Genomic DNA, 56790 nt, shown 5'->3' with positions numbered 1-56790 from the left:
TTACATACACAGACATCAGCCATGAGTTAGGAAGGCCCTGGAATCAGAATAAGTAAGCAAGACCTATGATGAATCCTAAGGCACCCTGCAGGCACTTGATGCTTCAAGGCAGACAGGAAAGCATCTCTGATGGGCCAAGAGAGGCAGAGAGTATGTATGAACACTGGGGCCTCTCATAACTCCAACCACCCATATACAGTAGGACAAGTACAGTGGCTTGGCCGGCACCCAAGTAAGTGGAAGCTCAGCTACTGCTTGTTTGAGAGAAGACCACAAGTACACCAGGAGCTGCCAGCCCAGACAAGCCCTGAAAGGCCAGTGCTGGCAAGGCCCCAAGCCATGGTTGAGCAGGCAGCCACCTTGGCATGGCTCCTCCCCTAGCTTCATGGGTAAGGGACCATGGTTTTCAAGATTCGTGGGATGCAGTGGCTCCTATTCTGGGCCTGCAGTTATGGTTTCAGTGTGAAATGTCCCCCACAGACTCACGTTTGAATATTTGATCTCCAGCACACCCTGGGGAGATCATGGAAGTTTTAGGATGGGGGCCTGTCTGGCAGATGTAAGCCACTAAGGACCACTTTTGAAGGTTGTACTCACCTCTAGTCCTGCCTGGGTCCAACTGTGTGTGACTATACCATCTTCCCGACCAGACAATGTCATTTCTGCCTCCACACCTTCCCCTCAAGGATGAGACAAAAATCCCTCTATCACTGAGTCAAAATTCATCCTTCTTCCCACAGGTTTCTTAGGAACTTTGCCCCAGCAATGAGAAAAGTTACTGTCCACACAGATACACACTGGCTGTCCCCGCTGCCCCAGGAAAACAGGGAGAGAGGCTCTGGCACCAAGGACTCAGCAGCCGTCCTTGTCAGAGTGAGAAAGGTAATGGGGGAAGTGTTGGTGAGAATGTGGACAGATGGGAGCCCCTTTCATTGCATTGGAAAACAGTGTGGCTGCTCCTCTGAGTACAGCATACATGGCTATCAGATGACCCACCCATCCCATTACTAAGAAATGAGAAAATGTGTCCACAGACAACCTGCCCAGGAAAGTTCCATAGCACGGTTACTCCTGAGGCCCAAAGTGGGGAACCACCCAAATGCCTGACAATGAATACGTAGACAAACAGCATTGGCACACCCCTGAAATGAACACACAGCTACAAAAGGGAATGAAGGATGGACACGAGCCCCAGCACAAATGAACCTTAAAATATAGCACCAAGTAAAAGGAACCAGATGCACAAATCCACATGCCTTGTGTTTCCCTTACAGGAAATGCTCAGAAAAAGCAAATTCACAGAGACAGAAAAGAGAAGAGTAATTGACAGACCTTGGATTGGCAAAGAGACAAAGAGGGTGACTGCAAACGGGCATGTGATTAATCGTATATCATGATACAACCCCAGCATTTGAGGGCAGGAGCAGGAGGGTCACTGCAAGTTAGAGGCTAGCCTTGTCTTCATAGAAAATTCCAGGCCAGCCAGTACCATATAGAGAAATAAAGTCTGCTTAGTAAGGGTTGTTATTGCTGTGATGAAAGACCATAACCAAAAAGCAACTTGGGAGGAAAGTGTTTATTTTACTCACAGTTCCCTATAACAGTTCATCATCAAAAGCACTGAGGGCAGGAACTCAAGCAGGGCAGGAACCTGGAGGCAGGAGCTGATGTAGAGGCCATGGAAAGGCACAGCTTACTGTCTTGATCCTCATGGCTTGCTCAACTTGTCTTATGGAGCCCAGGACTACTAGACTAGGGATGGCACCACCTACAAGGGCTGTGCCCTCCCCTACCAATCACTAATTTAAAAACTGCCCTAGAAGCTTGCCTACAGCCTGGTGTTCTGGAGGCATTTTTTTTCCATTCATTTATTTAGCTCATAAATAAAGTCATGCACAATTATGATACATAATACAGTATGTTCACAATGACATGGCTACATTAAACCAATTAACATGTTATATCATACATATTCATCATTTTTGTTTTGAGAACACTTAAAGTATACTATCTCACAACTTTTAAAGTATAGCATATTGTTATCAACCATATTTATCATGCTCTCAGTAGACCTCTGGAGGCATTTTCTTAATTGAAGCTCCCTCTTCTCAAATGACTTTAGCTTGCATCAAATTAACATAACACTATCCTACAAAGAGAGAGACAGGGCAGGGGGAGATGGATTGATTGTGATATATCAAAAAAATGAAAAAAATTAGTTACATACTATAAACAAGTAAATTGGAGGGGGATGTTTTAGTCAATATTCTATCACTGTGAAAAGACGTCATAACCAAGGCAACTCTTATAAAAGAAATCATTTAATTAGGGCTGGCTTACAGTTTCAGAGGTTTAGTCCATTATCGTCAGGGTGGGAAGCATGGCAGCATGCAGGCAGACAAGGTGCTGGAGAAGGAGCTGAGAGTTCTCTATCCAGATCCGCAGAGACCAGGAAGAGACAGAGCCACTGGGCCTGGCTGGGGCTTTAGGAGCCTCAAAGCCCACCCCCAGTGTCACACCTCGTCCAACAAGGCCACTGCTACTCCAATAAGGCCACACCTCCTAATTCTTCTCAAGTAGTGCCACTCCTTGATGACTAAGGATTTAAACACACAGGCCTATGGATGGGGCGGGGGCATTCCTATTCAAACCACCACAGTGTGGGAGTTGTATTCTCATAACTTTATTTTTGTCTTTTATATTTCCTTTGCAGTGCTAGAGATGGAAGCTAAGGCCTTGCCCAATTGTCTCCCTGTTCCAAACTAGTGTATGATTTATGGAGATGCTCTGCACAAGGCTGTCCTTAAGTGAGGGCTGCACACTGCATATCTACACAATTACTCTCCCTGTGCCCTCCACACTGGCAGAACGTTCCCACCTGGATCTGCACCGCCTGTGGGAACAAGAGAAGAACTGGAGGCCTCTCCACTTTCCACTATCTGCTGCCAGGCTGCCTTGGACTGGAAAAGCTGTGGGTTTGCAGAGGGGGGAGAGGGATGGAAGGAGGGGTTCTTCTCCAAGTATGCTCCAGAGCTTCCCAACCTGCACCGTCCCTTGGAGTTGCCATAGCAGGAGGCCATGGCTCTCAAAAGTCAGGTCAAAGTCCAGCTCAATGGGGCAGAAAACACAGTAGAAGGCCGGAAAGGGCAGTGTTAGATCTTCCTGGTTAAGCTAGCCTTCTGGGCAGGGTGCAGCAAAACGCAAGTCACTGTGAGTTAAGCACCTGCCACCTAGCATCAGGAATGCCCACCCAGCCCAGGCAGAGTCTGCCTGAGTCACAGCCTGACACAGACCCAGTGGCAGAGCCTCCTGCTTCCATACAGGTTACAGCTGGCATGCCAGAAAGCCATGCCAAGGCACACTTGAGTTGGCACTGGTGATCTCTCTGGGTTTAGGAAGGCTTCCTTCAGACCATAACCAACACAACGAGCATCCTCTCATCACCTGTAGAGTAACCTGATCAGTAGGAAGAAGCGTCAATCTTTATTTCTCCCCAAGAACTACGCAAGTGAGATTTCATAAAGATACACACAGGTGACAAGATGTTTTGTCTCAGCCTTGCTTTCACACTTGGCTCAACATCTCATAAATACGATCCTGTCCATCCCCACCCACCACTCCCAGTGCTTATATAACACACAGAACACGAAAACACATGACACGTGGAAAGTCGTAAAGAGCTGGTGAGGCTCGAGAAATGGCTCAGGGGCTGGAGAGATGGCTCAGGGGTTAAGAGCACTGGCTGCTCTTGCAGAGGACCAAGGTTCAATTCCCAGCACCCATATGATGGCTCACAACTGTATCTAATTCCAGTTCCAGGGGATCTGATGCCCTCTTCTGACCTCCACAGACACCAGGTACACATGTGGCAAACAGACATACACACAGGCGAAACATTCATACACAAAAACTGAAAGTATCTAAAATAAGGATTCTGGCAGGGGATGTCTTGTTTTCATGATGGTCTGGGAATACCTCTGGGGACAGTGTGAATGTGTGGTTGAAGAAAGCATTTCCCTGCCGTCCATGTGCCCTTGGAGGGGCTGTGACAAGCCCACCTTCTTCCTTTCTCTTCTGTTTTGTGGCCACCGTGATCTGAGCAGCTGCTTCTGCCACATGCTCCCTGCACGCTGTGTAGTCACTGGCCCTAAGCAACAGGGCCAGCTAACCAAGGACTGAAACCTCAGAGGGAGGCCATAAGCTAAAGTCAAGTCCCTTTACAAGTTGATTTGCCTTGGGCTACTTGTCAGAGTAGCAATAGCCTGACAGGCACTGTGGGTACACTATGGTGACCTATGGGCGCAGCTGCTAATACTGTGGTAACCTGGGCACCACTGCTAACACCATGACTCAGCTGATACAAGGAGAAAACAGTGAGGTGCTCTTTAAAGACCCCCGGAGGCTCAGGCCCCCAGGATGTCGGTCCAGGACTGCCGCCACCCCAATAACCATGCGGAGGCGAAAGCTTGATGCAAACAGCAAGAGGCTTTATTGCAGTTAAGGAGCTAACCCCATGTTAGCTCAGGTCTTTCATCCACCCACCATGGTGGATGGCTAGGAAAGACACTTGGAAGCCACTGCATAGAGATCTTATAGGGCAGCGTAAGGGGAGTGCCTTAGGGGTACGCACAGGCTCAGGATTGGTGTGCCTCCAGGCTTGGAGGGTTTGCCCTGTGTTGATTGGTCAACTGGTTGTTATGGCCCATAGGCCCTCCCAGGGCGGTTGCTATGCTCTGTGTGTCATTGTTGTGTATTTGTCCGTAAAGCACACCCAGAACTGTAAAGCATAGCACCACCAGTTAACTTCTGATTGGTTCCTTGCCACGAGGCAGGCATCTGACCTCCTAGTGACCAAGGCAAGGTCAGGCAAGCACGTGCTAGGCTGTTATGGCTGCTGAAATGGGGAGCTGGTCCCTTCACTCTCATACACACTTTTGTATACTTCCCACTCTGGAGTGTGGGAACAATCGTTCCAAGAATGCCAGACAGTATGAAGGCACCGCTTCTATTAGTATCAACCACATGTAATGCATAGTGTGTCTCCAGTTCATGGAAGACTAGTTCACAAAGGCAAAGGTCCCACCAAAGGTCTTGAACTTACTGAAGACTCTATACTTATATAAGAGTTTCCTGGAAGTGTTTTCATGTTTAGTTCTCCAGCGTGTTGCCGGATGCTGCCCCACCAAGGCTGACCCTGAGAGTCTGTGGCTTTGACAATGTGCTGATGGGGTGTGTTGTCCTATGTGACAGTCTGGATAGGGCTTCTTCACACATGCTGTCAGTTTGCATCTGTCAGTAGCATCCCCACCTTCATGTCCTCTACTGGCCTCACTCTCTAGTGTGTGAGGGGGCTGTGTGGTGGTTTCTGTGGTAAATACTTATATAGTCAAACACATTTTTTTTTTGTTCCAGTGTAGGTTAGGAGGTTCCTCCCTGCCCCTAAATTGTTCTTCTAATTCTCTGGTTTTCCTGAAAGATTTTGGCTGCTCCACTGTCTGTTTTGTATTCATCAAGAATTTACCTCATACATGAAGTGACTGGAAATCCAGGTTCCTTTCTTGTAAATAGACAGTTTGCTGTACTCATGGCATCTATTAACACCATCTCCCCTAATGGCAGTTTTGCTGTATGACTTGGTCTGTTCTGAGCACATTGCAGGTTTTAATGTACTCAGCCACCAATGAGATATGAACATTATATACATGGGGGCCTGGCACAGGGAAACTAAAACTGGCCCAAGGTCACACACCCAAGGGATTCCACCTCAATGTCCCCTTTCAGAGGATCTGCTGAACTCATTTCCTCCAACTGTTCAAACAGGTTGCCAGAATGTTGGGTGTATTTCCCCTAAGGTTCTTTTGCTATCTCCTGAATCTGTATTTACGTCTTATTTCTCATGCCTTAGAGTTAGCTTCGTCCCTTTGCCTTTACCATAGAAAGTGTTTGGCATCAAGGGCTCAGGCTTCATGCAGAGAGTGGCTGCTATTCTTATATCAATGCGAGTGTAAATGTAGACTGACTTTCTGGCTCACTAGTTTTTGCTTTAATCCTTGCAGGTTCTTTCTCTGTTCTGTTGGCACTTAAACTACATCAGTCTTTTCATTTTTTCCCTTCTTATTCCAATATATAAGGAATCTAACTCTAATGTTTTCACTGAATATAGCTCTGCTGTGTCCCTGAATGAAGAGTTCTTATTTTGTTTTCCCAGTATTTTTCTAATTTTTAACATGTGTGTGTGCGTGTAGGAGGGAGATTTGAGCGGGGAGAGCTATACATGTGCCATGGTATGTGTGTGGATGTCAAAGGACGACTTGTGGGAGCTGGAAGTTGAGGCAATTTACTAATTAATAAAATATAATTTAAAAATAATATAGAGATTGATTTTTCTCTATCTTAAACCAGGTGAAAAACTCCTTCACTGGGCCAGTACAAGTGTTCAGTGAGTGATCTTTTCATATCAGGGGCCCAAAACTCCACTTTCCAGTCATGCTCACCCCTACACACACAATGCCCTGTGTCTGTTCTCATAATGCCATCTTAAGTCTCCTCCTCAGACTGTGGCTTTTAGCATGTTAGCAAGGCAAGGGTAACTGCACACTGTGTCAGTGACTGCTTTATACACACGTTCATCTCTTACCACTTGGAATACACTCCTTATCATCAGAGACAGCCCCTAATTGGGTCAGGAAAGAGGCAGCTCATTCTTTTGTCTCCTGGGTTAGGTTTTAGTGATGTATTTCTCTTGACAGTGGCTTCTTGGCAACACCACTGCCCACAAAGTATTTGAAGGCTGAGTTGGCTTGCTGCCTTTCTGTCTACTCGTGTGTTGTCTTCATTTCACAGCCCTAAAGAAGTCCACATTTCAACTGAACTTCCTAGTATGTGTGCAAACCCCAAGGGGTTGGGAGTGAGCTAGGATGTCTCAGGTGTTGACCAGGGTCAGTGTGGGAGGCTGCCTCCATGTATGTTTGTTTAGTTTATGTTGTTGTTTTATACTTAATTATTTTATGTTTAATCTAGACCAGCAGATCATTCTTCAGTGACAAGGTCATGAGAGAGAGAACCAGGGGATCAGAAGATAAGGAGACTGATAAGATTGGGATCAGGAGGTCTTGCTCTAGCTATGCCTATGCCAAGCAAGCTTAAGAAGTACAGCATCTTATAAACTATTTCCAGGGGAGAAATGGGATGGTCAGCAGAAACTTTCATACAATGGGGCCAAGTCAGCGGGAGGCTAAGCAGGTAATGATGAACTAAGGGGAATATAGGGTTAAACAGGCCAGCCAAAGAAACGCACCCTGGCCCTGAAATCACAGCCAGTGAAAGGAACACACTCTGACCCTGAAACCGAGCCAAAGAAACATACTCTGCAGGAAAACCAACCAATCCCTGAGCAGGAAATCCAGTCAATCTCTGAGCTTGTCCAAGATCAGGGATTAAAATCCGACCAATTCCCACCCTGAAAATCTTCACCCTGGAAAACTCTGTCCCTAAGAAGCCCTGTATAAGGTCTGTTCCTGTTCAGTTTGCAGGTGTCTTTTTCCACCTTGGCAGAGGCAGCCACTCTTCTGAATTCTTCCCTCCCAATAAATCTCTTGAATGAGGTTTAGATGAGATCTTCCTTCTCAGGAATGGAGCAGAGGAGAGAAGAAACAACTTTTGCTGGAGCCACAACAGAGCAGAGCAGAGCAAAACTGTAACTCTTTTGCTGGAGCAACCTTCCTTAGTGGAGCAGAATTGTTACTTGAAGAAAACCTTTCCTTACAGCAGGGCTGTAAGTGCTAGTTTATGGTGACCTTCTGGTATTCCTTGGTTACCAACTACCAGGATCCCTTTTCATTCGAACTGCAATGCTTACAGGGAAGTCAAGGTATCTCAGCGTATCTGAGCACACAGAACAAACACACATCAGCCTTGGGACTGATAAGTCCAGTCTCTTCTAGTGGAAGCCAAATTCCCAGGAACTGAAACCTTGACTCCTTAGAGGCCTAGCCCCCAGCTCTTGATTGGCATTGCCAAGTCTGCCCCAGGGCAAGGACACAGAAATAGGTTCCCTTTGTCCTTTGATCAGGGCCTCTGAGAAAGCTTTGGATTGGTCTGACTCTCAACATATGTCCATAGTGTTTTGGCTGCATTTATATATGTGAACCATGTGTATGCTTACAGATAGTCGTGAGCCACTGTGTGGGTGCTAGAAATTGAACCAGAGTCCTCTGCAAGAACAGTAAGTACACTTAACTTGTGAGCCATATGTCCAATACTGTTTGTTTTATATGTATTGTCTTGAGAAGTAGGCCAGGCTGGTCTTGAATTCTCCTACCTCAGCCTTTGGGTAATAGCATTACGATGTATATCACCATTTCTGGCTCCTCCAGAGTTCTATTACACAAGCAAGAACAATTCTCTTTGTTTCCCATGCTCCTATTTTTCTGGGTGTTTTCTGTGTGGGGAAAAATCTAACCCCAAGAGAGGTTCTTGCTTGTTTGTCCTCAAATCACCATGTGAACTCAGCAAGCTTTTCCCTCCTCTGGAACATAAGTGCTCCTGTGTGCCTAAGAGGCAGGGCCAAGGATGACATGTGTGATGCTGATGATCCAGGCTGTCACATCTACCAGTTAGTTTCTCTTGGGGCCACCATACCTTACCACCAAGTCCACGTGGCTCAGTGAGGCTGGAAATACTTCTTACCTTTGGGAGAGTGGGAACAATAGGCCCTGACACCGGAAGATGACAGGTGCCACTTCAGGGCCCTGGTCCCATACACATGTTGTCCACAGCACATATACCCTATGTGACTGGTTGAGAACATGAGAGCCATCTAAGCCACACAGGGTCCACCTGCATTTGTCCTGTGGAGGAAGGATCATGTCATGTCACTCTGAAGTGTCTTCCTATGGAATTCTACCCTGCATGGAGGGAACACTGCTGTGTTCATATTGAAGGACACATATGTGGATTTACTGTAATCCTTCAGGGGAATATTTGGGAAACGAAGGCCCAGAGAGGTGTAAGGACTATCCCAGGGCACCCACCCAGCACGGTGGAGTCCAAAGAAAAGGTTAGAGACTGACTTAATAGGCCAGAAATAAGTCATCTAAAATGTAGGTTGTTTTTAAAATAGATCTTGGGGACCCTTGGCAATCTTTCCCACATGAGACATTTTTCTCTCAACAACACTACAGATGAATATACACACACATACAGACAGACACACACATACACACACACACACACACACACACACACACACACACACACACACTGCACACTGACACCCCAACTGTAGGCTGTCAGAAGAACAATGAACACTGGAAGATAAGGAAAAAAGGAGAGTGCCTGGAAGCAGCTCCCAGTCTCCAGGGACCATGATCAAGGGCCAAGAACAAATGAGACAGAGATACTAGGATTTCAGGTCTGAGGAGTCCTTAGGGCACTCAGTATTCCTCCTGACGTAGGCCATCCCCATGGTAGCCAGGAAGGGACAGATGCTAGCATTCAGTGTTCAACAGTCTAACCACCTTCAGCTAAGACAAGCCTCCCAGAGTGAACACAGAGAAGGTCTCAGTGTCTTCCCCACATACCGTGGGGTCACTCACAGGCACTGCAGGCTTATTAAGTCTCTGTGCCCTTGGTGACTCACTGCACTGAGAGACTTAAAAATGCTCTGAGGGGACATGGTAGACTTAGAAGTGGGGAGGGGACAGAGGATAGTGAAGCCCTGAGCATGTTCAGAAAGAATAGCAACCCCTTATTGAAGCCTCAGGGTCTCGTGTGGACCTGGGGGCAGGTCATTGCCTTGGCTGCATTAAAAAGGCTTTGAGAGTGACCTGGGCCTGAGGAAGGAGACAATCTTGAGGTTCTTCTAATGTCCCTGTTCTGATTCTTTGTCCCTTAAGCACTTGGTAAGCAGAGACCTTGAAGTTCCTCAGGCAAAGGACTGTTTTGTGACATTTTTCCTCCAGGAGTGTGTGAGCACTGACTGCCAGTGTCCTAACACCTATAAGCAGGCATGGTGAGGAAAAGTTGGGTTCTTTTTCATCTTGGTTTGGCCAAACTGTAAATAATTCTATTTTTCTTTACCAGCCTCTGTTTCCTACTTTCTCTTGAACTAGAGGGAAATTGTGGCAATTGTCTATAGACTGAATGATCTTGAATGACTTTGGTGAGACAGCCAGGGGCCAGAACTCCTAAACTTCAGATGACATAGACCCTCTTGGTTTCTAGCAGGGAGCCACCATCTCTTGGAGAAAGGGATTCAAAAGACTATCCACTGTGGATTAGTCCCTCAGATGAAACACTTGAGAAAATCCCAGTAGCTGCCAGGACCTTCCCGAGCACACAATCTGTTACTGCTCTAGTTGGTGGTGTGAACCTGGGAGAGCCAGGCCTAAAAATGAGGCAGACTGAAGTCTCATGCAATAGCCAACTTTATTCAGAGCATCAGACTATTAATATTCTGAGGGTTTCCCTGGAGTTAAGCATGGTCATGAGCAAAGTTCACCAGGAGTTTAGGCTGTATACAATCACAAGGACAACCTGTGCTTGGAAACATCTTTGAATAACAGAAGATGGTGTGTAATCTGAAGCAAACACACACCTGGGAGGGGCATGGAAGCACATTCCAAAGAAAACAACCCACGTTATGGAGGAACAGAGGTCTTAAGACTCTTGTTACAATCTCTCAGAAACCTCCTCACACAAAGTCACTCATGAATGGTGTTCCGACAACCACCTGTGGCACTACCCAGCTATAAGCACAGACTGATGAGCTGAGAAAGGGGAAAAGGTTTGGTCCCATCTTACTTGTAAACAACATTCTGGCTGTTTGGTTTTATGATTCAGTATGTTTGCTGGCAAACTGTTTCTCACAGTCAAGACTTTAGGGTTTTTTGTTTGTTTGTTTGTTTGTTTGGTTGGTTGGTTGGTTTGGTTTGGTTTTTTGAGTTTTTTTCCCCCAAGAAATTATTTTTTTTATTAGTTCAAATTAGAAATAAGTCAAATTAGAAATAAGTGACATGCTTCACATGTCACTCCCCTCTCCCTCCCCTCCTTTACCACCCCCACCAGCTCCCCACCCACCCCAGTTTTTTTGTTTTCTATTTGTTTGTTTTGTGGTCTTGGTGCCAATTTGTGAAGAAATCTTGAAAAGAGGCCAAATGGAATTTGAAGAGGTGTGGCCAGATTAGAGACTCTACTGTGTAGCACTTTGGCTGTAATAGAAGGCAGACTCAGAGGGGGAATGGACCGCCCATCTAAGAGGACCTCCCAGGGCAGAGAAGGAATCCAGAAGGGACCCAACAATCAGGCTGATAGGTGCTGCTTCAGCCTTGGTCTGTTGTTTTTAACTATGTTGTTCTATTTACCAATAAGGCTTGGGAGTCACAGATACTGGTTCAGAAGACAAGAGATAAGAGAAAATGGGGGTAATGTGATCAAAGTACTACACACACACATACACACACACACACACACACACACACACACACACACACACACACGTATATATGGAAGTGGAGAAAGAATAAACAGTTTTGTTTTTTAAGTCTTGAGAGAAATCAGTTACATTCATCATGTTTGTCATTTGCTGAGTAATTGTTTGATTATGTGACAAGAAAGTTTGTTTTGCTTGGCAGAGGAACCGCTTTGTTTGCCTTTCTGAGTGACCTGGTTTGCATTCATGGCTTTAGATTTTTGATGCAATCTTTATCTCCACGTTTGATTTATGAGAGCCCTTTGGACTCTTCTTGGTGTGGAAGGGAGACCATTAATAAGAGACCGTAAAATGGGTCAGCCTCCCTCTGGGGAACCCTCACAAGTAGTTCCAGGAACCCCAGACTGATAGCTTCTGAACCCATAGCCTGACCTCACAGAGCTACAGAATTTGCCAAATCTAGGGAAAGAGATAGACTTCTGAGTACAAGAGGCACACAGAACGCCAAACACATAGATCACTTCACACTGACTAAGGAAACAACCCCTCAAGTGTGCATTACTGTTGTAAACACACATGCACTAGACACAGCTGTACCCACTTCATAAAACAAATACTAGATATGAGTTACAGATTAACCCAATACAGTAGAAGAGTTGGTGACTTCAGTGTCACACTCTTAGCAGTAAATAGGTCATCATACCAAAAGAGAAAGAGAGAAACACCAGAGTTAAATGACATCTTAGATCAAATGGACCTAACTGTCATCTATAGAGCATTTCAACCCAAAATACAGAATACACATTATTCTCAATGTGGGACACAATGGAGTAAAGCTAGAAATCAATAACAAGAGAAACTACAAAAGCACACTCATCTATGGAAATTAAACAGTGCACTATGGAATACTGAATGGCTTGTCATAGAAATCAAAAAAGTTACAAATATTTCTAGAATTGAACAGAAATGAACAGCATATTCAAAACTGCAGGATACAAGGAAAGCAATCTTAAAAAGAAGCTCATATCTATGAGTGCCTACAGTAGAAAATTGCGATATCTAAAATAAACAGTTTAATGGTGCATATAAATCACATTAATAGGCTTAAAGGAAGAAACTGCATGAGCATCTAAATAGATGAAGAAAAGGCTTTTAACAAAAATCTAATATTTCTTCATGAGGAGCACACATCAGCACAATGAAGGCTTTGCACAATAAGCCAACAGTCAGCATTATAGTAAGGGAGCGGGGCATACAAACATTGAGATGACAAAGGTCCACTTTCTCCACCCTTATTCAAGACAATGTTTGAACAGTCTTAGCTAAAGCAATAAGATAAGAGAAAGAAATAGCAGGGATACAAACATGAAAGGGAGGCATCTAAGTATTCTTATTTGTAATCTACTGAGTTGATGCAATCTCCATCAAGGTTTCAATGGTATTCTTCACAGAAATTAAAAAAAAAAAAATCTTAAAATTCGTTTGTGAGCCACAGATGTCTGGGATAGCCCAAGACATCTGAGCACAAAGAATAGTGGAGTCATCCATCACCTGCCTGATTTCAAGTTAGACTACAGAGCCTTAGAAATACTGGCACAAAACTGATACACGGATCAATGGACTAGAGTAGAAGACACAGACATAAGCGCATACAGCTACAGTCACTGGCCTTTTATTAAAGATTCCAAAAAGACACATTGGAGAAAAGACAACCTCTTCAACAAATGGTGCTGGGTAAACTCGATGTTCACATGTAGAAGAATGAAACTAATTCCCTATCTCTCACCCAGCACAGAAATAAATAAATAAATAAATAAATAAATAAATAAATAAATAAATAAAAATTCAGGGCTGAGAAGATGGCTCAGTGGCTAAGAACACTCGTTGCTCTTCCAGAGGACCCAAGATCAATTTCCAGCACCCTCATGACAGCTCACAACTGTCTGTGAGTCCTGCTCCAGGGAATTTAAGAACCTCTCCTGGCCTCCAAAGGCACCAGGCACTCATGTTGTACAGACATACATGTAGGCAAAGCACCCATATACATAAAATAAAAGTAAAATAAGAATGAAAACAATAGAGTGAATGTGATAGAGTTGCTTCTTTGAAAAGATAAACATGATCAACAAACTTACCTAATAAAACAAAAGAAAGAAAACAACAAAATTAATAAAATTAGAAAGGTAAAGACAGACAATACAATAGATACCAGTGAAATGTGGAAAATCATTATGACATAGTTTTAAAACTTATATTCCATTAAATTGGAAAATCTAAAATAAATGAATGAGTATCTATAAATGAGTATGACCTCTCAAAGTTGAAACAAGATGGGATAACTGTTTAGATCTATTACAAGGAAGGAGATTAAGGACTTTGATCCATCTGGAGATGATTCTGTAGTACAATATAAAATCCTTTGGCATGTGGCCAGGAGTAGTATAGTGGGCCACCTGATAAGTTCTACTTTTATCTGTTTGAGAAACCTCCATGCTGGATTCCATTATATCTGTAGAAGGTTACATTCCTACAAGCAGTGAGTAGGACTCCTCTTTGGGAGTTCTTTGCTATTCCTATAACTATGTTTTCCTCTAGCAACTATGGTGTCTGTGTAGATGTCAGAGGACAGAACTCAATATCCAGATTCTTAAATAGGGTGTCTTTTTTCCAGTGTATTTTCAAAATATTAGATAGCTGTAATATGTTTGTTTCTGTGACAGTATATGCCATCTTTGTCACTTTAGCTCTGTAGTATAATTTGAAGTTAGGTACTACGTTGCATCTAAGTATCCTTTATGCTTAAAATTGCAAAGTCCTTTTTTGTTGTTTTCTTAGGATTTGTGTGTGTGTGTGTGTGTGTGTGTGTGTGTGTGTGTGTGTGTGTGTGTGTGCGAGAGAGAGAGAGAGAGAGAGAGAGAGAGAGAGAGAGAGAGAGAGAGAGAGAGAAAGTCTCACCCTGGCTGGCCTGGAACGCTAAGTAGACCAGAATGTTCTTAAACTCACAGAGATAGGCCTGATTCTGCATCCATGATCTACATGTAGGAGTCAGAGAATAACTTTGTAGTAGGAAGACTCACTTCTAATTCAGATCTTAGAGGTGGGAAGATAAACCTTTCTAGAATTGATTCTCTCCTTCCCCTGTTATCCACAATGATCAAACTCAAGTTGCAAGGTTTCTGCAACAAGTACCTTTACCCACTAAGCCGTTTCACCATCTAATTTTTTTCAGTGTCTTAAAAGTTTCATTGTTGAGATCTTTCACTTTTTCAGTTAGGATAAGTCCTAGGCACTTTCCCTAATTTCTTTCTCAGCAAATGTGTTTCTATTATATATTGTAGATGTTGGCATATTAGAAAGCCTACTCAAGGCGAGACGCTTAAAATATTCAACTTTACACTTCTGTTGCTCTAGAGCTACTTCTGGTACCAAAATCTGTATTAGTCTGGGTTTTCTAGAGGAACAGAACTTATAAAATTAATCTCTCTATATAGAAAATCCAAGTTTCCTTCTTTCAAGTCCTTTATTCAGACTGCCAGCAGAAGGTGTGATCCAGATTAAAGGTGGATCTTCCCATATCAAAAGATGAGGATTAAAGTTTTATCTTCCCATCTCTAAGATCTGAATTAGAGTGAGTCTTCCTACTACAAACCACTTAAAAATCCCTCATAGGTGTGCCCAGGCATTTAGGTTTTAGTTAATTCTAGACGTAGTTAGGCTGACAACCAAGAATAGCCATCAAACATATGAAAGCTACTGATTTTAGTAAGTTGATTTTTTTATACTGTAACTTTACTGAAGGTGTTCATTAAATCTAAGAATCTTCTGGTGTAGGTTCTTCTAAGGATAGGATGATGGCTTCTCTAACTAAGGATAATTTGGCTTCTTATAACTTTTGTTTCCTTTATACCTTTCTTTTGTGTCAGTGTTTTAAGACTGTAGGTAATGAAAGTGAAGAGAGCAGATGTCCTTGTCCTATTCCAGGTTTTAGAGAAAATGCTCTCAGATCTTCTCCATTTCATATGTTGGATAAAAGTTTGTCATATATAACCTTTATTATTTTGAGGTGTGTTCCATCTATTCCTAATTTCTCCAGGAATGTTATCATTTAAAGCATGTTGAACTTTGTCAAATGCTTTTTCTACATCTATTGATCATTTTATAGTGTTTCATCTTTTGAATCAACCTTGCATCACTAGAATGAAGCCTACTTTGGTCATGGTGTGTGATCTTAATATGATGCAAGTATTTTGTTGAGAATTTTTCCATCTATGTTTATCAGAGAAATTGGTCTGTAGTTTTCTCCTTTTGTTGTGTCCTTATCTAGTTTTAGTTTCGGAACAGTACTGACTTCATAGAACAAATGTGGTAGTGTTCCTTCCCTCGTGGAATCATTTGGGAAGAACTGGTATTTTATCTTCCTTTTAAGTTTGATAAAATTTACCACTGAATCTATATGGTCCTCTGTGGGAAGACTTTTAATTACAGCTTCAATTTCATTGCTTGTAATGGGTCTATTTAAGTATTTTGTATTTTCTGGCTTTAAATTTGGTAGGTCATATTTGTTTAGAAATTTGTTTTAGGTTTCCCAGCATTTTAGAATACAAGTTTTCAATATATTCCCTGATGATCCTCTGGATTTCACTGGAGTCTGTTGTAACAACTCCCCTTTCTTCTGCAATTTTCTCTTTCTTTCTGTAAGCAAGAGTGCAGTGAAACTTCCAAATTGGACCACTCCATAGGAAGAAAGAAAAGTTAATAGGAGAAACTAATTATCAACGGCCTCTGAGAATAGAGGACAGGAACTTGGCGGGAATGCCAAGTAGATCTTATATAATAGCCAGCAAGATGGTAGCCGGGGTGATGGGGTGTTGAGCTGATGAAGGCTGTTAGGATTAATAAGGAACCAGGTGCCCTTGTCTTCGGTAGTTATAAGGGAAATAGTGGTTTTTCTGGTAAACAGAAATTGGCTTTACATGATTCCTGAGGAGTGCTGAATTTAGGCTTCTGTTTACCCAGTCAGAGTCTGAGGTAAAAGTTCAACACATAGCATTGATGATAGGGGGAATCAGGGTGCCTGTCAGTTTGGCAGAGGCTTTCTCTCTTGCCTTTAACTTGGTAGGTAGAGTGCTGGATGCTCATCGTCACACTAAACTTCCACCAAGCCAATGGCCTCTGGGTTCTTCCCTTGAAAATGTGAGGAATCAAATTCATGGACCAGAATGGCTGAGTTTTGGAAAGTTTTATCACAGATTCTTAAGTGGAAGCTTAAGGAAAAGAGAAAATACAGCTCTTGTACAGAAGGGTGGGTCACCTGAAGTGGGGTACCCTTCAGGGTCCTCATACTGGCGTTGATAAGGCTTTGCTGGCTGGAAGCCTAGAGTAGATGAAACTGGTCAGTCCAGTTGGCCCATTCTCAAGGTGTCCAGGTGCCTCTCAGTTTTCGTCAGACCCTCAGATACAGTTTCAGGAAGGATGATCATTCGGGGGAAGAGAGATGATAAGCCAGAACTTCCCACCCCATCCCCCTGTCCGCTGGGGAGGCAGGACCAAAACATTTTAGGCTCAACACTTCTGGCATCTCTGGCCTTCAGCAAGGACAGAACTGATGACAGGAACAAGGACATCCTGGCTTTTGGTCAGGAAAAAACTTTCAGGGTCCTCTACCCTGTAGATGAGCACCTGGCCAGTTTCTAAATCCTGTTCTCATTAATATCAAACATCTATTTGAAACAATAGTTTCCTTTAAACATCATCATGGAAACATTTACAAACACTGAATGACTGTATTGTATCAAATGACTGCTTGGAGGATACTGACACACTGGGATTTTTTTAAAAAATGGTTTGGGTCTTTTGTCTGATATTTATATGAGTGTGGCACAAAAGTTGTTAATTTTTGTAAATATCTATGTTCTTAATATTTATAATAAACATGCTTATGTTTTTCTCATTGGGTAACCACTATCATACAGTGAGAAGAATTCTACCTAAAGAGTTATTCCTAGCTGGTGCAATCTTGTCTAAATTACATGGTAATTATAAAACTTACCTTTCTAGTCACAAAGTTATTTTAATGGACAAATCCTAAAAGCTATTGTGCCTGCTGTTTTTAGTTCTCTAAAGATTCTTTTATATTGAAGAGACATTTAAACTTTTGCTTGATAAAAATTAACCTAGTTGGTAAAAATCATGCTTTGTTTTTAGGCATATTTTAAATAAAATGATTCTGTGTCTTTACTTAAAAAAAAAATGTACCGGGCGGTGGTGGTGCACCCCTTTGATCCCAGAACTCAGGAGGCAGAGGCAGGTGGAACTCTATGAGTTCGAGGCCAGGCTGGTCTACAGAGCAAGTTCCAGGACAGCCTCCAGAGCCACAGAGAAACCCTGTCTTGAGAAAAAAAAAAAAGGTATTTTATTGTTTTATGCAATTGAGCATTTGCCTGAAAGTTTGTCTGTGTACTACATATGTGCCTAGTGCCCATGGAAGCCAGAAGAGGGCATTGGATCCCCTGGAACTAGAGTTACTGGTAGCTGTGAACGGCTATGTGAGTGCTGAGAAATAAACCTGGGTCCTCTGCAAGAGCAGCCAGTGCTCCTAACCACTGAGCCATCTCTCCAGCCCTTGTGGCTGTATTTCAATCACATTTTGATACAACTGCCTGCTTTTCCAGACCTCCTACATTGCTTAAATCAAGTCTTTATGTTTACAGGGTTCACTCCTACATATTAACTGATTGTTGTTATTTTAACTTTGATACCATTTACTATAATTGGGGACACCCAAAGATTTAAGTTAACTTGTCAATTCTAAATGAAAACACGGCTCTCACATCTGCAACCTTTATTCTTTAAGTCACACTGCATTCTTGATTGTTTTAATTCTAAGATTTTCATGTAACTGTTATTTCAGAAACAAGGGGAAGGGGGAACGGACTGGATTGGGGTGGCAAATAGCCTCACATGATCCAGGAATCTCTTCTGTAATGGCTTTGATAATAACCTCTCTCTCTCCCGAAAATCCACATTCCTCACTATTCAGCCCCATTTTCTCAGACCTGGGAATAAGCTCCCAGCCACATAGGACAACATTGCCACATACATGATGTGTGGCCAATGTGATGCATGTCCCCGATGAGGAGATGGTTCTCAAAGAAGCTGTACCTGTATTAGAACTCCAACAAGAGAGCTGTGCTTACTTACTTGACCAAGCTTTGATTCTTACAGCTTCAGACCCCTCTCTAAACCCCCTGACAACTCAGTTTACCCAGATTGCCATTCAACATGCCACTGGGACTTACATGGGTGATGTCCTCCTGGTCCATGGATCTGGATGTCAGTCTGGGACTAGGTCCATCCTAATCTACTACATCCCAATCAAGCTCAAAGAACCATGAGACTCAAATCTGGTACCCATCATCCCTTGGCTCTCCTGCTCTCTCTTCACTATCCTGTAAAATCATGCCTGTTTATTTTGTAAATACAAAGGAGGAAAGGCTGGGAAAGTTAGACCATAGACCCTCCAGCTGCTTTGCCTTCTCTCAGAAATAAAGTGATACCTCCCCTATGGCTGTGGTCTCTACCTCCTGCAGATGTAGAAGGGACTTTAGACAAACAGTCTTCCTTATCTCCACTGCTCGGAGCAAGTAATTCTGATTTAAGTCATGGGCAGATTCGTCTTCCCTGGGAAAAGTTATGAAAGTAACAGATTTCTCTGAAGGCGAGCAGACTTGTTCTTGCTTTCTAGCTCTTCTCGTCTCTCTCCTCTTCTCTCCTCCTCCCCTTCTCCTCCTCTCTCCCCTCCCTTCCCCTTTCTTCCCTTGCTCTCCTCTCTTTTGTCTTCTTCTCTTCAGAGTCCTGCTGCATGTAACAGCTCTGTCCTGCTTTCCCCTCTTTTTTTCCTTTAAGTTACCTCTCCTACCTCAAGGCCTCATCATGGTCTCCATAGTTTCAAGGCTTTCCCTTCTAATAAAGCCCTCTCACGTGGTTTGTTATCACATTTAGTGTACACACTGCACTCTCTTTCCTTTCCTCACCCTGGCATTTGCCACAGCTCTACACAATGGGATGGAATCAAAGTGAGGGGCTGTGTTCTTACCTGTCATTTCCTCCTGTTGACTCCTGTCTCAAGAGACCTAAAGATCACCACACTTTTACTTTCTCCAAGACAGTGGTTCCCACTTCTCTTTCCCTCCCAATTGATTTGTGATCCCTTTCAATGTATAAGGAAATGGCCAGGTTGGATCCAGAGTGAAACTAGTGTCACCTGCTCAAGTGGAGAGGGTCTTGCCTCTCAGAGAACACCCTCCTTAGAGCACACCTCACCTGACTCAGTCCAGTGAGATTGGTTGAGGGGTCAATGGGGACAATCGTTGTCTCTGTGAGATGCTTTCTAACTATTCCAAATGGCAAAGAAATGAAATCAGTCTTGTGGAACATACACACAATGAGATTTTATCCAGCCATAAATAATCAAATTATGTAATTTGCATGAAAGTGAATGGAACTGGAAAATATTATAGTAAACAAGGTAATACAGCTAAGGATGTAGATTTTAGCTGCCAATTTCCTATGTATGCATATCTATGTGAGAGTGATGAGCATAGAATCTAGAAAGGAGCCGATGGGAAAAAAGATTACTTTCATCAGAAAATTGGCCTCTAGATTCTATGCTCAGTAAATATTACCTATGCTATATTTAAAACCTAAAATGCCATGATGATTGGATTATCGTTTTGACCTCTCTGGAGAGAGCATGTTCTGTGAGGAACTGCTGTTACAGTTGACTTCCTGTCCTGGTGAATAATGCTACAGAAAATGTGGTGTTCGTGTGTGTGTGTGTGTGTGTGTGTGTGTGTGTGTGTGTGTGTGTGTGTGTGTATTTCTGAACATTTAACTGTTTCTACTGAAGTGTAGAAACTTTTTATTTTGATCTTGATGCCTTTCCTCTTCCATTGGTTTTCATTATGTCAATTAAAATCTGCTAATAGAATAAAGAAATCTATCTAGGTGACAATTGCACTTCTGGAAGTACCCAAACTGCTATCTCTACTGTACTCTCTATTCCCTTTGACTCAGTTGTGGGATGTCAAAATGTTTGTTTAAATCTGACCCTCAGACTCTCAAAAAGAACTTATTTTCCTTTCTAACAAAATTTCCCTTTGTACACACTCCAAGATGCCGTCTCATGGCACATTAAGCTGTAACCATGCCCTACAATTACTCTTTTGGCATAATTTAGAAAATAACTCTGAGATCCCCTGCATCCAAAGCACCGTGACCTCTCAGCTGTGAGAGGGATGTCATACGTGCCTCACTAGACTCCTACACTAGCCTGTCTCTTTAAACTTAGCCCCAGATGGCATTCTCGATGCACACATAAGCCCTCACGCAACCTGAGCTTCTCCACACCATTCCTGCCCCCATCTGGTAACTCAGCTCCCATTTCCTCCTATTTAACTCTTCTGTCTCCCTCACGTACTCACTTTAGAATTTCATATATGGAACTGAGGGGACAATTCTCTTCAGAGAATATCCTTCCCCTTCATGAGATAACTTATGGGGACTTTGGTACCATCTGGTTACCCCTTCTCCATGTCTGACAGTCCCAAATACAATCCGAAGTATGGTCATTTAGCCAGGATCCCTATACTCTCTTTCAGGAATTCAAAAGACCTGCTGTGGCCTTTGGTCTAACCCAACAAGATATCACTACCATCCCAACCACCCACTGCACACATAAGAAATCCTGCATCTGGTCTTTAGCACAGATGGGTTAATGGGCTCATTCATTACCTGGAATCTAGTTACAGACAAGCCAAGCTCCTCTGGGGTGCCTGGTTTGGAATCTCACTGATCATGTCAAACCACTGACATAGGAAGTGATGGGGGAAGGACATGCCAAGTCCATTATAAAACCCACCACCATGACAGGTTGCAGGGAAACACATGGACCTCCTTTGTCATAGAAGTCAGCTGAAGGCTGGTCAAGACAGCCTGATGCACATTTCATAAACCAATCCTTTTCAGGTACCACACCAGGGGCCTCCCAGACGCTCTCCCCATTTTGTTAAGCATGGCCTCCAATGTCTATAAGAGACCCTGAGAATGAGTGAGAAGGGCCCAAAGGAAGAGTAAGGAGCACTGGATGCTGCTTCAGCAACTGCCACGCCCAGTGCATTTCAGGCGGTCCTAGAGCTCCACCTAGTGACTGCCTGCTGCAGTCTTGGGGAGTAGAATCAGCCAAGGGCCCAAGGACAGTTTCCTGTTACCGTGGTCTGCCAGGAATGTCCAAAGTCCAGGGGCTTCCGTAAGACCATATCTAACCTACAAAATGAGGAATCACTAGCCAGACACCGCCTCCACCGGGTTAGGGAAGGCCAGCCTCCATGCAAGGACCTCACACTCAGGTCAAATGTAGTTCAGCAATACAGCCTTTGCCTAACATGTGAGAGATTCTAGATTTGATCCACCGAAATGGAAGACAGTAAGGAGGGGAGGAGGAGAAAGAGGAAGAGGAGAAGGAGGAGGAGGAGACAAACATGAACCAAAAGTTGATTGTTGTCTAACTTATCTGGCTTACTTAATGACTGGAATGAATATATATATATATATATATATATATATAATATATATATATATAATTTTTCTCTACTGTTTCAGTGCTAAGAATGGAACTCAGGGCCTCACTAGTGCCAAGGAAATACTTTACCACTAAACCATACCTCTGGTGCCCTAGAAAAGATGCTTAAAAGGCTATTTCACCTGGAAAGAGATTCCAGTATACACCTCTTAAGATTTATTTGATTTCAATTATAATTGCATGTATGTGTATGTCTGTACAGGTATCCCTGGAGGGCAGAGGTCTCATATACTCCTGGAGCGGAGTCAACAACTGAGCCATCTCTCCAGCCTCAAGTATATATTTTGATGAGATGGCCTCAGCATCAATTTGTAAGGACAACTGTGGTGATGGTTGTTCAATGGAGCAAGGCATCATGGATTTGTTTGTTTTTAAAAAGATTTTATTATTATTATTATTATTATTATTGTGTATTTAGGTACATGTGGATGTGCATGCCACCTAGCACATGTGGAAGTCAGAGGACTTGGGAATTAGTTCTCTCCTGCCACCAAGAGGGTCCCAGGGATCAAACTCAGGTGGTCAGGTTTGATAGCAAGCACCTTTACCCTCTGAGCCATCCCACTGGCCTAGTGTTTCTGTTTTAAAGTACACGAGGTTCTGTGATTATCCTTCTATACTTTGTTCTTTCTATGGCTCTAAAACTTCTTTCTTATCTGTCAGACTATCAACACACTAGTCCCAGTTCTTACAAAATCCATCAGGGCCAAGCCTATAGTACACACACACACACACACACACACACACTTAGTGTTTCAACTTCTGTGCAGAAAGTGAGGAATCTTATCAAAGGACCCTGGGCTTCCCAACAGAGGCAAAGACCTGGGGGGGGGGGCATGCCTAACACTACAACAAGCAAAGCAATAAGCAGCGCACAGAGAGGCAGGGGGTCCACAGGACCAAGGAATGCAGAGTGTAAGAAAATTTAAATGGAGCAGCCTTTTGTAGACTTAGTCAAACAGGATTTATGCACAGGAAGTTAACATGGCCCTGAGCTGGGGAGTGGACCCAGGTCCTGTTTTCTCAAACACTACAAAGTAAAAGCAAACCTGGGAAGATCTATTTAAGAACCCCTTATCTGAAGCTCCACATGTGGTCCATTCTCAGCTTCAAGGACCTTTTCACATCCTCACCCATGGTCAGTAAGCTTTCTGTGAAGATCAGTGTGTCTCAATCCCAAGACCTGGTTCAAAGCAGTTCTGTAGGGTCACAGTGTCATAATGCACTGTTGAATAAAAACAGCCTTCAGGAATGGTTTCCAAGGCAAAGGCGGTTCTGAAGCTAGCAGGTGGCACCACATGTCCAGGCGGCCCAGAAGCACCTCCATTCACAGTCCAAAGGCTATTCAGTGCCTCTCCTCTCACTGTGGCCCTCCTTCTCTCAGTCTCAAGTGCCACCAGGTTACCTTGTTTTCCCTTGCAAAAACTGATGCCACCAAGATGAAGTCATTCTTGTCAGACCCAGACAAAACTAGAACTGGAAGAGTTCACTGATGGGTCATCTGTCAAGAACTTTGTAACAACTCGGAAGAGGCTTTTTTCTTGTTCTGTATGTATCTCATGAATGCTAGCCTCGGGAATATGCACAGATTTCTGTGGCAATGTTTACTTCTAACATCTTTTAAAACTGCAACAATTAAAAGCAGTGCTCTGAAGAGACTACTTGCCCAAAAGTAACACCTCCACCTGATGCCAGCTCCTTCCGTTAGTCTGTGAAGAGACCCCATGACCACCACAGCTCTAATATGGGAACACATTTACTTAGGACTGGTTTACAGTTTCAGAGGTGTAGTCCATCTGTCACCATGGTGGGGAGCATGGTGGCATGCGGGCAGACATGGTAGCTGAGAGTTCTACATCAGGATCAGCAGATAGCACGACAAGGGTGCCACACTGGGCCTGGCTTGAGCATCTGAGACCTCGAAACCCACCCCCAGTGACACACTTCCTCCAACAAGGCCACACCTCCTGATAGTGCCATTCCCTATGAGCCTGAGGGGTGTGTGTGGCATTTTTCTTTTAAAACACCACAGTCTCCAAGACCAATGAACTCTGCATTAAAGTAGCTGTGGGTCCATTTATTTTTTCCTTTTTCCTTTTCACTGCTGAGGTTCAAACCTAGGGTCTCATAACACATGAGACAGGGGCATGACCATTAAGATATACCCCCATCACCCTTCTGGCCTTAAAACTCATGCCCTTGTTTCAACTTTCTTGAGTATGTTCATCGTTTCCTGGTGTGTAAGTAATGTTAAATTCTGCTACTTCCAAACAGACGCACTTTAGAGAGTGTCGCTAGCTGTTACCCAGGTTGGCGCCCTTGTAGTGGAGTTATAAGAGGTTCTTAGAATATGGTGCTCTCCCAGACTTTTTGGTCTTGGGGGAGCCACATCATCCAGGAGCTGAGGGTCCCACCCAGGCCTTAAGCGCCAGAGGACACCAAAATGTCTTGGAGGGGGGTCACAATTAGCCAGCAGCTGGCTGGTGCATCTGGCCCTTGGCGATCAGGTATCATCATAACAAGTGCTGCCTAAGGTATCTAGGCCTGGGCAAGGGAGAAAGGAAAGGTTACTATTCCCTTGTGGCTGGGGCAGAGGCAGGCAGATCTCTGTGAGTTTGAGGCCAGCCTGGTCTACAGAGCGAGTGCCAGGATAGGCTCCAAAGCTATACAGAGAAACCCTGTCTCGAAAGAAAAACAACAACAACAACAACAACAACAACAACAACAACAACAAAAGACTTCCTTCTCTCCAGGCAGTGGTGGCACATGCCTTTGGTCCCAGCCCTCAGGAGGCAGAGGCACTTGAATCATTGCGAATTACTGGCTTGCTCTCCATGGCTTGTTTAGCCTGCTTTCTTAGAGAACTCAGTACTACTAGCCTGGGTCAGCACCACCCACAATGGGCTGGGCCCTCCCACATCAGTCACTAACTAAGAAATGCCTTTTAGCTGGATATGGTGGTTCACACCTTTAATCTCAGCGCTCGGGAGGCAGAGACAGGCAGATCTCTGAGTCTGAGATCAACCTAGCCTACAGAGCAAGATACAGGACAGCCAGGGCTATACAGAGAAATCCTGTCTGGAGAATGCAGAGAGACCACTTTCAGCAGGTCCACCACAACAGCTCCGCCATCTACAAGCTGCTGGAGGTAGTGGAGGAACCAGTTCTGCAGAATCAGATGTCATCCCTGAAAAGTGCCTGTCCTAGGCCCATCAGCCAGCACCCAGCATAGAGCCTGCTCTGCTTGCCCTGTCGTGAGACTAACAGCATAGGTTGGTGGTGCTGCCTGCAGGCTACAAACACAAAGGTCAAGCCCCAAGATCTCAGAGGGAGGACACAGATGAGTGCAGGCTTGAACAGGTTATGCTCCCTGACATATACACTACCTAGGCAGAAGATCACCCTGACTCTGGGCAACAGCAGGATGATGGAAAAGATTCTCAGCAATGGTCCAAGTATTTATGATGTGTCAGACACGAGAAAACTTGAACCAGACCAACTTCTTGTTGCAATGAATATTTGCATGTAAAGCTGCTTGGGCAAAAAAAAAAAAAAAAAAAATGCTGTGTGACACACTGCAGTTGCCACTATGACCAACAGATATAAGATGGAGAGATGGGAAAGATGGAGGAATGGAGTGGTGTGTGTTCGGTGGAAAGAGGGAGAAATAAAGACTTGACTTCAGTGACAGGTGTGAGAGAAGGCTGCAGTCAACGGGGAATCATGTTGCTGCCCAGTAGGGTCAGCAGACTCAGCCGCCAACACACCGCCCAGCCAAACTATTGCCCTGGCTCTGAACAACAGCAGGATGTCTGAAAAGAAGAATAGTTCATTTTCTGGATTGGGCCTCCTCAAAAGACCTCTGTGGTCCCTGAAGGCCATGTTGGTTTCTGTGCTTGCCTGCCCAGGCTGTGTTGAAGCCTGAGGTTCATGTGGCTGTTCCTGGTCTGGGCTGCCACTACTGGAGGCCAGGTGGATGTACATACTCTGTGCTACTGCAGGAGATCATATAGTATCTGTGGTTTATGTTGCTGCCAGAAGGCCATGTTGATGGGAGTGGCCCCTACTGCAGCCTGGGGCTGTACTAATGTCCATGCTGCCCTTGGGAGCCATGTTGGGGTCCATGGTCCTGCTGCTGCTGGGGTGGTATTGATGCCCTGGCCTGTGTTGCTACCAAAGGCCTTTTGGATGTCCATGGTCTCTGCCAGCACCTGAAGCCATATTAATGTCCATAAGCCATGCTGGTGTGAGTAAGCTTAGGTGCCACCTGAGGCCATGTTGTGATCCAAGCTGCTGCAGAGGACCATGTTGGGGCCTGTGGCCCTGCTGCAGCTGGGGGTCATATTCATGGCCTGTGTTGTTGCCAGAAAATGTAAAAATATGATCCATTGATCCATGCACCCACTGACTGTAAAGGGCAAGGAAGCTACTTTTACACTGACAGTGATGACTGCAGACTCACAGTTGTGAAAGAAGGACATGGAAGGCATCTGTGACAACCCCTACCCCCCACCACACACACACACACACACACACACACACACACAAGTACAGCCTAGATGGAAAGCCATCAAAGAAAACTCTTAAAAATTGGGATAAAGATGCTGAAGTGTAGCTCTCCAAAATTGATGTTGTCTAGCAGGGGTGTAGGCTGAGAAGGACTCGGTGGCCACTGGAAGTTTGGCCATGCTCCACTGAGTATATAAGCAACACGAACTGGATTTTTTTCTTCTTTTAGTTTTTTTTTTCCCCCTTTTTTTGGTGGGGAGTGGATCTGCAAGGACTGGGAATTACGTGTGATCCGAGCACATGATATGAAATTCCCAGATAACCAATAAAAAATACTATGTTTGGAAAAGAAAAAACTTCAAACCAGAACAAAACAAAACAAAAATGCCTTACAGCTGGATTATTTTGGGGGGGGGGGCTTTCGAGGCAGGGTTTCTCTGTGGCTTTGGAGGCTGTCCTGGAACTAGCTATTGTAGACCAGGCTGGTCTTGAACTCACAGAGATCCTCCTGCTTCTGCCTCCCAGTGCTGGAACTAAAGGCGTGTGCCACCAATGCCCGGCCAGCTGGATCTTATAGAGGCATTTTCTCAACTGAGGTTCCCTCCTTTCAGATAACTCTAGCTTGTGTCAAGTTGGCATAAAACTAGCCAGCACACAGAACAAGTGCTTTCATCACCTGCTAAGCTATACTGCCTGCTGGGAATTTTAAATCATTACTTATTAATGCAAGAAGAGAGTGCAGAAATTCTTCTGTAACTACATAACTGTAGTGATTTAAAAAAAAGCTACTTCTGTGTATTTTTTTCAGCACTCAGAATTAGGATCTAAATACACTGTAATCAAATTCGATGCTTGAATCAAAATCTTATTTATAAACAAAAGATTCAGCACATTCCTCAGATGCAATAGCTTTTCTTCCTAGGTATTTGTACAGGTTGGAGAATGAACCATGATAGCTTCACTTTCAGCTCCTAAGAGTTAGTTTAAGCAGGTAGCAAAAGTTGGCACCTTGACACAAGCTAGAGTCATCAGAGAGAAGGGACCCTCACTTGAGAAAATGTCTTCATAAGATAGGACTGTAGTCAGGCCTGTAAGGCATTTTCTTAGTAGTGATTGATAGGGGAATGTCCATTGTGGATGGTGCCATTCTGGACTGGTGGTCCTGGGTTCTATAAGGAAGCAGGCTGAGCAAGCCATCGAGAGCAAGCTAGTAAGCAGCACCCTTCATGGTCTCTGTCTGCATCAGCTCTTGCCTCTAGTTTCCTGCCCTGCTTGAGTTCCTGCACTCACTACTTTTGATAATTAACTATTAAGTGGAACTGTGAGTGAAATAAACCCTTTCCTCCCTAAATTACTTTTGATCTTGGTGTTTCATCACATCGTTACCTAACTAAGACACCAAATTATATATCAGCAGGTAATTTTGAATACTCAAATATTCTTGTAGGCATTGGAGAGTAGGGAATAAAACATACAAATTACATCCTCATCAATTTCCCCTTTCTTTCTTTCTTTCTTTCTTTCTTTCTTTCTTTCTTTCTTTCTTTCTTTCTTTCTTTCTTTTTCCAAGACAGGGTTTCTCTGTGTAACAGCTCTGGTTGTCCTGGAACTAGCTCTGTAGACCAGGTTGGCCTTGAGCTCAAAGATCCGCCTGCTTCTGTCTCCAGAGCACTGGGATTAAAGGTGTGCACCACCACTGCCAGGCTTAATTTTTCATTGGGAGAAAACAAACAAACAAACAAACAACAACAACAAAATCCTACTGGCTGGGGATGTGGCTCGGGTATTAGAGTACTTGCCTAGCTTGCATGAAACCCTGGGTAAAATCCCTAGAACCTTAAACACTGTACCCACTGGGTGGGTACAGGAATTGGGTCATCCTCAGCTACATAGTGAATGTGAGGTCAACCTAGGCAATATGAGACCCTGCCTAAGCTGCATCTCTCTCTCTCTCTCTCCTCTCTCTCTCTCCTCTCTCTCTCTCCTCTCTCTCTCTCTCTCTCTCTCTCTCTCTCTCTCTCTCTCTCTCTCTCTCTCTCTCTCTCTCTCTCTCTCTCTCTCTCTCTCTCTCTCTCTCTCTCTCTCTCTCTCTCTCCCTCCCCCTCCCTCTCTTTTTCTCTCTCTGTCCCGGAACAAAAAAGAAAGCGAACTAAACAAGTAACTGTAGACTGTCAGATACAAGTGATACATTCTTTCAAGTAAAATAAAGCAGGAAGGGGGAGGTGGCTGTCATTTGCAACAGTGTAGCAGTGGAACACTCACTGTAAAGGAAGCTTCTGATGAAACCTGGGAGAATAGGGAATGCATACTGTGGGATGCTGGGTGTGGTGGGAAACTTTTTTAGGCAGAAGCTCTGGGTGTCTGCTAATTTGTCCTCAACAGTAATTTTTTTTTTTTTTTGAGATGGTTTCTCTGTGTAGCTTTGGCTGTCCCAGAACGTAGACCAGGCTGGCCTCAAACTCATACAGATCTGCCTGCCTTTGTCTCCCTAGTGCTGGGATCAAAGGTGTGTGCCACCACCTTCCAGCTCAACACGGATTCTTTATTCTAGTTTTCCATTCATTAAACCCCACAGCTTTAAGAGCTTAGGGTTCATGACAAACTGGATGGCAGGTTTTGTCCCACCTGTGTTGGGATGCTGTGAAACAGTGAATAGTGGGATATGGACACATGAATAGCACCACATCTAAGCTGAGGAACTCCCTGGTCTCTGATTTCCTAAAATAGTGCTTGTACTTTCCTTCAATCCCATCTGCCCTGGGCAGCTCATTTACACATAGTATTCCCTTAGTAAACCAAAACTCTCAACCTGATACAGACACACCAACATTCCCTGCTCTTCTGTATGCTTTAACTTGTCCCAACGCTGGGTGTTGGTGGCACACACCAGCACTCGGGAGGCAGAGGCAGTTGGATCTCTGTGAGTTTGAGACCAGCATGGTCTACAAGAGTTAGTTATAGGACAGCCTCCAAAGCCACAGAGAAACCCTATCTCAAAAAAAACAAAACAAAAACAAAAACAAAAACAAACAAACAAAAAGGAACACCTCATCCCAATTCATAGGTTGTAAATGCATGGACATATCTAAGTTTGGGTAAGACCATCATTGTTTCAAGGCCAGGCTGCTGCTAACCAGACAAGCCTCAACTGCAGTTGCTCCTGGGAACCATGACATCAAAATGCTGTCTATTTCCATAGGACATCCCCCCCCACCTCCACCACCACCATAAAAGCAGTCCTCGGAATGCCTGCGGGTAATTTCTCTCTGTTGTTTTGCCTGCTAGCCGCTAATACTGCAGTGCATTTGATGATCCCTCTACTTCTGCCTTTTTCTGTCTTGGTGAATTATTTCACTGCTCCACATCATGGGTACCTGTCACCAGAGTGTGACACCTAGCTGCTATAATTTTTTAGGAATAATGGTGTGCGTGTGTGTGTGGGGGGGAGGTAATTATTCAGTAGATACAATTTGTAGGGAGGGAAGACTGAGTTGATTGACTGCTCATTTGTGTAACCCCAGATAGGAGGGCTGAATGCATTATAGGTCTGTGCTGTCCCTATTTAATAGGACCTAGTGTGTCTAATGTGGCTAGTACAAATTGAATATGCTGTACCCAAAGTGTAAAATACGAGATTCCAAGGCCAATGCAAAATTTTTAGGACATTTCACTAACAATTTTACAATATCACCCGTTGACATGATATTGTCTTTGTTGGACTACTTGTTAAAATTAATTTTACCTGCTTCTTGTTGCTTTGTGGCCACTAAAAAATAATCGTATGCCGGCTGGCATTCTAGTTCAACAGGAAAGCACTGGATTAGACCCTAGGGAAGGGATCCTTAGTCTGTGTTCTCGCCGCGCCCAACCCCTGCTGTTGCACTGCGGTACCCAACACAGTCGCCAAGATGGCAGTCTGCAGAGAGCCTGCACAAGAAACTCAAGTGACCATCAGACAGAACCTAGAAAACCGTCTAGAAGAGAAAGAGCAGAAGCAGGCCCCGCCCCACCCCGTCCGGCGCCCCGCCTCTTTGCGGCAGAGCTCAGGCCGGTGCAAACCGGTTCAGTGGCCTGATGGGCACTCGGTTTTACCCAATCCTTAGCACGCCCCGCCTTCCAAGTGGAGACTCGAAACGTCCGGTAGCTGGCGTCTCGGAAGGAGGCTCCAAAGCAAACCGGACCAGACCTCCAGCCTATGATAACCGCCGATCGTGGCTCAGACTGGCAGACAACCAATGGCGTGACGCGAGGGCGGGATTCCTTTGGCCACCCCCTCTCGCCCCCCGGCGTCTCGCGGGAGCCAGAGGGCTAGAGTGAGGCTGTGGGGCGGGGCCTAGGGCGGTGGAGCCTGCGCACTGTGGCCGCCGGCCTGGGTGACGTTATCCTCTCCCGTGGACAGCCCCGCCCCGCCCCGCCCTCCTCGAAGCTGGAGACTGGTGCGTGAGGAGCGGTCGGTGCCGCAGTCGTCCGCCTCGGTTCTCGGCGCGGTCTTTGTCCGCCGCTTTGTTCTCGCCGCGCTGGCGTCGTCTTCGCCTCCGTCGCCGCCCGCCCCGCGCGCCCGGGCCTTGCCCGCCATGGTCTCTCGGCCCGAGCCTGAGGTCGAGGCCATGGATGCTGAACTGACTGTGGCGCCGCCGGGCTGCTCGCACCTGGGCAGCTTCAAGGTGGACAACTGGAAGCAAAACCTGCGCGCCATCTACCAGTGCTTCGTGTGGAGCGGAACGGCCGAGGCCCGCAAGCGCAAGGTGAGCCCTAGGCCTGCCCCTCTCTCCTGCCTGGAACGGGGGGAGGGTGTGTGTGGCGGGGGTGGGGGGACGGGAGGGAGCCTGTCGGTGCGGGGTGGGGTGAGGGTGAGGGTGAGGGTGAGGGGAAGGCTCGAGGTTCAGGGAGGGAACGAGGGGAGGGAGCGGGGAGAAGCCTCGCGGTGCGGGGAGGGGCAGAGGAAGGGGCGAGGCTTTGCCTCGCTGTGCGGGGAGGGGGCAAGGGACTTCCTGGAGCTGTGGGATGGTGGCCGGAGGAAGCCTCTAGGTGCCCGGAGGTGGGGTCTGAGGTGGAAGACTCCGCCTTGACGATCGGCCCAGAGTAGTCCCTGTCTGTGAAGGTCGCCGTGCGGGGTCGCGGTCTGCAAGGTGGTTCTGTGGGTAGCGGCAGCTGCTGAGACCCGCAGCAGACAGAAGAGGCTGGCAGGGCCTCTACGTACTCTAGTTGGGAAGCGAGATTTTAGGTTGTAGGAGACTATTGACATCCGCAGCCATCGAGGTAGTGGCTGTTTTGTTGTTTACTGGTTTTGTAAATCTCAGCAATTATGATTATATTACTAGAGATTTGGAAATCGGAAAATGTTCTTCTTTAATCTTAGACTTCAGTGTTAACAATTTGGTTTTGAAGGTGGAAACTGGAGTGGGGAGTAATAGTTGTTTCCGTCTTGAGTAGCGTTTCTTAACCGGAAAACTGGCAAATCCGCTGGTTGTATGTCATGTTAAGCATTAAATTATTTTTTTTAATCAACATGGTGGAAGACACCACAATGATACCTTTTAGGGTGACTAAAGGCTTATGTTCAGTAACAGATAGCCTGTTAGGATCAGATATTTTTGTTAATAGAAGTGTATGCCCTTTAACAAGAAATACTAAGACTTGGGTTGTTTTGTCTTTTGAGGTGACAGTCTATGTAGCCTAGGCTGGCCTTAACCACTCAGTCTGTCTCAGCTTTGTGAGGACCGGGATTATAGAGGTGACTGTCAGATTGACACCAGGGTTCCACGGTCTTAATTTCGTCACGGATGCATTCTATTCCTTCCTGGATTGAGATGTGTTGTAAACTCATTTTTTACATCAGAGTAAATGGGGGCCCCCTCCCCTTTCTGTACCTTTTAATCCCTTCCATCTCCCCCTGTTCTAGTTCCGCATAGCATCACAGAAGGAAATGAAAAGTTTCCTTTTTAATTAGGACTGCTTAGCTCGGTATTTAAATTTCCACTGAGCTAGAAGTTCTTTATTAAATGATCTTCACAACCCAGAATTCAGACACCAGTGCAACACTCACAAGTCATGTGAAGTAGGAAATGAAGGCAGGTAGTGCTTGTGAAGGGACCTGAGCTTTAGCTTGTCTACAGAACAACCCTCTCCTGAAGTTCCCTCTAGCTCAGAATGTTTTCATTTCACAAGCCAGTTATTCCTCTAAAAACATTTGGCTACACATAATGGTGCAGAAGAAGGAATGCAAATACCTGCAAAAGTATAGCTCTTCAGCCATCAGAGCAATGGTGACCCCCAAGAAAAATGACAGCAAATATGATATGGGGGAAAGGGGAGCCCTGATATACACTGCTGGTGGGGGTGTAATCTGCTACAGGCTATGTAAACAATGGAGATGTCTCAAATAACTAGAAATAGACTACCTTGTCACTGAGCCACACCACTCCTAAGTGTAGACTCAGAGGACTCTAAACACAGAACAGTAATGCAGAAAGGGAACTTTGTGAGGGAGGAAGAAACCCAAAAAGTTGGGGGGTGAAGAGGGGTAGTATTGGAGGTGAGTTTAAACAAGGTACAGTGATAAATATATATTAAGATGTCATAATGAAACCACTACATGACAGTTAAAAAATGAAGAGAAAAGCATCATATGTGTCTCAAGTTGTTTGCAGCCTTTGGGGTGTGGCTTAGGAGAGACAACACCTTACTGTGAATGTTGTGATGAAGGCTCCCTTCAAGGCCTATTCATTCCAAGTTCATTCCAGTTCCCACCATCCACAAAGCAAGTTTTGGGTACTGGCTGATGGGGCAGGCTGACCCTAGGCCTCCTGCTGCCAGCTCAGGAGCCACATTCCTCTCAAGAGGCCAGCTGTGCTGCTCCACAGGTACCCCATCAGCACCCTGTGCACCTCACTGTGCCTCTCCCTGGCTGGATCATTGCTGATGCCTAAATTGGATTTTTAAAAATCTGAGCCTTGTGGATGACTGGAAATTCATTTTCAAACTTAGCAGTTTTGGTAGGATGGAAACTAAGGTAATAGCTGACAAGATAGATGTGTCTTCCGTGCAAGTGGCAAACCTGCAGTTCTGCCTTAGTCTCACTGTGCACATCTGTGTACAGTAGAGTCACTAGGTGGAGAGAGGCAGGCCTTCCCAGAGGACTTTCTCTTGCTCTCAGATTCCCACGGAGACTCTCCTTATTTCCTGTGTTGGAATCATACCCCTTATAAGACACAGGTTTAGCCGGGTGTTGGTGGCACACGCCTTTAATCCCAGCCCTTGGGAGGCAGAGGCAGGCAGATCTCTGAGTTCCAGGCCAGCCTGGTCTACAGAGCTAGTTTCAGGACAGCCTCCAAAACAATACACAGAAACCCCGTCTGGAAAAAACAACAAACAAACAAACAAACAAACAGTCACAGGTTTATTCCACAGTTTAAACTCTGTTTACTCATTTCTGACCCCCCCCCCATGTTCTTCCAGATATGGTGATCCTTTAAATTATTGCAGCATCTCACCTATTAATTTACCCATGTAGGTCCTCTTTTTTGTTGTTTTCGTGTTCTACTTTTCAAACCATCTGTAGCGGGTGTGTACATTTTGATAATTTAATAGAGTAGACACGCCAGGCGTTGGTGGCTCTCACCTTTAATCCCAGCACTCGGGAGGCAGAGGCAGGCGGATCTCTGTGAGTTTGAGGCCAGCCTGGTCTCCAGAGCAAGTGCCAGGATAGGCTCCAAAGCTACACAGAGAAACCCTGTTTCGAAAAAACAAACAAACAAAAAAATTAGAGTAGACACAAAACACTACCGTTGGCCAGCAATATTGCTCAGTGTTTAGAGGTGCTTGCCACTGAACCTGATGGCCTGAATTTGATCCCAGGACCCACATGGTAAGAGAGAACCAGCTTCCACAGATGGTTCTCTGACCTCTGCATACCCCCTGTGACACTTGTACACTCTCATACAAGTAAATACATTTTAAAAACAGGACAGCACCACAGAAGAGAGCACCCATCTCTTCCTGCAAATCCTCACCTTCATCTTCATGGATATTTAATAAGTTTTACACGGTGTTTGGTTTGCTTGTCTGCCTCTGTACTTCATGTGGTGGGAGCGATGTGGTGTCTACTTATTGTGTAGCTCCTTTCTCTTAGTGTTGTGTGTATTGAGATTCATTCATAATACAGAGTAAAGCCTTCTCTTTTGCTGCATAATAACTCTGTTGATCAACTGTACTAGCATTTATTTACTCATGAACATTTGACTTCCTGTGTTGGTGATACAAATCACATTACTGTGAACATTATGTTGTGTCTCATTATTTACAAATCTAGAAGCTGTACAGTTTATATATTCAGTTTAATACTTTCCTTTTATAAAACAAGAAACCTACAATAAACAACATGTCATAAAAAATTATTATGTAGTTTCTTTTGTTGTTGGGTTTTTTGTTTTGTTTTTCGAGACAGGGTTTGTAGCATTGGAGCCTTTCCTGGAACTCACTCTATAGACCAGGCTGGCCTCGAACTCACAGAGATCTGCCTGTTTCTGAGATTAAAGGCATACATGCTCCACCACTGCCTGGCTATATTTATGCAGTTTCATTGGTTCATTTTTTTGCCATTCTTTATTTTGTTTTTATATGTATGCGAGTTTGCCTGAGTATGTTTGTGTACCATTGTGGGCCTCTGCAGAGGCCAGAAAAGGGTATCAGGTCCTCTATAAATGGAGTTACAGGAAGTTATGAATTGGGTATTGGGAATTGAACTGTGAGAACAGCCAGTGCTTTTAACTGTTGAGCCATCTCTAGCATCATTTTTGCCATTTTTTTCCCCTCAAATTGTCTTGGAATCAGTTGATGGCATCTGGGTAATTATTGCTATTAACCTCCGTAAGAATGAGGACATAATCTTATGACCATAATAATGAACACTGTCCAGGAATAACAAGTGAATATGATCATCTCATCTCATGCATAGTTCATACTTGTGAATACTGACTGTATTGCTTACCTTTAGTTAACTACAACTCCCTGAGCTAACCTACAGTGAGAAGTGGGTGGAACAAGAGTTCAACAGGTAGACCTGCTGTGTACTCTGGATCCAAACCTAAGCACAGGTTTAGCAGTAAAAAAACAGAAACCCAGTCGTCCAAGTAGAGCAGATACAGAGCAGTCGAAAAGCCATGCCACCCACAGAATGCCAGCTTCCAACATTGAGGGGAACACTGGAGCATGAGTTGGAGTATTCAGTACTATGCAGTCTGCCCACCTCCACCAGATTGAGGCACATTGCATCTGCTCCCTGTCCTCCCCAGCTAGTCTGCATGGTTGACTTGTACTGTGTGTTTTGTAGCCCGTGCTCATGCCCATGCCCATATCAGCGTGTCTTTGGTACAGGGTAGTGGCACTGTTTATCTGTTCATTGACTTGGTAGATATTTGGTCTATTTTTGAGTACCATTGTTTCTTACCTGGGATTCCAGTGTCCACGGATGATTCTGTTTGTCAGTTGATATTGTGATGGTTATAGGAAATGAGCTTTGTTTTGTTCCCATTGCAGTTACATGGAATTCTCCTAGGAAGATGACTTTGGGAGAGCTAGGATGTGTGCTTGTATAATAGTAATTTTAGTGTGAACTAAAATTTGGGTGCCTTTTGTTTTTATCATGTTTTATTCATTTTACTGTTGTGTTGCCCAGTGAGCATTCATAACTCTGACCCTTCCTCTTTCCATACCTGACCCACAGTACTACAAACTGGCACATTCTTGGGTAGTGTGAATATGTAGAATTGTCTCTCACTGCATTCATGTTTGCTGTGATTGCATTGCTGGGTTTCTGTGGCCTGATTCTTGGCAGTGGATTTTTCTCTTGTTTATGTATTGCATTGATTCATGTCTCTTTACTGTAGTTCTTGGGTTGTTTTATATTGGTGTTTTATTTTGTTTGTCTTTTAAACACATTGTGCATCTTTTTTAGAACCTTGATTCTCAAGCTTCAAAATGATACCTGAATTAGAGATGGTTGGGTATGAGCTGCCTGCTGGAGTGCAGGTGGCATTTGCCTGGGGTGCCTGAAAATTCAGTGCTGGGGGTGAGAAAATGATGGCATCACCATAGCTGTTCTCTTGTTGATTTGGTTTTGAGCTAAAGTAAGTGCTTTGGGAAAATGGGAAGAATGAAGTGATGTGTTACAGTGTAAAGACTCAGAAGAAACCTCCTGTGCTTCTTCCTGCCAGGGTCCCAGTTGTGATCCTCTACTTGGACTCCGTGTTTCCCCTTGGGAACTCCTGTTGCATCCACACTGCTCATAACTCCTTATCTACATTTCAGGCAAAGTCCTGTGTCTGCCATGTCTGCGGCATCCACCTGAACCGGCTGCACTCTTGCCTCTACTGTGTCTTCTTTGGCTGTTTCACAAAGAAACACATCCATGACCATGCAAAGTCAAAGCGGCACAACCTGGGTAAGACACCCTCCTGCAGCAGGGGCAGGCGTTGGCTCAGTTAGCACATTATCCTCCCTAAAAGCCCACTGTGATGAAAGCCTCCTTGTGAAACTGAACTCTCAAGTGGTGTTACCATTTGCTTTGAGGCCTTTTAAACCCTTTTAGCAATGGGTTTTCCTGGTTTTCAGTAATGCGGGTTCATGAAAGGCTAGCTAAGCATCATATAACATCAAGAGTTTGAAGTAGTTGTGCATGTGTGTGTGAAGTAGTTGTGCATGTGTGTTTGTGTGTTGTTGTTGGCAGTCTCATGCTGTGAAATTGCCATGCAGCCAAAGATAACCTTGAATTGAACTTCTGATTTTCCTGCTTCTACCTCCCCAGTGCTAGCATTATAGGCTATGTCTACCATATAGGCACTTGCTTTATTCTTTTAAACTGTCTTGTTATATAGCCCAGGATAGCCTCAGACATGGGATCCTCCTTTATCAGCCTTCAGCTTGCTAGGATTGTAGGCATGCATGATCATGCTTGGCTTAATATTGGTTAATGTTAGCATGTACAGCCACCAGTTTCCATCTTAGCATCGTGTCCACCTCCTTCCCCAAGTCCCTAAGGTTTAGTGTGATAGGTTTTTTTGTCTTTCTTTTTTTTCCTTTTTGAAACAAGGCTGTCTTGGAACTTAACTTTGTAGACCAGGCTGGCCTCAAATTCAGAGATCCACCTGCCACTGTCTCCTGAGTGCTGGGACTAAAGTTGTGGCCATCATGCCCAACAGGTTTATTTTCATTTTTCTTGAAATAGTTTCTAGTTTTCCTAAGATTTCTCCTTAGATTCATTTGGGGTGGTTTCTGTCCCATCTTCTGAGATTTCTGTTTTGTTTTTTCTTTCCCCTGCTATTGTAGAGTTAATTCCATTGTGATCAGAAAACAATTGTTTCAGTGGTATACCTGCTTCAGAGTCTGGCAACAGCTCAGAAAGTGACACCTGGAATCTCTGTCACCCAGCAATCCCAGTCCCTAATTTTGAAGTAGCATCTGGCACAGATAAAAGTTCAGTTTCTGTGCTGTGAAGTAAGGTTTCTGAGTGGAACCTGTTTCACCTGTCCCTGGAAAAAGAACAACACAGAGTCAAGATAGAGGAAGCAGCAAATAGCTGTTAGTCTCCCTTACAAGACTGCCAGCCATCGAGGATGTAGCAAAGTCTCATTCCCCAGTCAGGTCGCTGAGAACTCTTGTGGACCTAAAATAAATACTCCGTGAAGTTTTGCCCTAGTTTTGAGTGTTGTGCTTGCACAGCTGAAGCAGAGCACCCTGATCCTTGCATCAGTACTTTGCAAGCCACAGATGTGTGCCTCTCATTCTTGCTCATCCCTCCGGGAAACTTCTGGAAACAGCAGACATACTCACCCACCTTGGATAAACCCTTGCAGTTGGACTTCCTGCAGCTCATAGAGGAAAATGCTCTGGGCAGCTGGTGTCTAGAATACTTGGCTCATGTTCAGCTGCTTGAAGCACTAACTCACCATGCTAGATTTAATTTTGTTCTCTTCCCTCCTTTCTGTCTGCAGCTATTGACCTGATGTATGGAGGGATATACTGCTTCTTGTGTCAGGACTACATCTATGACAAGGACATAGAAATCATTGCCAAAGAGGAACAGCGAAAGGCATGGAAGTTGCAAGGTGCGTTCACAGTGCTTAGAGAAGGTTAGGTGACCAAAAAATAGTCAAGGAAGCTGGCTCAGTCTGGGTAGGAGAGAAAAAAACAAGTCCTACTTTTCCTGGGTCAGTCCCATAGCTCACAGAAACGATGAAACTAATGCAGGAAGCGTGTAGATTTAATGGAATGGGTTTTGGTGCTTAGGAGAGGATGGGTGGCTCTTCCACGGCAATACCCCAGGCTGTGTCCATCCTCCCTGCAGAAGGTCTGTTAGACAGTACAGTTTCTCCCTTTTCTTACTCAGTTCCTAGCCCTGGCAGATTGAGATGTTGTATTGCCTCTTGCTGGACTAGTGTGGAAATTCCTTAAATATTGGACCAAGTGTCTGGCTCAGAGGTAGAACCGTTTCCTACTATATACAAGGCATAGGGCTTGAACCCTACTACTACAGAAAAGGAAGAAACAAAAACTGTTGAAATAGACCTTAGTTAGGGTTTCTATTGCTGTGAAGAGACACCATGACCATGACAACCCTAATAAAGAAAAACATTTCATGGTGGTGGCAGCTTACAGTTTCAGAGGTTCAGTTCATTAGCATCATTGCAGGACAGGACAGCATGCAGGCAGATGTGGTACAGGAGAGGTAACTGAGAGTTCTACATTTTGTGCAGGCAACAGAAAGTGGTCTGTCTCATTGAGCTTGGCTAAAGCATATATGTGGCCTCAAAGCCTGCCTCCACAGTGACACACTTTCTCCAACAAGACTATACCTACTCCACCAAGGCCACACCTCCTAATGGTGCCACTCCCTTTGGGGGCCATTTTTCAAGCCACCACAATGCCTATGCCTAAATGATATGAGCTACTCTTGGCAGTGGAGTTAGATGCATCATGGAGACAATACCATTAGAAATTTTGTTCTCTTTTTTAAGATTTCCCTATGTATAGCAAAAACAGCCTGTCCCAGCATTCACAAAATGTGTATTCCAGGTAAGCAAAGCCCAGAAACCATGCAGAAGTCCCCCTCACACACACACTGTCAGTCTTGTAACTTTATTTTCTAAATTAACATTTTATCTAGTAAAAGGCGGTTTTTAAGCTTCAAGCACTTAACAAAAGCATATGGTAACAGTTACTCCTTAGATACAAAATATTATGTCTCTTCTTGGCAAAGTTTAATATAGTAAGATAATCCTTCAGTTTGTTATCTGTATGGAAGCTACCCAGTTCCTGAATGTTTTTTTTGTTTGCAGAGGTTGGCATCTTCTATTAATTCATTATTAAAAAAAAAAGTTTTATAATAAGTGTTACACAAAGATCTTTAGCAAATATTATTTCCATGAATTTTTTGTTTTGTTTTTGGTACAAGATTTCTCTGTATAACAGCCCTGGGTGTCCTGGAACTTACTTTGTAGATCAGGCTGGCCCTGAACTCAGAGATCCACCTGTCTCTGCCTCCCAAGTGCTGGGATTAAAGGTGTGTGCCACAACCCCCTAGCTACTGCCATGATTTTGCAGCCTTATAAAATCTCGTAGTTAACAAGTGTATACACGGTACTCCTGGAAACAAAACCCATAGTGAAAATATTATAAGGAAAGGAGTTTTAAATTTTGTTTGTGTACATGCCAGTTTGTAGTGGTGTGAACACCCTCATGTCAACATCAGTTGCTCTCTTATCTTATATTTAGAGACAGGGTCTCTTACTGAACATGGAACTCAGCATTTCAAAGAGACTGTCGTATTAGTAAGCCCCTAGGATTGGACTGCCTCTGCCCCCCCAGGTGGTTGCAAACCCCATGTGGTTGCTATGAATTGAACCCTGATCCTCTGAAAGAGCAGTTCGAGCTCTTAACCACTGAGCCAAGTCTCCAGCCCCCCTTAAATATTTTATTGTAATTTATGTGTATTGGCATCTTGCCTGCATGTTTGTCTGGGTACCACTTGCATGCCTGGTACCCAAGGAGACCAGAGAAGGGCACCTGAAGTTACACTTGGTTGGTAGCCTCCAGGTGGGTACTGGGAGTTGAGCCTGGGTCTTCTGGAAGAACACTCAGTGTTCTTAACCCCCAAGCCATCACTCCAGCCCCAATGAAATGACTTTTAATATATATGATGTAGAAGCATTTTACATTTTCTCTCTATAATGTCCTTAACACAGAAGGTCAGGCACAGTGAGCCTGCACCTCCTTGAGGTGTGGTAAGGGTAGAACTTGATGAGACAGTGAGACACAAGGAGCAAAGGAGAGCCAGCCAGTGCTGCACTTGTGCAGATTGGCATCTGGTTTAATGGACCAAGCCCCTCCAGCATTTCTTCATTCCCAGTGACATTAGTCTGGCCAGGTACCTCAATGCCCCTGTGACTGTGACTCCTAAGGGGCCGTGCCTGGATCAGGAAGAAGGCAAAACTCATTCTGATTCCATCTGGCCAAGTGATATACTATTAAAGTTTATTGAATTGGAAATTTTAAGTCGTGTAGGAAAAGTCTCTCTGAGTGGGGTGTGTGAGAGTGCAGTACCTAGTGGGTATCATTGTCATGGGTTCCAGTCTTTCAGCAAGCAGATCAAAAGTGCATTTTCAGCAGGCTGTGGTGCATGGTTTCACGGTCCTGGCACTTGGGAGATGGGCAGGCTGATCTTTTGAGTTTGAGGCCAGTCCAGTCTACATAGCAAGTTCCAAGCCAGCTAGAGCAACACAGTGAGACCCTAACTCTGACAACAAACAAAACAAAGAAAGTGCATTTTCTCTTTCTTTGCCAGTCCTGGGGATCAAACATGGGCCAAACATATTGTAGGTGAGTGCTTTACTACTAAGCTGCACGCCAGACTCAAAAGTACATTTTCTCTGGCAGTCTCATTTTCAGAAAGATTCATGAGTTGTCAGTCAGGTTGTCCCCATTGGAGCTGATGCTACCATATCTGAACCTCAGTATCCAAGGCATTTGAGAAACACTAGTGTCTGGCATTTTGATGGGTTGGTCATGTTACTTTCCTTGACTCAATAAACATGGTGTGATCATAGACATTCACTGAGGGAAACTCCTGTTGTGATCTGGCACCTCTCAGCACAGCGGGGTGTTAGAAGAAGGTTCCCTCTCTGAATGGAGCTCAGTGTAGGTCAAGTCATCACAGCTTTTATTTACAAGAGAACTTAGCTAACAGTGCCTGAGACTGTTTTCCATCTACTTAGGTGTTGGAGAGAAGTTTTCGACTTGGGAACCAACCAAGCGGGAGCTGGAACTGCTGAAGCACAACCCTAAGAGGCGGAAGATCACCTCCAACTGTACCATAGGTGGGTGAGGGGGGCATGCAGAGTGTCAGATAGATAGAAAACCTTGCATTTCTTAGTACAGGGTTCAACCTGGGTTTGCCTGAGTGCCTTCCTGGGTTTGTTCAACACTCAGCTCTTAAGCTGCTGTAGATGTGGGATCCAGAGGGATGAGTGGAGACGATCCCTTCCAGTTCCTTGGCATCTGTGTGTTTGAAGGGACTCTAGTATGTTCTAGTCAAAGCTGTTCTTCATAGAGATGAGATGCCAGTGAGTGAGAGTGTTCACCAGATCTTTTTTGTTTGGTTTTTGTTTCTTTTTTGTTTTTTTTGTTTTGTTTTGTTTGTTTTGTTTTTTGAGATAGAGATTCTCTGTGTAGCCCTGGCTATCGTAGAACTCACTCTGTAGACTGACCTCAAATTCAGAGATCCACCTGCCTCTGCCTCCCTAATGCTAGGATTAATGGTATGTGCCACCACTACCCCAGCTGATAACCACTTCTAAGAAGGAAGAGATATATTTTAAAGCTTGTTTTAAAAAGTATTTGCCTTGTTACAAAGGCTCCATTCTGACCTGCCTGTTTTCATAGTAGATCCATTTGGGTGATACTATGAAAACATAGGGACAAAGTGGAGGGAGCAGTGGTAATGAGTGTTCTGCTGTCCTTATAAAAATGAGAGAACACTACACTTTCCTACTCTTCTTATGCTGGTTGAATGAGTTGGAGAAGGTGACTGGTCATAGAAATGGAAAGGAAGCTTCGGCTGGGGTCTGACATTCTGTGCACAAGTGACCCTGTTCTCCATGGCTCCCCATCCAGGTCTTCGTGGACTGATCAACCTGGGAAACACATGCTTTATGAATTGCATCGTGCAGGCGCTGACCCACACACCGCTTCTGAGAGATTTCTTCCTGTCAGACAGGCACCGCTGTGAGATGCAGAGCCCCAGCTCCTGCCTGGTCTGTGAGATGTCCTCTCTCTTCCAGGAGGTGAGTGCAGGAACAGCTATAACTGCCTCTTTTCCCTCCTTTAAAAAGAAGTGAAACAGTTGGTGATAACCTTGCCTAATTATTTTTCTCTATGTGACTACTGTGGAAGGAATTGCTAGAGATATAGGTTGTTGGTTTGGTTTTTGGAGATACATTGTTCACCAAGGAGAGGAACCCTCAATCAAAGTGGGTGGAGTCAGCTTAATGGATGGCATTCATCTGCAGAAGTCCTGGCAGTTTCATGTGTAAATACTATTGTCTGGAGGCTGGAGAGTTGGCTCAACAATTAGGAACACTGGCTGCTCTTCCAGAGGACCCAGTTCAATTCCCACCACCCCCACATGGCAGCTCACAGCTGTCTGTAACTCTAATTACAGGGGATCTGATGCCCTTACACATACACATATAGGAAAAACACCCATGTACATAAAATACAAATAAATAAATCATTAAAAAAATGTCTGACCCCTGCATTCAGGAAACCCTATAGATGTGCCCCAGCCCTTTGCCTGCTCTATTCTCAGTGGAAGTAGCTGGCCCTTCCCAAGTGTGCTTTGTCAAAGGCCTCTGCTCTGCAGACTGGCAGCACAGAGTCAGTGCTTACTAAGGCGTCCTTGATCTCACGATAGCTGCACTTGTGTTGTGCCTATCCGTGTCTATCCCTAAGCAAAGTGATGTCTCCTTGTTCAGGCTTGTCTCAGCACCTGGTGTCTCAGTGGCCTCAGAGCATGTATCAGAGCAGAAATAACTTTTCCCATCCCAGAAATGGGATGCCCTGCCCAGAAGCCAGCAGGCTGGCCTCATTCCTTTCAGTGATCTTTTACTAGTGTGCATCCAGACATCTTTGCTCTTGTGTTGTCACGGCTGCCTGGCCACAGCCCAGGGTTGAGCAGTGGACAGAGTTACACAGTGGCCTTGTAACTAAAATGATTCAACTGCCGTTTCCAGAACAAGCTTGCCAATTCTTGTCCTAGTCCAGCCCATTACTAACACCTGCAGTTACTGGTGACTGAGACTGAAGATACGTAGGGGCGGACAAGTGAAATTGTCAGAGGTCACAAGGGAAAAGAAAACATGCTGGGAAGTGAATGCTGGAGTTCACTGCTTTCAACTAGCTATTACTTTGTGACTAATTCATCTCTCTTGGATTATTTTTAAACCAGGGCTTAGTAAGATATACACAGTAAAACTTGCTAGCATAGCTGAGCGTTGGTGGCGCACGCCTTTATCAGGAGGCAGAGGCAGGTGGATCTCTGAGTTCGAGGCCAGCCTGGTCTCCAGAGCGAGTGCCAGGATAGATTCCAAAGCTACACATAGAAACCTTGACTCAAACAAAACAAAACAAAAAACAAACAAAAAAAACTTGCTAGCATATAGATTTGTGAGTTGACAAATGCTTAACACCTCTACCCTCATACCTTTCTGAAGCCAAGCCCCCTGCTCCTGGTGACACAGGTTTCTGTCCCCTGAATTCCCATTCCTGTGTACCTGGTATGGATGGATGTGTGGCAGGTGTCCCAGTGTTGTGTATGTGCAATACTCCACCACCCTTGTTAGGTTTGTCCGTGTGGTACATTAAGGTCCATGTGTGGCATTTGCATCAGCCCTCCTACCGAAGAATGCTCTGTTGTATAGTGGCCACACTGCAGTTGGAGCTGCCTGGCTCAAACACTTTTGTGTGGTTTCCAGTTTTTGGTCACTGATGTAATGAATTCCACACCTGCCATGGGATAGTTTAATACACACACTTCATAAATTACCTTCATAGTACACATTGAGGTTTTATTTATTTATTTATTTATTTATTTATTTATTTATTTATTTATTTATTAGACCTGGGTCCTATCTTGTAATATGCCTCATTTGCAAATATTCTAAAATCTTAGACACTTCTGGTTCCAAACCTTTTGGGTGTTCAACCTGGCCCAAGAAACTTGCTGAGACTATTTTGGTGGCTTGACTCACTGCAAACAGAGAAATGGGTGGAAGATTGATGTCAGCTTTTTGTTGGGTTTCTGCTACACACTGTTGTTGCTAATACATGAAAACAGATGGTTTGCAACTCTAAATTAGTTTAATGCATGGCTTTATGGGTCATGACAAACTGGAGGTCACAAATACGGATCATCTTTGAGTGCACGCAATAAGTAATAATAATAAATAATAATAATCTGAAAGAATAACAACCAAAACTTCCAGGTCCAAGTAGGTGCCAATTCTGAGGTGTTTCTGACCGGACTTGCCAAGGTTGTGTTGTGTGACTTCACCACAGCCTTGGTTTTAAACATACCACACACACTGTTTCATGTGTGCCAGAGCCAGTTAGTGCTGCCTGAGACACCTCATTGACAAGGATGTTGTGTGATTTTACTATATATGCAAAGTCTTCTGCTCTTACAGAAATGTAGTGGTGTTGTTACAGAAGACAACGACATTGAGTATTTTCCTACCATCATTTTCTCAGCATGTAAATATATCTTCATATAACTTTAGATTCTGATGTTGAATGTTTGGTTTTAAAAATTGCTGTTTGCTGGCTTGAGTTTTGTTTTTCTTGTTGCTATAAAAAGGCTTAGAATTAAAACAGGACTTCCCAGTTTCTGAAAATGGCCTTAAATATACTTACTCTCATTGTGTACTTGAATTTCCACAAAGTGGCTTCTCAGGCAAAGGGGTGACAAATGAAAAAGTGCAAGAAACCTCATCTAATGATGAACTTGGGAAATGCATTCAGGTATAAGAGATAGCAGGTGCTCTGTGTAAGGCAAACATTGCATAGAATGAATCACTTGATTTTGCTTTTTATTGTGTGGGCTAACAGCAAAAATAAAGTGGAGAAAAGTGAGAGTGAAATCTAGAAAGTCCAAATAAAAATACAATTTGCAGGGCTAGAGGGATGGCTCAGCAGTTAAGAGCACTGGCTGCTCTTCCAGAGGTCCTGAATTCAATTCCTAGCACCCAGATAGTGGCTCACAACCATCTGTAACTGTAGTCCCATGGGATCAGATGCCCTCTTCTGGTGCACAAATTACATGCAGACAAAACACTCTTATATATAAAGTACATAAATAAATCTTCTTTAAAAAATCAGTTATGAAAAGAAAAACAATGCCAGGTGGTGGTGGTTGCAAGCCTTTAACCCCAGCATTCAGGAGTCAAAGGCAGGTGGATCTCTGAGTTCAAGGCCAGCTTGGTCTACACAGTGAGTTCCAGGACAGCCAAGGCTATTTATTATGCAGAGAAACCCTGTCTCCAAGGACAGACGGACATTCGGTCAAACTACCCAGTCTACAGCTGTGGATTTTTTGGAGGGTGATGAAGACTTGCAGGTGTCCTAGTTGTCCCTTTTCCTTCTCTCTAAACAGTTTTACTCGGGGCACCGCTCCCCGCACATTCCGTACAAGCTGCTGCACCTGGTGTGGACGCACGCCCGGCACCTGGCAGGTTATGAGCAGCAGGACGCACATGAATTCCTCATTGCAGCCCTGGACGTCCTCCACCGGCACTGCAAAGGTGGGCCTGCCACCATCTCCCTGCTGGGCTGGGACAGGCGGAGAGTTCCCTTAAAAGTGGATCAGAGCAAGGCTAGTGCTCACCCAGGCAACTGTAGGAGAATGCTTGATTTGTTTTGGAGACAGTATAGTCAGGTTCTATTTCCACTAAAGAAAATGGCATGGTTTCTTCTAATGAGTTCTTCACAGTTTGTTTTGTTAATACCAACTGATTTTTTATATTTTTGGAGGCAGGGTCTCCCTGTGTAGCTACTGCTGGCCTAAAGCACTGGCCCCCTTGTCTCAGCCTCCTGAGTGCTGAGATTATAGGTGTGAGCCTCTGTACAAGAATAGTGGTCCCAGGGCTAGTGTGCTGACAGTTCTATAATCCTAAGACCCAGGAGGCAGAGGCAGGCAGATCTCTGCAAGTTCAAGGCCAGCCAGAGCTACCTTACCCTGGCTCAGGAAAGAAAGAAAAGGAAGAGTGACATGCCCCACCCCATCCCTGCTACCAGATAAATCTAAAAGCCTTCACATGCCTCATAGAGTGTTGGTGCTCCTGGTGTCCTCCTGTCTCTGCTGGGTGATGTGGACTTGCTGACTGCTTTGTACTGTCTTGGTGACATTACTAATGGTAATCACACTTTGTCCTCAGGTGATGACAATGGGAAGAAAGCCAACAACCCTAACCACTGCAATTGCATCATCGACCAAATCTTTACGGGTGGGCTCCAGTCTGATGTCACATGCCAAGTCTGCCAGTAAGTGCTCCCATCATCTGACGGTCAGTAGGCATGCTTTAATCTGCCTTGGCTGTGCCATATCCTGGTGCATTTCCCAGTCAGCAAGGGAAAGTCTTGTTTGGACTTCAAGCCTTTATAAAGCTCAGCACCGCCCTAGAGAAGACTCCCTGAGTTCTGTGGTGTTTGTAGTGAAGCACTTACACTAGTTTCAGGTGAGGGACAATTTTATTTAAACAGCTATGCTCTGGTCATTTGACATACAATGCCTCTGCTAGAAAAGACACAAGGAAGCAACAGATGGCCTGAATCTGAAGGCTGGGAGCTCTTCCCTTGGGGACTTGTAGAGTTTTGTTCTGCTGGCAATTAGCAGGGTGTCCTCGGCAGCTTCATACATGTTTTTCTGCTTTTCTTATAGTCTTCAAGACTAAGAGCCAAAGCAAATAGCCCCTTCATGTGGCAGGTCATTGCCTTCCATGCTCCAGGTGTGAATTGGCTCCTTTTCCACTTGCTGACATAAAGCCACAGTGGTTTCCAGGTGTAGCCATTGCTGAGTGCTTCCCCTCCAGAAGCAGAAAGGATCCTTTTGCAGTGACTGGAGAAGTCCTCACCCCATCCTGGTGTGCCTGGTGTTTGCTCCACTGGCTCACCCCAGGCATGCTGCTGTTCTTACTCTACCCCTGGATTTGAAAACCCTGGTCACCATCCCCCCCCAGTGCTCACCTGTACTCTGGACAGGGTTCAAGACCGGGATGCAGGAATCTAGGGGTGCTCCTATGGTTTTCCAGGCGCAGAGCTCCTTTCAGACTTTGTCTTTGAGCAATGTAGAATTCCTCCCTCCCTGGACTTTAACTACTGTGCTCTGTTAGCAAGAGGTAGCCTTGAATTTTTGGTCCATTTCTGAACCCAATTTACTATTCTGAATTTCCTCGATTTAATATTGTGATGTAAACCTCCTGGCAGGAAGGAGTCAATGTAGTTGGAGGTTTCTCATCCCACCCTCCAGTTCCCAGATAACGTTGTTAAATGCAGTGGTCCTTGTTTGTGGGACTACCAAGTTTGGCCTGTGTACTGTGGATGGGGGTTTCCTTGGTGATTTCGCCTATGTGGGGCACCTAGTTTCTGAGTAGTGTTGCTGCAGTTCCTAAGTATTGTAAGCTGGATCCCAGCACGCTGAGCTCTGCCTGTAACTCAAGGCTTTATACTCTGCCAGACTCGCCAAATAAAATCATTACTGTGGACATTCCTGTTCTATCCTGAGGCATTTGGTGGGCAGATGGGCAGAGCAGGCAGCATGTTCGGCCTATCTCTAGGGGCTGCCTCAGGCCATGGTACACACCAGTCCTCATGTGCTCTCATGTGTTGTCTCTTCTGCAGTGGCGTCTCAACCACCATAGACCCCTTCTGGGACATCAGTTTAGACCTGCCTGGTTCTTCCACCCCATTCTGGCCCTTGAGCCCAGGGAGTGAGGGCAGTGTGGTTAACGGGGAGAGCCATGCCTCAGGCACCACCACTCTTACAGACTGCCTGCGAAGGTGAGACACATCCTTGTGGTGTTGGTTCAGAATGCCGCTTTTTCCTTCCATTTTACTACACAATTCAAGCTTTAAAAAATTAACAGAAAAACAAGAAGAAAAAATGACCAAAAAAATAAGACAGACAAAATTAGCAGATCTTTGAAGATTATCCTGCTGCTATAAAGTGACATGGTGACCCCCAGTACCTTCACCCATTCCCCATCATGACACCCCGCAGCATAGAGTGGTGATGTGTATGTCACAGCAGGTTGCTGAAGCTGGTGTAGGCAGGAACATCATAATCCCTTCTGTCCACAACCTTCATCTGACACAGCAACCCTGTCCAGTCCTCACCTAAGCAGTTCAGTTTTGTCCTTCTCTAGATTTCTCAGGGAGGTTTGTGAGTGGAATCTCACAGCACATCACCTGTTGGGTGGCTCTTCCACTTGTCTTGATCTCTGGCAGCTCAGAGAATTGTATATGCAGTAGATCATGCCATTCCACTGCTGACTGTGGGTGATGAATACATTTCCTATTGAGTCATTTGGGTCTTCTGAACTGCTGCTGCTGTCACCATTTGTAGCTTTGTGTGGCTATAATATCTGTTGTTCTAAGACAGGTTGAGTTGCTGGAATGTATAATAATGAGAAAATTAGAAAGAAAGAAGCGGAAAAAGATAAAGACAAAGTTCCTCTGTGTCGTGAAATACAACGCCTTTAACTGTTGGTTTGCACTTTGGGTGGTAAAATAAGCTTTCCCATTTCTTCCTGTCTTTTACCTTTCCACATTTTTTTTAAAAAAATAAAAATAAAAGCGTGTTTTTTATTTTTTGATGCCTTGTAGATTTACCAGACCAGAGCACTTAGGAAGCAGTGCCAAGATCAAGTGTAGCGGTTGCCATAGCTACCAAGAGTCCACAAAGCAGCTCACCATGAAGAAGCTGCCCATTGTGGCCTGCTTCCATCTCAAAGTGAGTTTCTCAAAAAACTAGCCATAGGGGCACCCAGCATTAGCCTGCAGCACAGCCTCAAGCATACCAGCTCAGGTTAGAGCCGGTCAGCATGCACCAGTCCCAAGAATGAGAAAGTAGGGTTGCCTCCTATGCCTTTCTATCTCTTGCTGACAGTGTATGCACCTCCTTGTGAAGACAGGAAGGAGCTGCTTAAGAGGTGTAATTAGATTTTACTTTTGTCTCTGGGGACATAGGCCAAAGGAGTCATCAGATGTCCTTCTCTGTCATACTCCACCTTACTGCATGGAGACAGGGTTTCTCACTGAACCTGGAGTTAGGCTTGAGGTTGGCAAGCCCAGTGGTCCTCCTATCTGTGCCTCCCAGAGTGCTGGGGTTACACATGCCTGCATCCAATGCTGGTATTTTATGCAGGTACAGGGATTTGAACTCAGGTGCTCAAGTTCTTGTAACTGCTGAGCCATCTTCAGCTCCGCTTACAACTTTGCTTCACTTAAAAATAAAGACCCAGGCTAGGGAGTGTGAGTCAGTGGTAGTGCTCTTACCTAAAATGCACAGGGTTCTGAGTTCCACCCCTGAACTGAGGGAAGAAAAGTAGTTGCAGAAAACAAGCCGGGTGTTGGTGACACACACCTTTAATCCCAGCACTCAGGGGCAGAGGCAGGCGGATGGATCTCTGTGAGTTCCAGGACAGCCTTCAAAGCTACAGAGAAACCCTGTCTCAAACAACAACAACAACAACAACAACAAAAAACCCAGAAAACAAGGACCTGAGCTTTATGGTCTAGTCCAGAGGTCAAGCAGGCTCTTTGTCGGAAAAGCCAAGTAGTGGAAATTTGAGTCTTTCTGTTGTTACATGTATGAGTGTTTTGCCTGCATGTAGGTCTGTGTACTACATGCATACCCGGTGCCCACAGAAACCAGGAGAGGGTGTTGGGTCCTCCAGGACTGGGTTAGACCTCTGTGAGCTGCCATATGGGAGCTGGGAATCACACTGAGCCGACCCCTATGGTAGAGCAGCCAGTGCTAGTATTTGAGTCTTTAAAGGCTACACATGATCTGTTTCCTATCTTTATTTTAATACCCCTTTAAAAATGTAAATGACCAGTGAGAGTTTGGTAGTAGACAACTGTAATCCCAGCATTCGGGAAGCTCAGCAGGACTGTCGCAGGAAAATCAGTGAGTAAAGTAGAAACTCTTCAAGGGCCCCTTGCTGGGAGCCTCCAGGCTGGGTAGCCCAGCTGTTGCTCAGTCTGCTCATTTGTTCTCCTTCTGTTTTCATCTCTACAGAGATTTGAACACTCGGCCAAACTTCGGCGGAAGATCACCACATATGTGTCTTTTCCCCTGGAACTGGACATGACACCCTTTATGGCCTCCAGGTAGAAAGGTTTGGTGCCCCTGTGTGTGTTCAGGTGGGGTGACAAGTTGTCTGGGTGATATCTGAGTGCCAGCTATATTACAGCTGTATAGACCTCACCTCACCTCCCTAGCTTCATTACCTACCCTGGTCTTACCTTGGGTACCTATCTTTATTTGGTGTATTACAAGTAAAACTTCACAAAGCCAGTATCAGAAGCTCCTGGGGCAGAAAGTAGCTTCAGGGTCCCCGGGGAAGGGAGTGGGGGGTGCTGCCACAGAAGCAGTAGGAGGTCAGGGATCTCCAGCCCAAGCTGGATTTGTCACCACTATGTGGGGCAGTCTGCCTAGGAAAAGTATGTATGTGTGTGTGTGTATATATATATATATATATATATATATATATATATATATATATATATATATAGAGAGAGAGAGAGAGAGAGAGAGAGAGAGAGAGAGTGTGTGTGTGTGTGTGTGTGTGTGTGTGTATACCTCTTGGCAACAGTTATTGTTGTCATTGGAGCCTGTCTCTCTGGTGTGTTAGTAATTCAATTTTTACTGCCTTACAGCAAAGAAAGCAGGATGAATGGGCAGTACCAGCAACCCCTGGACAGTCTCAACAATGACAACAAGTAGGTGGGGTTGCAGGACCTGGGGGCCGAGGAAGTGGGCATTTCTCAGACAGCTAACCTGTCCTTCCTTCCTTCTAGTCTCTCTCCTGGTGGCAGCCCCACTCTAGAGACCTCTGTTGTGCGGTCTGCCTAAGAGCTCAGCCTAATGAACTTGCTCCTTCTGGTATCATTCCTCTTGCTGTTGGTAGCACAGGCAGATGGCACAAGTAAAGAAAGCAGTTACTGCCACTGTGGATTGCCACTGCTGTCACCTCTTTCATAAGGTTCGAGGAATTCAGCCGGGCGTTGGTGGCGCACGCCTTTAATCTCGGCACTCGGGAGGCAGAGGCAGGCGGATCTCTGTGAGTTCGAGACCAGCCTGGTCTCCAGAGCAAGTGCCAGGATAGGCTCCAAAGCTACACAGAGAAACCCTGTCTCCAAAAAACAAAAAAACAAAAAAAAAAAAAGGTTCAAGGCCTGGCTCTCCCAACTCTACAATCAGCAAACTCTGCTTTAGACCCGTTTAACAGACCATAATTCAAATGCTGTCTCCTTCCACATCAGGTACTCCCTGTTTGCTGTTGTTAACCATCAGGGGACCTTGGAGAGTGGCCACTACACCAGCTTCATACGTCAGCACAAAGACCAGTGGTTCAAGTGTGATGATGCTATCATCACCAAGGCCAGCATCAAGGATGTGCTGGACAGTGAAGGGTATGTCTCAGGGGTGGGGTTTGGAGGGCCTGTGCTGGTGCTTGTCCATCTCTCCTGTCTGACCAAAGCCACTGACTAGGCTGTATCTGCCACAATGGATATTCACCTCAACTTAGTTTGGCTTTGTTGCTGAAGGGACAGTGGCTCCTTGGATCAGAAGTCACCTTTAGGTTGTGATTACAGAGTGGGAGTGTTGCTGAACAGAGTTGCTGACTGTGCCTCCTCTAGATCAAAGAACATTGTGGTCAGCATTTGTCCTAACCATGCTGTGCAACGTTCTGATCAGCTTCTCTGCTGCTTTTGTTACTCATGGTGTGTTGTCATTCACTCTGAGCCTCCTTGGGTCATTAGGATTCCCAGCCCCAGGTCAAGACAGAACCTGCCACAGATGCAGGTGGGGCCCTGGGAGCCCCCTGGAGAGAACTCAGGGAGAAAGAGTGTGCTATCTACTGGGCAGGGGTTGGGGTTGAGATATGGACCCTGCATGAGTAGCACCACTGTGAACAGGAGAGGTAATGACTACAGGGGGTCACCAAGTCAAGTTGGGTGATGGGAGGCCAGAAGTGTCTCTGTTTCTTGAAGACTTGAGGTACTGTAGTATCCGTTCAAAAAGTCAGGTTTGTGAACCATTTTTGACTGGCATAGCTATTTTGGAAGTTAGGACTAAACCAACTTTTTCCCTTTACCTCCTCAGGTACCTACTCTTCTACCACAAACAGTTCCTGGAATATGAGTAGCCTCCTGCCCTGCTGGTCAGGAAAAAGAAAAAAGAACAAGTTGGCAAGCTTCCCGACATGATCCCTGGCCTCCCCACATCAGAACACCATGGTAACCCTCCCTCCTGTGCAGACGTGCCTCACACATGGCCCCTCTGCACCAGGAGGTGTCAGGGTGGGCATGAGCTGTAAGACTGGGTGGGGTGTGCCTTTGGTGGACAGGAGCTAGTGGGCCACCTCTTGTCAACCTTTTGATATATGATGAGGGTGATGTCCTCAGAGCAGACCAGCCTCTGCCTGGTGCTTCACCCTGTCATTCCACATGGGTTTAAAAAGCACCCGTGTTGTTGAAAATGAGCCCATGAAAGCTGTAGAGTAGGGACGATGCTAGAAGGCAGAGTGCTTGCAGCAGCCTTCTGTATTCGGTGGCATAAAGTTGTAAAATAACCCTGGGCCTAGGTCACCCACAGGCTAAAAGCATCTGTCCTACAGATTACTTATCATCAACTGCATGTGGAAACATAAGCCCAGAGGTTCCCTTTGTTTTCTAGAAATAGGCATCTTCTTACCTCTACCCCTTGCTCTTTTTCCATGATAGTGAATTTCATAAATGTGATAGTAGTAAAATGAATGATTATCAAGTTTATATGGAAATATAGGTGATCCTATTTCCTTCTGAGAGCAGAGTGTCTTGCTTTTTGATCAGTGCTGTCTCCTTGACCTGTGCCCTGCCTTCCTCCCCATACAGTTAGCTGGTGGCCAGGCGGTGGAGAACGGGGTCTCTGTTATCTTTACAGTAGATGGAATAGTCCTTGGCAGTTCCATTGACCCAATCTTCCCATGTTTCTTCTTGGCCATGGTTCTTTTGCCTGTTCAGTTGGTTCAGTGGCTTGTGAGATTTGAGGCCAAGTGGTCCTGATGGAGGGAGACTGCATTGCATTGTGTCACCCACTTGCCTCTGCTCTGTGTTTGCTGTAGTTTCGGTTTTACAGCCAGAATAAAAAAAGGCTTAGTGACCAGTTCTGCTGACAGGGTCAATCATGAAGTTTCTTGTAAGATATTTTGCATGTGTCTTTGGACAAGGCTTAGGTTGTCTATTTCTAAGAGATTAAAATCTAGGGTCTTAGTGTCTTCTCTTTATGCCGCTGCCTTTTCAGTGGTGTTTGCCCAGGAGCCTATTGGCACATCACTCACAGGAGTTTCAGGACCAGCAAGTATTCCCTAAGATCCAGGCTCTGAGCTGTAGGTCTACAGCAGGTATCATGTGCATCATTCATGCACAGCAAGTACAGCTGTATTCTGATTATCTTTATTTATAGACCCTAAATTTGAATTACATAGAATTATGTGTATAGAATTTTTTTAACTATTTGAAAATAGACTTTTCTTCACTGACAGGCCACAAAAAAACAGGGCAGGTTCCATCCCAGCTCCTCAGCTAGTTGTGGTGTGGTGAGGTAGCTGTGGCAAAACTAAGTGGCCACTGTTGAGTCATGTAAAAATCTCAAGTCAGGTGCAGCTAAAGCCAGCCTCCTGTATAGCACACACACACTTGCCATGCTCTCCTCTGTTGCGTTCCTATTCTGCATTTAAAGAACAAACCTGAAGCATGTTTTAGAAGAAGCCCTTTTTGAGAAACATGGGTGAGCCCAGATTCTCAGGCATGGACCGGTGTTTGTGGGACTCAGCTGTGGAGCTGCCTTTGGGGAATCATATTCCTCTGTTTGTGAACACCCATAGGAAAGGCTTCACTGCAGTTGGCCTAGAGGAGCCAGAGCCCAAAACTCCTCATGAAGGCCTGCCTCCTTGTCACTCTGGTGGATGGGGCATCCAGAAGCAGGGGAAATGAGCAGGTGTGCTGGCCAGGCCTGCTTCCTCTGTCCCCACAGCACATAGCCCATCTCTACCTGAATTTGGGGCACCTGTTTTCTGTCAGAGTGACTTTAAACTTTTATAACCAAATGCAGCATTCCCCTTCTTTACCATGGGCTTAACATTCTAAGCACTTCGCTCTGCCTATGGCAAGGAGGCCAACCAACTCCTTGACCGCCACACATCTGTCTGGCCCTACCTCAGTGTCCTGGGGCCTTCAGCATGATGTCTCAGCTAGACAGGCATGTGTGGACAACCGAGGAGCAGGATATTGGAGCAGTGGGGCTTGGGAAGTTCTTCCAGTTACCCCTTTGGCTAGCAAGTCAGGAAAAGGGTTTCCCATCCAAGGACCATCCAGTGTAAAGTGTCTCCCCCAAAGGGCTGCATTGCCCAGCCCCAGTCTAGAGCAGTGAGCAGACTCTTGCCATACACTGCTGGTACCAGCCTCACAGGAGACCAAACTAGACCTCTTCAGATATCTTAATTCAGGAGGTAGGATGGGATCTGTGATTCCTCTCTTCATCCCAGGAGCCCCCAAGCTGGGCACTGGCCTGAGCACCCTACACCATGTGAACCCGAGTGCTGTTGTGTTTGGCTTGGTATGTATTGCTTTTCCTTGTGTAAAATCATTGTTCTTTTTGGCAAGTGGCTTGTTTCATTTATTATAGCTTTGAAATCAAATATTGGGGGGAGGGACGCAATGATTGTACTATAGTTAGAAGTTTTATTACCAAGACTTCTCCCCTGTCATTTTGAGGGACTTTGACTCTCTCCTCCCTGATGGCTTTTAGTTTTTCCTGTATCCTAATAAAAGCTGCATTTTATTCAGAAATTGACTGCTGACCTCATTACTAACTACAAAAACAAGTTTTTTTTTAAAACCCATTTAAACAAAACACTCAGATTTTCTAGAACAAGAAAAATACAAGTCTGAGTTCGTTTCTAAGCCTAATATTGAGCAGGTTTCATAATCACCTGAGTTTTCACCCTAACACTGCACTGGCTTTTGAGACACCAGCATTACATTGTGGTTTCTAGACAGCATGAAGCCTGCCCCAGACATCCTAAGTTCTGAGTCCACCTAGCAGGTGAGGTGATGGGAACAGAAACCATTGCCACAGTCTACTGCAGAGTCGGCAGGATGCTGGTGTGTGAAGGTGCAGCTTCTAGCACATAGTGCTGTTTTTTCATTTACTTTGGGACCCTGGCATCTGGTCACTCCAGGAGGACAGTGTTAATATGGAAAAGACGTCACCTGCTTGAGCAACTCCCCGTCTTCTGATGGACCAGAGCTCATGTCTCAAGGCTGCTACAGGTGGTGACCTTAGGGCTGACTGAGTGCTCAGAATACTTGTTTGATTATGGGATGATCTGACTTGCTCACCTGGCGTCTCCAGTCCTACAGTCACCCAGCATTTTTGGGCCCTGGAACAGGATCGTACTGCATGAACCACAGAGCTGTAGCTTCATATCCTGGCTTGGCCCAGCCCTGGGTGAAGGAGAAGGATGTTCCCAGAAAAGAGGCTTAGCCTAAGATAGGGGACTCCTTCATTCACTAAAGGCAGTTAGTTCCTGACAGGTTCAACTGACAGGCAGTCCTCCTGCAACAAGGGAATATGTCTTTGGTCCCTGAATTCCAGGTCTTTGAATTAGTCCAGGCATAAAAGACCATGAAACAGAAAGGTGTGGAGGTCCATTTTAACATTAGGCTTGAAGCACCAGCCTAGACCAGTCTACAGGAAGGACCCTGCTCCCTCCTGAGGCCACATGTCCCCCTGCCAACTAGGGAACAAGCTGCTTTTTCCACGCACCTGAAATATTAACTAACTGCTCCACCATGTTCCTCATGCAGTAACTATGAAGGCCAGTGTCAATTGAAG

The 56790-nt window shown here is 45.0% G+C and overlaps 1 protein-coding gene across 1 annotated transcript; it reads left to right on the top strand.

The window, feature by feature from the left end:
- Nucleotides 1–30986: 30986 nt before the first annotated feature.
- Nucleotides 30987–55742, top strand: LOC113836802 (ubiquitin carboxyl-terminal hydrolase 22). Its single transcript, XM_027427257.2, has 13 exons — nucleotides 30987–31324; nucleotides 36888–37020; nucleotides 38570–38683; nucleotides 41849–41950; nucleotides 42747–42916; nucleotides 46282–46429; nucleotides 47063–47168; nucleotides 48525–48683; nucleotides 49509–49635; nucleotides 50926–51017; nucleotides 51567–51629; nucleotides 52173–52322; nucleotides 53017–55742. The coding sequence occupies exons 1-13, from the start codon at nucleotides 31154–31156 to the stop codon at nucleotides 53057–53059; spliced, it is 1578 nt and encodes a 525-aa protein (XP_027283058.1). The 5' UTR covers nucleotides 30987–31153; the 3' UTR covers nucleotides 53060–55742.
- Nucleotides 55743–56790: the final 1048 nt, after the last annotated feature.

The sequence above is a fragment of the Cricetulus griseus genome, chromosome 7 (assembly GCF_003668045.3).
Source record: "Cricetulus griseus strain 17A/GY chromosome 7, alternate assembly CriGri-PICRH-1.0, whole genome shotgun sequence".
NCBI classification, from domain to species: Eukaryota; Metazoa; Chordata; class Mammalia; order Rodentia; family Cricetidae; genus Cricetulus; species Cricetulus griseus.
This window is presented reverse-complemented; position numbering and strand designations above follow the sequence as displayed.

Bases quoted from the DNA above. Each gene is read 5' to 3' on its own strand.
- LOC113836802 (XM_027427257.2), top strand. From the start codon at position 31,154: ATGGTCTCTCGGCCCGAGCCTGAGGTCGAGGCCATGGATGCTGAACTG. The intron at 31,325-36,887 runs GTGAGCCCTAGG...TCTACATTTCAG, and splicing joins CCGAGGCCCGCAAGCGCAAG to GCAAAGTCCTGTGTCTGCCA. The intron at 51,018-51,566 runs GTAGAAAGGTTT...ACTGCCTTACAG, and splicing joins ACACCCTTTATGGCCTCCAG to CAAAGAAAGCAGGATGAATG.